Source organism: Lepus europaeus, chromosome 1 (genome assembly GCF_033115175.1).
Source record: "Lepus europaeus isolate LE1 chromosome 1, mLepTim1.pri, whole genome shotgun sequence".
In the NCBI taxonomy this organism is placed as follows: domain Eukaryota; kingdom Metazoa; phylum Chordata; class Mammalia; order Lagomorpha; family Leporidae; genus Lepus; species Lepus europaeus.
In genome coordinates, this window is record NC_084827.1 from 5045445 (window position 1) to 5117533 (window position 72089).

Genomic DNA, 72089 nt, shown 5'->3' on the forward strand with positions numbered 1-72089 from the left:
TGTCTTGCACTGTTGAAGCCAGTGCACCATCCCAGTGTGTAGCCATGTTTGTGTCATGCCCCTATCCCCCAGAAGTCAGAGGAGAGAGCCCAAGAGCATCATTAAGTTGCCCCGCTTAGCTTCCCAGTGTTATCTGCACTTAGGGTTCCCATCAGAAAGATGCCCTGGGACCAATATCATTTGTTCTGATAGTTTCTGACTCTAAAAACCAGGTTAAACAGCCCAGGAAAGTGGCTGCACTTGGAGAGAGAGTCTAGAAAAGCGTGTGCCCAGGCCTTCTGTCACGTGAGTCTTCTTTCATAAGCCTTCCCAGAATCAGATTGGGAAGCGGATGATTTGAATCACAGCAAAACAACCACTTTCTCCAAAGGCCATTTCAGATACCCTAGCCTCCTCTAGAAAGCCTTCCCAATTCATGCCCATGTCTGACCATTCCTTTAATTGCCTATTCATCAGTTCACATGCTTTCAGTTGGCATTAAATTATGGATCCCTATTTCCTTTTGTTCATTTTAAGTGATCCAGATGCATCTTTGCATGCTCCCTCTTAAGGGATCAAGAGCAGGAATTAAACTAACAGACCATTTAGTCCTGGTTCTTATTTGCAGGAGAGGCAGCTGAGGCTGCCGAGGCAAAGGAAGCCAGGCCATGGAGCTCCGTAGACGTTCCCCAGCCTCCTTCCACTCCTTCCATGTGTGCCAGCTTTTCTCTGCAGCCCAGCGGGGGCCCCTTTCCTTTCCCATTTATACTCCTTCTCTGGGTGCTATCACCCACCTCCACAGTCTTAGTAGCTATCTGCACCTCCAATCCTCCCTCTCACATCCCCCTCCTGAGCTCTGGGTTGGTGTATTTGCATCATCAGTCAGCGTCTTCTCTGGCTTGGCCTTTCAGCATTTCAAACGGAGCCATTATCCTCCTCTTCCCACTTACACCTGCTCCTGTGTTCTTCTTAGCAAAGGATCTATCATCCACCAAATGACCTAGAAAAGAAATGGTGCTGAACTGCTCCTTCTTCCTTGTCTCACATCCACTCATATCTTGAAGTGTCCACCTCCAGCATATCTCTGGACTCTTCCCACGTAACAGAATCCCTGGTGACCACACTCCATGGCTTCTCTCGTGGTTCCCAGGTGGGTCTTCTCTTCTCCAGTCCACCCTGCAGCCTGAGTGATTATGCAAGGGGGCGAGTCACTGACCACTTCATGAATTCAAATCCTTCAGCTGTTTGCAAGTTGTCTTCCAGGTATCTGAGTCCCTGCCAACCAGCTCTCAGGAACATTCTTCTTCCTTCTCTTCTCCCGGTTTACCCCGCTCATCCTCTAGTTCTCCACTTAGCTATCATTTCTCCCCAACAAATTTCCCCTGACTCCGGTTAGGCTTCAGTCTGGAAGGAAGCGCATTCTCTGAGCTACTCCATCTAGCCCCTGTCTGCTCCTCCCTTCTGTCCCTCTCGCCCCTGCGGTCTCAGGGTCCCTGAGGCCATGAGTTGTGCCTGCTTCATCACTGCAAGTCCACTATTTTGGGTAGGTTCCAGGTTATTGAAAGACCTCAACGGATTTTTATAGAACCACTGAATCCAGGTCCAGGGCTCTAAACCACATTGTCTTGGCTACTCCCAATGGACGGGGAGAGGATGGGGCAAGGTGCCCTTTGCAGGGACACGTTTTCAAGTTCTCTTTTCAGAAATAAGATTTGTAGTGCCGCACCACCCCCCACTCCCATTCCACACGCTAGCCTTCCTGATATAGACACCTCGTGGTAGACAGTACGGAGAGGAACTTCCGCACTCTAGCTTGGGCCATGCCTGCTGTCACAGCTCGCACAGACCCTGACCCACGGCTTGGGTTGGTTGCCGACGCCCCAGCACTCTGCGGATGGCGGTGGTGATCTCGCGGTTGCGCAGGCTGTAAATAAGTGGGTAGAGCAGCGGTGTGACGTTGGTGTAGACCAGCGCCAGTGTGCGGTCCAACCGTGGAGAGTAGCTGGCCTTGGGCCGTACGTACATGAAGGTGGCACAGCCATAGTGCAGGAAGGTGACTACCAGGTGTGAGGCACAGGTGGAGGCGGCCTTGCGCTGGCCCCCGGCGGAGCGCAGGCGGCGCAGGGCGGCGACGATGGCACAGTAGGAGGCCAGGATGAGCATTGAGGGCAGCAACAGCAGCACCAGGCAGGCACCCAGTAAGGGCAGCTCATCTACGTAGCTCCGTGTGCAGGCCAGGTGCAGGAGCGCTGTGATGTCGCAAAAGAAATGTACCAGCAGGCGGGAGCCACAGAAAGGCAGGTGGAAGACGGCCACTGTGAGCCCCACGGACACGGCTAGGCCCCCGAGGCAGCAGGCCAGGGCCAGTCTCATGCACAGTCCTGGGGTCACCACAGCTGCATAGCGCAGCGGATGGCAGATGGCCACATAGCGGTCATAGGCCATGGCGGCCAGCAGGAAGCACTCTGCCCCACCCAGCGCCACAAACATCTGCATCTGAACTGCACAGCCCAGGAAGGAGATGGGGCTTCCCCTGTTTTGGCCAGGCATGGTGAGGTCGGCCAGGGAGCGGGGCACCACCACCAGTGTGTAGCAGAGCTCGATGGCTGACAGCTGGCACAGGAAGAGCAGCATGGGCGGCCGGCTGGGCACTGAGGCCACGGCCACCAAGATGAGCAGGTTCCCGCTCAGGGTGGCGAGATGCACAGCCAGCAGCAGCAGGAAGAGTGCAGGCCTCAGGTGTGGGAACTCTGAGAAGCCTTGCAGGAGAAAGCCGCAGGGCATGGTGGCATTGCTGGGGCTGTCCATGCACAGCCTGCCCAGAGGCACCTGTAGCAGGGGTAGGGACAGCTTGGGGAGTGCGGTCCTGCTAGGGAGAAAGGGTCAGGTGGAAGTTAGAGGGTGGGCCAGGAGTGGTGATGATGGCTCATGGGTCTCTTTCAGGCCCCCCTCCCCGTGAGCCAAGTCTTACTGATTTACTTAGAAAAATAGAGCAGCTTTTCCTGCTTTCTGGAGTAGAATCCCTATAGCTGTTTTCTTAGCTGCTTTTTTTTTTTTCTGAAGAAGCTTTCATTTTAGCCTCTTTCCTTGCAATGCGTCACTTCTGACCTCCACATTCAAACAATCCACTGCCTTTGTGCTCTCATTATCATTTTGTGGGTCCTCCATGGCCGTGAGGATTGTGGCCCCCTTGTCTCTTGGGACATGTAATGGGTCTTTGGTCCCTGCTTCTGTTCCCTCCTCCCTGACCTACTCTGGCATTTCTGAGTTGTCCTCAGTGCTGTGTCGTAGAATGACAAGAACGTAAGGCAGGTGAGCACCTTAGACATATCCCACTCATCATCATTTCAAGCAGAAAACAAAGCTGGGGTGCGGGGTGGGGACTGTGGAAGGGTTTAACTGCTCATAAAAAGGAACCGAATAAGCATTCCTGAAGCTAGAGTTTCTGGGAAAAGTCACCAGAGTAGAGGCTGGTGCTGTGGTGCAGTAGGTTAATCCTCCGCCTGCAGTGCCAGCATCCCGTATGGGCACCGGTTCTAGTCCCAGTTGCTCCTCTTCTAATCCAACTCTCTTCTATGGCCTGGGAAAGTAGTGGAAGATGGCCCAAGTGCTTGGGCCCCTGCACCTACGTGGGAGACCTGGAAGAAGCTCCCCCCTCTCACTGTCTGTAAATCTTCCTCTCAAATAAATAAAAATCTTAAAAAAAAAAAAGTCACTGGGGTAACCAGACAATCCATCTTACTCAGTCTTTAATATAGGCCCCTATCTGAGCCAGGCATGGGGCAGACACTTAAGTAGCAGGGATGCTTTATGGGAGGGCCTTGCTGGGTGTGTCAGGAAACCCATGGCCCTCATACTTCTACTAATCGCTGTCAACATGAGAAGAGGCAGTGGGTGTTCCAACTCGCCTTTTAGAGTTAGCAGCATGCTCCACATTTGCCATCCCAACACTTTCTAACCATTATCCAGTGACTCCTTTGCAGGCAACATTTGCAACGCAGACAGTGCCTAGGTCTATGCCCTGATTGTAATCCGTAGAATGGAGGCCACGTGAGCCACAGGAAGACGTCTGGCTTTTTCTAATAGATCCGATCCACCCCCCCCTTATTTTTTATTAGTTTAATTGTAAGCTCAACTATTTATTCCTCTGATCATCACTGTTTGTAATCAGTGTAGGAAATGGACTTTTTTTTTTTTTTTTGACAGACAGAGTGGACAGTGAGAGAGAGAGACAGAGAGAAAGGTCTTCCTTTTGCCGTTGGCTCACCCTCCAATGGCTGCTGCGGCCGGTGCACCGCGCTGTTCCGATGGCAGGAGCCAGGTGCTTCTCCTGGTCTCCCATGGGGTGCAGGACCCAAGGACTTGGGCCATCCTCCACTGCACTCCCTGGCCACAGCAGAGAGCTGGCCTGGAAGAGGGGCAACCGGGACAGGATCGGTGCCCCAACCGGGACTAGAACCCGGTGTGCCGGCGCCGCAAGGCGGAGGATTAGCCTGTTGAGCCACGGCGCCGGCCAGGAAATGGACTTTGTCCATAGTTGTTACACCGTGGAATGCAAGAACGATTAAGCTGGGCCAAAAGACAACAGGTGAACTGGATGAAAGCGCTGGGAAGCTTGCAAAGAGCTCGGCTTTTGCCGTTTAATGCTCCTTGGTGAGAGGACAATTCTCAGGGTTTATATGTATCAGTGGCCACCCCCTGTGCTCCTTCTTGTCACATCTGAGGGGAGCAATTTCTAGCAGATATTTGCAGTTTTATGGAGGAAGAGCATGGTGGGTCCAAGGAGGTGGAATCATTTCCTATTGGTTTTAGAGCCTGTAGTCTTTGGGATTTTTTAAATCAATAAGCAAATTTAACAAACCTGTGTTAAGTGCCTTTCCTTGGTCAGGTGTGCAGTTGCAGGTATGAGTGAGAGAGAAGCCGGGCCTGGGGGGTTTCAGCAGGATGAAAGTGCTGGCTTACCCAGGCCAGCCCTCCTTACTCTGCCTCTGTCTCCTGCTCTACTTCTTCCTCTTCATCTCCGTAGAGAAGCTCGGGCAGAGAATCCGGTTCCTTTTTCCTTCTTGTTCATGCTGCACAAAGATATAGAAGACAGGAAAGGCTGAGTGGTAGCAGCAATAAGTGGAAGCTCAAGGCATATCAGGTTCAAGAAACAAGACTGTGTAAAGCCAGCCACACGGGTCAACTGGACTGAGAGGAGACAAAGGCGTACCTCTGCTCTGCTTCGAGTTTTTAAGAGGAATGGTCACAAACTCTGGGAAGGCTATGTTAGAAGCACCTTTTCTCCAGGGGCAGGGGAGGAGAACAAGCACTTTTTAGCTTTCAGTGAATCAAGTGTAGTTCTACCCTAGCAGGAGAAGCTGCAGGAAGAGAAGAGACACCACGTGGCCTGCCTGAGCCCTCCTTCCCCAGAGAGAGAAGGCAGGTCCTCTCACTGGTCCAGATCATGAATAACATCAGTGAAGAGAGTGCCAGGCCAACACCCACAAGGACTTTACACCTTTAAGCTACTCAGACCCGCTGATAACCCAGTGACATAAGTGGATTCTTTATGTGTCTTATAGATGAGGAAATTTAGGTCCGATGAAAATAAGTGTCATATAGCGAGTTAGTGCCAAACCAGGTTTACACCCAAGCAATCTTGCTCCTGGCAGTTCATCATCTTCTCAATGATACAGTCTTCCATATTCACACCACCTCCCCCACCCCATCCTCCTCACATGAGGCATGTCTTACCCCCTTACTACATCTCCCACCTTCCCCAGACATGGGAACTGTCTACATCCCCTGGATGTTTCTGTCCTCAGATTTCCCTTTGCTGACATTGTTCTTGAGGACATGCGGATGAGAGCAGTAATGCAGATGCTCTAAGACTGCAAATCTAAAAATAATTCTCCTTAGCTTTGACATTCATTGCTGCTCTCATTATGGTTCCAGCAGATTCGCTTTTCTAATTGTGTAAGGCTCCACGGAGCACCCACGGAGTCATGGCTGGCTAGTGGCCCAGGACATCTGGATGTGGCTGGAGATGCATATCTGTGATTTGATTTTTGCTGCGCATAATAATTGAAATCATCTGTAACAATGATGTTTTCCTTGGTCATTTCAATGCTCAATCAGAGCACTTCTAAAGAGTGGTTGCAGAAAGGGAGATGATGAGAGAGACAATCAGGTCAGGTCCCTTTGGCTCTTGAGGACCCTATAGAATTGTGGACTGGAATGCAGCTTAAGGTAAAGTGGTGTAGACCCTCATGGCAAGCAAGTGAGGCTCCAGAGAGGTCACCAGGCAACCTGGGTCTGACTGTTAGCTCCTGGTTGAACGGTTCTGTTTCTGCAAGAATTGTCTTCCAGAGTCAACCTCAGCCTATTGGTCTAGCTTTATAGTTTACAAAAGCACCAGAGGAGGGGTCATATTGTCCTGTAGGAGGTTAAACTTAGAAGGTTATGAACATGCCTGAATTGTCTAACTTCACTTAATAACTTGTCATGGGCCTCTGGTCTACAAATTTATAGATATTATTCTGTAACCTATTTTTATCCTGTGCTTTTTTAAAAACATGCATCCATAAAATATTTTCTTAGCCTAGTTCCCAGGTGAAGGAGTCTCTATAGTCTAAATTTTTGCCTTTTTATTTTCTGGATGCTTCATGGGGCAGGGAGGGCAAGTTAACTCTCAAACCTCAAACTCCTCACTGTGGTACAGAGCAAGCAAAAGAAGGACTTGATGAAGGTTCCATGGGAGGACATGTGAAAGCTTTCAGAACAGACCTGGCACAGCACAGATTACACGAGAACACCCAGAACTCTACCTCTACTTGACAGGCGTAGATACATTTTCTGAGTATTCATCTTTCCATCACGGAAATTTCCGTATTCCTCAGTTGTTCCGTTTCATGTGCTTGTTCTGTCTTTCTGAGGTCCAAAAGCAGAGATGTATCTTGTATTCTGGCTGTAGGAATCTCATAGGGAACTAAGTAGGCAGAGATACAGATAAATCTATCTACGTATCTATCATCTATCATCTATCTATTGTCTATCTCTGCATCTCTCCCCATCTTCTGCATTTTTCTATCTTAGGTTCTCTATTGCTTTTCTGCACAGGCTACGGAAGAAGACTTCTCTGGATTCAAATTCTGGCTCAGCCGCTTCCTAGCCACATTAATCTGGGTGATGTGCTCAGTTTCCCTGGTCCTCAGTTCCTTTACAACTTAAGGACAATGATGCCTAAGTCATAGGGTTATGGCAAGAATTAGAAATTTTATGAACGATTGCAGCACAATGCCAGGCACGAAGAAGGTAACAGAAGGTGGTTACAAATCATATCATGTTAAACCCTTAGCTTCTGCATCTGCTGACCACTGTAATTACTGTAATAACGCCTTTTCTGATGTCCTATAGCTCTTTCCTTGGGTTCTTGACAGATAACTTGAAGCTTTAATTTACAAAAATTTGCATGATTATATATTTCAATTAAAATTTGTTTTCTGACATAAGACCTTTGAAGTAAAACTCATTTATTATAGTTTTTTTCTTTGCTCTACTACATTTTTTTATTGTTTATTTTTTATTTTTTCTCTTCTCAGAAGAGCCATCCATTACCTCTGGATTTAGCAGTTTCGCTGTGTGCTCTCGCTTCCAACCATTTATGATCTCAGCCTTGGTCCCTAGGAGATGTACTGTCTGACTGTGTGGTGTTTCCCTTCTGTGCGCTGGTTCTTTTTACACAACAAAGCATCTACTAAATCCTTGATGAGTAAGTTTGGTATGATATCTCATCAAAGGCTGTTGAAAGTCTAAATAAAAGAAATATTTTGTTTGTTTCTCACTGCCATTTTCATCCCCTAAAAGCATTCAAGTAGATTTAATGGGGATTGTTTTCCTTATACAAACATCCTTGCTTTGCCTTTTTGGTGTCTGCCGAAGCATTTCGTGATCTTACAAATGAACACGTGAGGTTTCCTTGATTGTTTTCCTGTCTTCTCTGGAGCCCTTCTTTCAGATCCAGGATACCCATAGGCCCTGGAGTTGAAATACTACTTTGGGTTTGCATTTTTCACCAACATTTTCCCCTTAAATTCCTTGACTATGCATAATCACCATCGCTGACAGTGTTTGCACTGTGTCTAGAGCTCCCTGAGGAGTTGACAGATGTCAGTTTTCTTTTCTTTAGAAGTCAACTATAGGATTAGGGCTTTGAGAAATGCATCATTTCAGGCTTCCTGCTCACTCTCACTTTCATCTGGAGAGGAGCTTTGAACCAGGAAAACCAAGGAGTCCTGCTGATTTTAGAGCTGGCGCTTTGCCTTTTATATTTTTAAAGACCCTCTCTAGCTGAATGACGCAGCACCTGTTTTAACTCATGTCTGTAACGCAGCCTTTCACCACAGGAAGAGGGATAAGCTTCATAAATGAGCACTTTAATGTTCAACATCAAGATGGTGTGGTGAGGAGATTGCCCCAGTTCTGGGACTGTCAAGGTCGATGTTATTACACAGAAATGCACCATCATTGCACTGCTACATTTTAGAAGGTATTCTAGGCCTGAGGGTCAGTGCCCTTATCTACTTGAAAAACATTAGTAACTTTCTAAGGAAACTCATTGGCTTTCATAAAATTTTTCCAATTAACTATAATTTTCCATAAAGTTGATTTTAGAAGGTTTGAGAAAATACAGGAAATGTTAAATCTGCACTTTGTGCTACATGATGACAAAGAGGTCAGCCTCAAAACCTCAAGAGATTCTCCTTCTGAAAGATGTTTTCTGTTTCTTACTGGCTGCGGACTGAGAGCTGGAACTAAGTAATGGGGCCAGGCAGCTGCCTGGATGAGGAAGCAAGGCTATCTGAGGGCTCAGTACTGGGGTGTTTTCATAATTCATTATTAGAAGGAACAACACTGGTGAACGTTGACCTCTTGCACAAACAACGTTTCAGGAGTGAGTGCTGCTGACACATCCAGAGGACTGTAGTGCTGTCTGCAAAAGCTGCTGACAGCTCCCAAAATCTGTCACTGTAAGAGTCACGTGCGTGATTTTAGCATCAGGCACTCATTCCAACGGGACCCTTTCCCCACCATCCAATTTCTTACCTTCTATTACCAAAAGAGAGCCCTGTGGTTGCTGAGAAAGAACTAAGTGAGACAAAATGCGCAGGAGACAGCCAGCCTGAGGCCAGACTTTGATGGAGGCCCAGCATCTCTGTAAAGAAGGGCCCTGGGCTTGATATGGTCCAAGGACTGGCGATTTCATTCTTGGCCAGGATAGGAGAAACAAAAGGAGTACTCCTTCCTTGGTGTTGTCAGTGATCAAGTTATTCTGCCCCGTGGAGTTTAATAATAATCCTGGCTATCATCTTCTTGAGTATTCCTCCTTCCTGAGTTAAAGAAGTAATGTGTTCTTTAGTTCTGTTCTTATTTATTATACTATAGGAACAACATATCACTGGATGCCTCTTATCCTGAGACCCTCTGTTCACTTGAGGAGACCAGGCTCTCTTATTTTTAGATAGGAAAGCTGCAGCAAATAGGATGTGTTTGGACAAAATAATTCAATAAAAATAGAAGCAGAACCTGAAAGTCCTGGCATCTGTAGCTGTCCTGTGTTCTTCATACCCCACCTCAGAGTACCCAACACTGGAGGAGTCTACAGGTCAGAAATATACTGAAAACTATGTGCTCTGATTTGCTGAAGGGCGCACCAGGTCCAAGGGAAGGAGGGTGTTGGGATGGGAATAAATGCTTCTCTCACAGGTAGTAGCCTCTTCTGTGAAAATCTCCTTGGAAAGTGTTTTGATTTCCTTCCTTCCATGCCCTACTTTCAGTGTTTCCTTCTCTTCTTCTGCCCATCTAGCCCCCAAACACCACGCTTCTCCTTACCTGGGTTCGTAGAAAGGGATGACTTGAAGATGCATGGAGAAGAGACTCAGATCATGGTGACTGGAAGTTGGAGAGATCGAAACAAATGGAGGAGTAGGAGACTACAGAGTTGCAATGTGTTGCAGTGGGCAGGTTTGGAGGAGAGAGAGCGCTTACGAGGAGGAAAACAAGAGACAGAGAAGCCATAGAAGGGAGACACCCAGAGGGGGCATTCCCACAGACAATCTGATGAGTGCAGTCTGATAGAGCCTATAACCTCAGCTTGTTATATCTCCAGAGGTGTGGGAGATAGGGAGAAGAGAACACTGTTTCCTTCCAATGCAAGGGCAACAGCAGAAGCTTCCTGGGATTAATTACTCACCACAAAACCCCTCCTCAAGGTTGGAGACGTAGGAGGGGCGGGGCATGCATACAACTCCGCAGCCATCCAGAGCTGTGGCTGTTCCTATCTTAAGCTGCCCACCTGCCCAGAGGGCTGTCTATCCCCTTGGGTGCCACATTCTTTCCCTAGAGTGCTTGCTTCTCTCTCATCACAAGAATTCCTGTCTTGGTTTGTTGGACCAGCTGCAGCTCTAGATCCTGTGGTGAAACATCAGGTGCTTGAGAGATCTAAGATGCCGTAGTCTGGCCAATGACCAGAGCAGGGGACTGGCTGTTTGAGAGATGTGGACGAACCCCCAACTCTCACATGTGTGTGTAAGGACCTCAGAAAACTGTCCTGAAAAGCTTACCCAAGGACTGCTAACCTGGAAGATGATTCAGTCAGTTCCCTGTAAATTGGGAGCGGAAATGCTTCTGATTGTTTTGTTATTATACAAAAACATACTTACATGTATACATGTTTATCTGAATCATGGGACTCTAGAGGTTATTTGTTCCAATTAATTTTCTCATTTGTTGATTCAACAAATGTTTATTGAGTAGTTACTATATGCCAGGCTTTGATCTAGGAACAAAAAAAAAAAAAATTCCTGTCCTCATGAAACTTACGTTCCAGGGAGAAGAGATAGGCAGTAGGCAAATTAAGTAAATTAAACAGCAGTTTTGAAAGTGGTAAGTCCAATGGAGACAAATGAGATGGCAATGTGTGAGGGAGGGTGACATGCAACTTTAAACAGAATGTTTGAGGAAGGCTTTGGTAGCAAAGCAATATTTGGTGCCCAACTTGCAGGAGGTTAGGAAGTGAACCGTGAGGATGCCTGAGGGGTGGGGGGACATTCCAGGCAGAAGAATTGGCCAGTTGGAGGCCCTGGGGGTGAGTGCAGTGGCCTTGGCATGTTTGAGACACAGCAAGGAGGCCATTGTGCCTGGGTGGGGTGAGGACAGAGTTGTAGCAGATGAGGTCAGAAAAGCAGTGGCTGCCAGTAGACAACTGTGAGGACTCGGCTTTTGTTCTGTGTGAGATGAGAGCTGCAGGGGCCTGAGGGCTGGGACTGCAGGACAGGATCGCTCTGACTGCTCTGTGTGGTGGAGGCAGCCCTCATCATAATCTGGGCACTGAAACATGTGACTCGGGTTACGTTAGCAGAAGTGGTGAGATGAGATTGGATACTAGATGTATTTAAATATAACACCAGTAGGAGCTCCTGATGGACTAGATACGGGCTGTAAAAGAAAGACAGGGATCTGAATAACATTTTTTCTTTTCACTTTTTTGACTTGAGCAATAGGAATGATACAGATATCATTACTTGAAATGAGGAAGCCTTAGTAAATTTTAGGGGGCCAAACTTTTAGAAGTTTAATGTGGATTTGTAAAGTTTGAGAAGTCTATTCGATATCAAGGGGCCCTATCTAATTGGCATCTGGGCATAGGATCTGCAATTCATGGGAGACGTCTAAGTTAGAGATATAGATGTAAGGACATCAATTACAGGTTATTTAAAGTCAAGAACTGGGTAATATTAGACTGGGAATGAGTTTACTCAGAGAAAAGAAAGGGCCCAAAAAGTGAGCCCTGGGGCACTCCCGTGTTAGAGGTTTAGCAGACGAGGAGAAATCCGAAGGGCAATCTTTGCGTAAGTCTGCGGGCTCTATTTTTCCAGCTGCATCAACGACAGACTGGTATTCTGTCCATATCCCAGTTTGTACATCTACATTAAAAAGGCAGAGTTAGAGAGAGAGAAAGCCTTCCATCTACAGGTTTACTCGCCAGATGGCTGCAATGGCCAGAGCTGTGATCTGAAGCCAGGAGCCAGGAACTTCTTCTGGGTCTCCCACATGGGTGCAGGGGCCCAAGGACTTGGGCCATCCTTTACTGCTTTCCTAGGCCATAGCAGAGAGCTGGGTCAAAACTGGAGCATCCGAGATGCTGGCACTGCAGGTGGCAGCTTTACCTGCTACACCACAGCACCCAATCTATGTTATTAAGCAATATTTACATGGAGAGCAGTTGTTTGACACAGTAGAGTGACTTCTCCTATTAATAAGAAACAGTTTAGTCTCTACACAAATTTTATGCCAAAGGTAACAAGGAGGTTGATTGATCATTTAGAGATCATTGGGTCCTGCTTTTCTCATCTCCCACTCTTCACCAAAGCATACGGAAGAGGAAGTGAGGGCGGAACTCAAACCCCTCAGGGAAAGAAAGAGCAGGACATATAATTCTGGAATTTGGAATTCTAGACTTTTATTCCAAATTTGCCTTTTGGGGGTAAGGGTACATGTACTTGAGCAAGTAACTTACCTTGTCTGACCTTTAGCTCACATGACTGAAAAAGAATAACCACTCAATCTGTGTCTAATTACATTGTTTTGACATTTTAAACAAGATCTTACGAAAACACTACAAATTCTGTAGTGCTACACAAGATCACATAGTTATTACATTACAGAGTCGTGGTCAATTGTTTTCCTACCTGGAACTCCAGCCCACCCTCCCTGACAATGAGCTTTCAGAACTTACAGTGCTCTTGCATTCTCATTCTTTTTCTAATGTAGCTTTCCCCGCTAGGCACGGGATGTGGTCTTGACAGGCCTCCTTATGAGTAGGAGTCATGGATGAGATGATATCACTCACAAACAGTAGGGTAGTCATGGTTCAGCATTTTGAAAACAGTGCCAAGAGGATCTTGGACGTGAGTTTCAGGACATGGAAGGCCTGCGCTAAGGCAAACTTTACCAGTGACGGGAGTCTGCGGTTTTCTTCTACATCATGTTTCCTTTGGCGGGAGGCTATATTTGAAGAGTTGTGTCAACAGACAGAACTCCCTACATGGTCCTGGGGATTCCTCAGTCTGGTGATGCCTCTGTCCCCTCCCAGAGGGTTACTGTGAGCTTTCTCAGAGTAGGAGTCATGTGGGATCTGTCTTTGAACAGAGACTGCAAATACTTACATCATCTTCACATTCCTCGGACACCAAGCTACAGACAAATCACCAGGAGGCGGGGTGGGGGGCTGCTTCTCCCTGCCTCAAGCAGAGACGAGGTTGTTTAAACTAATGTTTTCGATGAATATTCTGTGAACTTAAGGAGGAAAAGTTTCTTTTGGGATATGTGTAATTTTAAAAATATTTCTGGAAATACTGATGATAGAAAAAAGTAATAGAGTAAACCCAAATTATCAATGATAAATTATAATGAAACATAGGAAAATCAATGGCATAGAGAAGAAACAGCAACAAAAAAGAGCTCTTTTTTTTAACTTTTATTTAATGAATATAAATTTCCAAAGTACAGTTTATGGATTACAATGGCTTTTTCTCCCCCCATAGCTTCCCTCCCACCCGCAACCCTCCCCTCTTCCGCTCCCTCTCCCCTTCTATTCACATCAAGATTCATTTTCAATTCTAAAAGAGCTCTTTTTTAAAACCTGAAGTTGGTTTTGGAAAATTCTAAAAAAGTCTGATCAATTTCTGCAATTCTCAAGAAGGGAAAGTGTAAACAGATAAATGATAAGAATTGAAAAGTTAGAAATGAAAATAGGTAGAGTGGGGATTCAAAAAAGATTATTACAAATTATTTGTGGGTGCAGTAGACACATACCTGATGATTAAAGGCTAACGGAGCTGAGAAGAAGCAGCGGAACACTTGGGTAAGTTAATAAGCACCGATGGCATTGAATTGCTGTTAAAATGGTGACCTCCTGTTAAGTCTCTGACCATCTCACTCCTCTTGTGGAAAATAACTTTTTAAACTCAAAGATAATACTATTGCAACAATCACACAATCTCTTTTTTCTTCTACTATTCACTGCTATGTGGACCCTTGGTCTTCGTTTTCACCATGTCTTGCCAATTAGACTTTCAGGATCTAACTGTCTTTGGCTAAGAGATAAAAGTAAAATCATCCTATTTCTCAGGGAATGTAAATAAAAAACAGTAATCAGATCAGGTCCAACTGCAAGAAAAGATACGGGAGACTGACTAAACTGGGCTTCAGTAACACAGCACAGGTGTTGGCTCGGTGTTTATCTGGTATTGAGTCCATATTCATGTTTGTGCTTCTCAGAGCAGAATACTTCTTACAATTATTAGTTGTAGTTTGCTTAAAATATAACTCACTAAAGCTTTTTCTTACTATTTGCAATTCGGTAATAAATATGTGACACTTTTTGAACAGTTTACAAAATATACCTTTGAGGCTATGTTTATAACCTCAGCCAGTTGGTTTAACACATTGAGTATCACGTTTGACACTTAAGGGGTGCTAAATAAAATAGTGAATGAAACAATCAAGCAGACAAGCAAAGAAAAATGACATCCCATTTATGATCATCGGGTTGGCAAAAATTAAGATGCAAGGTGATATTGTCTCTGAGGCTGTGGAGAAATAGGAGCCCTGCTGTACTGTGAGTGGTGGTGTCCATTAATACAGTCATTCTTGGGAACAGTTTAGCAACAGTGGCTACATAGTGGCATCATGTTCCTATTCTGTGTCTTTGCATTTTCACTCCTGTGTATATACCCAGAGATGCTCTTGTGGAGGCATATAAATACAAGTTTTCAGAAATTTGCTTACTCTAATATAGTTTGAACCAGCAAAGAATTGGAGACATGGATATGCAAGCTATGATATGTGCAAATGATGGATACCATGCAGAAGTTGGAAAGAATGATCTATAGTTAAGTATATCCACATTAATGAATCCTAAAATATGCTAAATAAAAAAGTAAGAAGTGTCAGATAGTTAAACACACAACAGTGAGTTCTTGAACATAAATTTATACAATATTAGATATAAGAATACAGAGGAATTATACATGTCCTATCATATTTTTGTGCCATAAGCCAAATAAGATAAAATTTTTTTTCTTTTTTTTTGATTCAGTCCCCCAAATAAGTAAAACCAAAGGATAGCAATATTTAAACTAAGAACAGTTTAGGTCAGTGTGACTGTCAAGCACTTGGTCCTTTCACATTCAGAGTGCTGAAAACTCTGTTATACCAATAAGTTTATTATTCCTTGTTAATTTACTCCCATCAAGCTTAGATTTTTCTTGTTCTTCTCTGGGAATGGGAAAAAGATAGTTGCCTACTACTAACTAATATTCTAAGCATTGATCCTTCCCTTATTAGCCAGTCCTCTCGGTTGAGGCCTAACCTGTATCACCAGCTAATACCAGAAAGTCATGTTACAATCACCCATACATTTCACAGGTTGCTTTTGCCATCCTTGATGATTTCTGGTAATAAATGATGAGCAGTGTGGGGATGGGTAATATTTTCCATCTCATTGCAGTTACATAATCATATCCTTAGTGAAGCAGTATGTGCTCCTAATTTTTTTAGCCATTTATCTTCTGAATCGCCAGTGATATTAGCATTCATGACATAGTACACTAACCATACATCCAGCCTCAACTATCTCCACCCATTTGCTTAACTAGTAGCAAGGAGATGCTTAAGCATCACAACTGAGTATCACCAACCCTCCCCTAGAATATCATCTACTGCTCCCTTAATGGTTGTATCTCTGTTTATGGCGTATGACTGCCTACTTATTTCACTAGGATCCTTTCTTACCAGACACCTACCACTCTTTTCTAGCACAACCACCGGGCCAAACTTCAAGTAGGTTCCTGGAGATGCTTGATGATAGTTTGCTCATTTACTGATGAATACACAGGCTCTCTGCCAATCGACCTTCTTATGCTTTTCTCAATGTTCTGTCTTGTCTGCTCACTTCATTTTTAGATCCATATTCTCTGTTTCTGTCACTTATGCTCCTTCTACATCACCACTACCACTATAGTAGCTCACAAAAGTTCCTGGAACATAATAACCACCCAATAAATGCTTTGGTGCCATTCTTACCATCACCACGCTACGGTGTGGTTAAATCTCTCAGAGCCTTTTGACATTTTACTTATGTCATCTTATTAGACACATTTGTGTTGAGAACATTGAGGCCATTCACAGAGAATATTTAGCTTTTTAGTTTTTTCAAAATTAGTCTCCTTAAAATTTGAGCTTTCTACCTATGAAGAGGGAGTTGTGCTTGCCCACTGCAAGGCCAGCAATTTTATCACTTCAAAGCACATGTTTTCTTGGTTTCTGGCTCCTCAGAATCTGCAGGCTCTCTCTGTCCATTGGCTCCTTTCTTGGCCTTAAAATATGCTCAGGTCTGCCTAACATGACTTGAAAATGCTCAGGTTTGCACACTTTTTTGTATATAATCATAGTTTTCTCCTTCCCATAGTTGTACACATTCTTGGGTAAATTGTTAGTCATTCCTCTGCTTTCTTGTTGTTGCTTGGATTTTATGCACCTTTAACTGAGCTCTATTGTTTTTGAATTAAGCAAGTTGATAATGATTCCTTAGTTATGAAAATCTACTTTCCAAAAGTCTGTTCTGACTATTTATTCTCCACAGATTTTTTTCTTGTGCATTTTGCCCTTCCATCGTTTGTATTTGGAATTCTTCCTTCTTCGGTTTTTACAATAGGACACCTTCTTAATTCATTCTCTTATATCTTTCTGGCTTACAGCCCCTCCCCTGCATCTTTTTTTTTTTTTTTTTTTTTGACAGGCAGAGTGGATAGTGAGAGAGAGAGAGACAGAGAGAAAGGTCTTCCTTTTTGCCGTTGGTTCACCCTCCAATGGCCGGCGCGGCCGGCGCGCTGCGACCGGCGCACCGCGCTGATCCGATGGCAGGAGCCAGGTGCTTCTCCTGGTCTCCCATGGGGTGCAGGGCCCAAGGACCTGGACCATCCTCCACTGCACTCCCTGGCCACAGCAGAGAGCTGGCCTGGAAGAGGGGCAACCGGGACAGAATCCAGTGCCCCGACCGGGACTAGAACCCGGTGTGCTGGCGCCGCAAGGCGGAGGATTAGCCTAGTGAGCCACGGCGCCGGCCTCCCCTGCATCTTAAGGCCAGATCGTGAGTATCATATGAGGACACCATCTGAAGGATTTTGCAAGAAAATCTTACAAAAAAAGGTCCACTTGGGGCATCCGGGGCCAGTATTCACATTGCCAGAGAGAAAAAAGAATATACAAGAATGGAGAGAAAGGTGAAGGCTCATATTCCAGATATCAATTGTTAGCTGAGATAGTTAACAGAAATCTTAGAGAAACAGTGTTTGTCAAAAAGTTTCCAAAAACCAAGGGATAGCTGAGGTGGTTTCAGGTGAAAGATTATGAGGTTTGGGCAGAGTTGGTCAGAGAGTTTCCAAGAATGATGGAGCTGGAACAAGGAAGGACAGTAAGCAGCTGTGTGGGCTGACATGGAGGTAGGTAGGTTGGTGGGCAAAAGAACAGATGCTCTGAAAGGAAAAGAAAAAAGGATAAAGGGGAAACCTGGTTCCATCTACTTATCTTTTCCTGATGGAAATAAATCCTAGTTTGGTTTTGTGAGAGGTTGGGGTAATGATATCATGAAACAGTAGGCTGGCAACGATGGGATGAAGAAGTTAGGTTGGTCTGATATTGGCAGTGGAGTAAGTAGCATCTGGTAGAGATACAGATCTGATGGGAGAGGCACTTGGGAGATCATCCTCCATCATCTTTAATAAAGATTAGCTAGCCACACATTTTGGTAGCTTTTCACTGTACAGATTTTCAAATACATACAAAAATAGAATAGTATATTGGGCTCTCATTGATCTATTACCCAGTTCAGTAACTAACAACATCTTACCAATCTTGTTTCATCCATCTTTGCTCCATACCCTTTGGTTTTTTTGTTTTTACTGCAGACAAGACAAAGAAAGAAACATTAGTTTCCACAGATAATTGAATGTGATGGAGGAGGGTGAGAGAGAGGTCAAACCATTTTACTGAGATTTTGAGTCTTTGAAAAATGTCAGAGCATCAACAGAAATGGAAGCATTCATTCAGAAAGAGCTAGTGAGCTAGAAAGGATGCTGAGACTGGAACAGTATATTCTGAGCTCCACATGGTTATTCAGAGGATTATGTACAACAGCTGCTGATGTAGGTCTAAAAGTTGACAGAGGTCAAGCTGGACCTGTAGGCATGGGAGGGTTTTTTTTTTTTTTTTTGACAGGCAGAGTTAGACAGTGAGAGAGAGACAGAGAGAAAGGTCTTCCCTCCACTGGTTCACCCCATATAAATGGACTCTGCGGCCGGCGTGCTGTGCCGAGCTGAAGCAGGAGCCAGATGCTTCCTCCTGGTCTGGCATGGGAGTTTTTATAACTGGGGTTTGAGTGCTGGAAGACTGATATTAAGAGTCTGAGCAGACCTTGTGGGCATTGTGGTGTTCTGAAGAGAAAACAGTGTTTTGAGTCAGTAAATCTTATTTCTAATTCTGTCTCTGTCACTAATTCTTCACAACTTTTGTCAAATTATTTGTCTTGCCTGAACCTACCTGTATATTTATAGGCAATAAATATGCCTATTTTGAGAGATTGTTGTGAAGGTTGAATTAGATAATGTTTGTGAAGTTGCTTTGTAAACTGTAAAGCGATGTACCAATTTTAGTTCTACTCTGAGTGATAAGTTGAAGGAGCTGGAAATCTAAACTAAATCCCAGATCCGGAGTAAGTGGGCAGTAAAGAGAAGACCACTGTTCATATCTACACACATGCCAGGTTCTATGGAGTGGAACCAGAATGGGAATATACAGCAGAGACCACGTGTTTATACAAAGGATTTCTGAGCCAAGGGAAAGGATCTTCCTATTGGGAAACTAAGGAGTGAAAGGGAAGCCCACAGGGTGGTCAACAACCAAGTCAGCAGGTCTGTGGGGGAGATAACTATCAATAATTAATAATTAATTCCTGAGGCTTAGAATGCCAAGAGCAGAGCAGAAAGAAAAGTGGTCCTGATGATGCTGAGCAGGTGAACTAGCGGCAATAATGAGTCCCAGAGTTGAGAGGTCCTTTAATAAAATACAATAATTGTAAGCAATACTAGCACTTACCATGCACCAGGAACTACTTACTATAAACTCTTCACTTATACTGACTGAATCACTGAATTCCCCAAATAACATCAGTTTTAGCATTTTGAAAATGAGGAAACTGAAGCCCTGAGGATTAAAATAATTAGCCCAGGTTCACACACAGTAAGTAGCAGAGCTAGGATTTGCAGACGGGGTGACTGGCTCTGGGGTCCAGCCTCAGATCTCTAAGCCACAGATGCTAGCATTAGAGGGGACTGGAAAAGAGCAGGTAACTATGCCATCACCTATATTCCCACAGTTTGGGGATTCTTGCTGTTAATCTCTGTACTCTCTACACACCTGATATTCTCCCTAGTCCCTTGGCCAGTGTACTCATTATCACTCAGTATTAATTCCAGGATAAAGGGTGGTTTACTTTTCTTATTCCACTGGGTCCTCTCGGATGGAGGCAGCAGAACTTAGCAATATGGGAGGTGCTTTGGTTTCAGAGAAGCGTGGATGTGAGTTCTGCTTCCAGTCCTTGAAGGCTGTGTGCCCTTGGCCTTATTACTCAAATTCTTTAAGCTCCAGTTTTGTCATCTGTGAGTATAAACTAATGTTGTTGAGTGATGATCCCACAAACAGGCTTAGAATCAGGTGCTGTGAATCCTGGCCTGGCCATTTATGAGCTGTGAGAATTTGAGCAAGTTATGAACTTTTCTATTTCTCAATTTCCCTAACTATAAAATAGAGATAATAGCAACCATATCTCCACTAGAGAGTTGTTATGAGGATTTAATGAACTCTTGGCAAGATGCCTGAGACATAGTGAGTATTCAGCCGATGCTCTCTCCGATTGTTGTGTGGTGTGTTTATAAGGCAACTTATACAGTGAGGATGCAGAGTGAGAAGTCTGTGTGATGGTGACACAATGCAAGGCACAGAGCACGTCCTCAGTGAGCATTATTTATTATTTTCATCTTCTCATTTATCCTAATGCATTCAGCACAAAGCAACTTCAGTGCCATGGCGCGGCCCCACCTTTCATGAATCTTACCGCATACTCTACTTCATCCTCAAGCTCCTGGCAAGCAAATGCACTTCTTTTTTAGTTGACTTTTTATTTTTACAAAAATGAAAGAAAATTAGATAAGGCAGGAAAAATGATCAGCCCCTTACTCTGCCCTTCCCTATTTCTTACTATTTCAACTCCCTTAGCTATAACTTCTGGCATTGTATTTGAAAAAATCTTAGTCTATTATTATTATTTTTCAGTTTTACATGTTATTTCCCACGTTTCTACTGTGGTATATAGAAATGTGGCTTTCTTCTACCTCATTTCTCCAGCACAAAAATATACAAGACACACACACAGACACAGACACAGACACAGACACACACACACTTCCTCTCCCCATGCAATACAGTAACTGCATCACAATTTTGGTATAGAACGATATTCAATGTGTACATTATTGTAATTATGTTAACACTACTCATAAGTAAGCCATGTCTGATTATTCTGTTGTCATCAATTCTTACATTTCCTTTCTTGTGAAACTTTTATTTCTCCTAGAGCTGATAGTTACCTTATTTCATGTTGGTTTAGCTATCTGTGTAGTCATCCCTATTTCACCCCTGACAGTGAGCCGACAGTGCAGCTCTCTGAGTTCATTTAGCATACTGGGCAAGGCATCAGTTCCACTGTGATCATGGAGACGTTTCTTCTGTAGCCCTCAATTTCTTGCTTCACAGTGGACTACCTAGGTTTTTCTCACTGTACATGTGTCTTCATCACAGTCCTGGAGACCACCTACACTTTTCTTAGGTTGAATTCCTATTTCCTTGCTGTTAGATTTTTCTCTCTCCTTTAACTCCTTTTTGATTGGAGTTTATCTCCTTATAAGCTTGGTAAAAAAAAAAAAAAGTGCAGGGCGGAGCTCTAGTACAGTAGGTTAATCCTCTGCGTGCTGCACCAGCATCTCATATGGCCCCTGGTTCTGGTCCCAGGTGCTCCTCTTCCAACCCAGCTCTCTGCTGTGGCCAGTGAAAGCAGTGGAAGATGGCCCAAGTGCTTAGGCCCCTGCATCCACATGGGAGACTTGGAATACAGCTTCAGATTGGCGCAGCTCCAGCCCTTGCGGCCATTTGGGGAGTACACCAGTGGATGGAAGACCTTTATCTCTGCCTCTCCCTGTCTAACTCTACCTCTCAAATAAGAAAATAAATCTTAAAAAAATAAAGTTGTTGAGACTTTCCCTGTTTGAAGGATCTCTTTATCTGTCCATACATCGAATTAATACATTGAATGGGCATACAATTTTGTATGGAAACTATTATCCCATAGAATTGTGGAGGCTCGCTCCATTGTTACTGGTTTCTCATATTGATTTTGAGAAATGTGATTCAGTTCTGATTCTCAGCCTTTTTCCTGTAGGCTGTTTTCTTTTTTTCTCTCTAGAAGCATTTGATGTCTTTTTTTTTTTTGTTCAGGGTTACCTGAAATGTCATGACAACTGTGCTTCAATGTAGGTCATTTTGAAAATGGTCTCGGTGGGTCCATTCAGTCTTGGAAATCATGGCTATTAGTTCTGGAAAGTGTCCCTTTATCTGTTTTTGATAAATTTGATCCCTCCATTTTTTTGCCTTTTAGTTTTGGAACTCCTATTCAGGGATTGGACTTCCTGGGCTACTCTATTTTTTAAGTCTGTATTTTTCATTCTACTTTCAAATTTCTATTGTAAAGAATGTTTTTTATTCTCTGACATTCTTTTTCCTATGTGATATAATTTCTATTTGCTCTTTTTTTTTTAAAGATTTATTTACTTATTTGAAAGTTTGAGTTTGGGGCGGGGGGAGACAGAGAGAGAGAGAGAGAGAGAGAGAGAGAGAGAGAGAGAGAATCTGCTATCTGCTGGTTCATTCCCCAGGTGGCCTCAAGGGCCAGGGCTGGTCCAAGCCAAAGCCAGGAGCCAGGAGCTTCTTCTGTGTTTTCCACATGGGTGGAAAAAGTACTGGTGGCCCCAGTACTTGGGCCGTCTTCTGTTGCTTTCTTAGATCATTAACGGGGAGCTGGATTTGAAGTGGAGCAGCCAGGACTAGAACTGGCACCCATAAGCAATGCCAGGGTTGCAAGTGGTGACTTTACCAGCTAAGTCACACCAGCCCTTGCTTTTGTTTCTTAGATACAATCATCCTTTTTAATTACTCTGCATTGTATTTATTTTATAATATCGTTCTTTTACCCTAATATTTCTTTTGTTGTGTGTGAATTTGTCTCTAATATTAGAGGTTTTTAAAATGACTGGTGCTTGTTGACTCTTTGTTCATATTTATGATTCAGTGTTTAGCAAGCAAGAACAGACAAAGCATGTTGACTGGGGGGCTCTTCAACAACAATTGGGTGAAGTTTCACTGTCCCATTGGGGGATCTCTCTCTATAAGAATCTGTAAGTCTTTTCTATTGGCATGTCAGGATACTCAGAAATCTTAATATTTAGTCTGCCAGGAATAAGCCTGGCTGCCAACATCCTGGGGTTAACAAAACAAATGCGTGTAGGATGTGGATGGATATCACTCAATGCCCATTTTTAACACAAGACTCCTTTTCCTGGATGTATGCTGTGTGGCTGAGTACAGAGTACTCTAGTTCCATCTTTCTTGCCTTTGCTGGGGAGGAGTAGTGAGAGCTCATTGACTGCAAGCATCAAACTGCTTCTCTGTCGACTTTTCAATCAGCTTTCATGTTATTCTTCCCTGTGATCCACATTCTTCCCTAATTCCTGAGACTTCCTGGTGATTTGTACTATAAATATGGGCGTTGGCACTGCTGTGCTTCCAATTTAGGTTTCTGTTTTCTTTGGCCCGCTGAACAAAGTTGGTTTTCTATCAAATTTTGTTTCTTCTATTTCCACATCTATTTGTGTCATCATCTAGATTTTTGTCATTTGTAATCCCTTAATGATCCATTTTAGTGCAATTTGGGAGGAAGCAGAAGTAAACTCAAGTGATAAGACTCACCCATAAATGAAAATTCTTCAAGAGGTGCTTCTCCGTTTTCTGTGGGATATGTGTAAGTTGCCAAGTATGGAAAACAGTTCTATTATTTTTTACACATGTTTTCATACCTGAGATTTTTAGAAAGAGGATTTAACTCTTTCACGGCTGGAGGAAACTAATCAGGGATATCTGTCTCTCCTACTGGGGAAATGAGCAGCTCACCTGGGGTGAGCCAGTTTGATTCTTCTAGCTTGGGATTTGAATCTTCAGAAGAGGTTGAAAACGAGTCTTCTGAAATGTGGAAGTTACTCATCTACCCCGTTCTCACCAGTTCCTTCTTCTGTCTCATTGTGCTCAGTTTTCGGGTCTTCTATACTACAGAAGTTGCCTTGGTTCTTATTAACTTCAAGTCTGATTCTTCAGGCTTTTTGTCAATTTGACTCACTTCTGATAATGTTTCCATAGTTTTCTTTTTAAGTTACCCATAATTGTGGGTAAGTTAAGATCTAGATACCCACAAGTGATCTAGAAATTTGGGTAATTTCTGTGATCTTAAAGCAATTTCTTAATTTTAATTATGATAACTTTATAGTATACTTCGAAATCAGTATAGTATACTTTGAAATCTGCCACTTTTTTTTCCCTTCAGAATTAGTTTGGTTATTCTGGGTCTTTTGTCATTCTGTATGTATTTCAGGATTGTTTTTTCTAATTCTGTAAAGAATGTCATTGCTACTTTGATGGGGATTGCACTGAATCCATAGACTGATTTAGGTAGCACAGATATTTTAACAGTAATAATTCATCCAATCCACAAGCAAGGAATATCTTTCCTTTCTTTTGTGTTGTTGATGATCTCTTGCATCAGTGTTTTAGATTTTCATTGTAGAGATTTTTCATAATTTCAATGCCAAGAAATAAACAAAAAATTTAGATGTTTTATTTTTTCTTCCAAATAATGAATTACTTCCTGATTAGAATTCATATTCTTAGGAAATGCCTTTTGTGAAAGCTAAAGGGATGGAATCCTATACTCATATCCATCAGCTACCGCTGAAAAACCAGGAAAGTCGCAATATAATGGTGCCCAGCAATAAGCATTTATTTCTGAATGAGGTATCTGGGGTTGATTGTGATCGCTCCTCTTCAAGCTGCAGATTTGAAGGTTGGGCTGAGGCTGCTCTTTTTTTTTTTTTTTTTTTATTTGACAGATAGAGTTAGACAGTGGAGACAGAGAGAAAGGTCTTCCTTCTGTTGGTTCACCCCCAAATGGCCGCCACGGCCGGTGCTGAGCCAATCCGGAGCCAGGAGCTAGGTCTCCCATGTGGGTGCAGGGGCCGAAGCACTTGGGCCATCCTGCACTGCCTTCCCAGGCCACTGCAGAGAGCTGGACTGGAAGAGGAGCAACTGGGACTAGAACCTGGTGCCCACATGGGATGCTGGCGCCACAGGTGGAGGATTAATCAAGTGAGCCACAGCGCCGTCCCCTGAGGCTGCTCTTTTATGGCCCAGGCTGGAAGGGCGAAGGTTGTCTAGCTTGTGTTCTTCTTGTGATAATGACAAACATCTTGGAGGAAATGCCCATCTGTATATGTTCGTTTTAAGCCTTGGCTCACGTTACATCTAAAATCCTATGGCCAAAGCAATCGACCTAGCCATGCTCACACTTGAAATACAGGGAAGTCTACTTGCCAAGAGGTCATAGCCAGAGTGTTGATATGTGATATTATTGTAGGAAAGTAAAAATTTTGGACTGATATTTCAGTCTACTCTTTAAGTCATGATTATCCACGTCCTTTCCTTATTTTCCCCGCGTCATCTAACCATGATATTAGGTTCTAAAGTCTAGGATCTTGTGATATACATGAAATCTGGATGTGGCTTTCTTCAAATCAGAGGTCTATAAGTGATAAAGGCAATTTTACCATTCCCCAGACACTTAATGTATAATTTTGTAGTAAGGATTCCATCACAAAATAAAGATTTCCATTATAAAAGGAAAAAATGGTAGGCATATAGCAGTTTTTGAGCAATAGCAATATGAAAAACTGTTGAGCAAGTATTTATGGGTCATTGTACCCTGAGGTAAGTTATGTTTCTTGATTAGATACCATTTATTTTCTTCAGCAGTGGAATCTTCATCTATTATTTTTCTAGGCTCTTGGTTCTACACATAAGAGGGCCCTTCCTTTTCCACCATTCCCCAGCTTCATACATTTAGAAAATTAAAAACTCAGAGGTCATTTTATCTTTCAAATAGGTTCAACTTCTTTTAATCCAGGCTGGTGACATGTTTGCCAATACAGTTCTCTAAAAAATGTTATGAATTTTTTATGTATTTGATTTCATTTAATATCTATACCCTTGATTATACCATGATGCTTTGTGAGATATACCTTTCTCTCTAGAGTTATCTTGAGTTAATTTATTTTATTAGGCTTTTTTTCAGCCACCCTTTAAAGTTTTCATCTAGCTGTAAAGATCTAGTAAGATAAAATCTTAATTTTTTGAGTTCTTAACAGAATAGTACAAATTCAACCTTGATTTGATCTTTATTCTGGGGGAGTATAGAAATTCCCATACCATTGTCATTTGTAATCCATTGGTGAGGAACTGCTTCACTGTTCACCTCTGAAATTTCTCACTCTAAATTCCTTCTACATTCTTGCAAACTAATCAGTTCTTTTCTCAGTTCAACTCTTTCAGGTAGTATTTTAATAAAGCAGTTAGTAGCAATCAAATCACTAACATCCTTCCTCAAAACTTCTTTGTCTAGTGCTATAGTTTTATTAAAGATATTTTCTTACAAGATGCCTTGGACAACCAAACTTTTGCACTACAAAATACATGGCACCAGTTTTCACTGAACGTTCACTTGCTGCTCACAGCTAATGTCACATATTTAAAGTTTTCATTTTGACAGTACCCTACCTCTGGCGCCAATTTGTGTTCTAGTCAGCTATCCCTGCGTGAAAACAATCACAGGTATCAATGGCATACAAGATGAATTTATTTCTCATTATGTTCCTGTGGAATTTCCTTTTCATACATGTAAAATTATTTCACATTGAGAAAAATGTATGAAACCATTGTGGCATATAAATAAATTATCAAATAAATTGTAAGTGAAAGAACAAAGATCCACACCATTGGAGTAGTGTAGTTTTGCAGTGTTTCCTAGCTCTTCCTAGAGGTTTGATGGTTAAAGTATTCCATTCATACAGGGTGATGTCTCAATCAGGTTATTGGATACCAATCTGGGGCTCACTGGATTTTTACCGTTAGGCTAAGAGAGGGGTCACATGAGCACCTAAAAGACCACCTATTTCCAAACAAATGAATTTATTACTGTGCCACTTCTGATCTGTACATTTTTCCATGTAACATTTCTTTCTAGCTATGGCTTACTTGGAAAACAGGTGAGATAGATTCAACAGCTTCACTTAAACATTAGAGGTCAAGTAGGTATAGCAAATACTGGGCAGCAAATCTGGGTGATTAAAAACAGTGGCGTGATTTTGGATGTTTCTGGCTGTATCTAATTATACGGATGCTAAAGGATAAAGCTGATAGGCATGCCATCAAGTTCTTTCTGTATTTTTTTTTTTAAGGGAAAAGGTTTATTGGTGGAGGAAACCCAACAGACAGGAGGGAAGAAGCAAAGAGGGAAAAAGAGAGAGAAAGGGAGCATAAGAGAGAGAGATCAAGAGGGAGAGAGCGAGAGAGAGACACGTGTTCAGGAACAGGTCCTGTTAAATCTTTGCTAGGGGTCGGGTAGGGAAGTAGGAGCATTGAATCCCATTAGGGTGGGGGTGGAGCTGACACCTGTATTGGTCACGTGGCTTCCAGCAGTGGCAGTGGGGGCTAGAGCCTAGGATGGTGTCCAGGATGTAGATTGCGCCATAGATAAGACTGCACCATTTTACTAACATCCCCCCCCCCTTTTTTTTTAAGATTTATTTTATTTATTTGAAAGATAGTGTTACAGAGAGAGGTAGAGACATAGAGAGGTCTTCCATCCGCTGGTTCACTCCCCAGATGGCCGCAACGGCCAGAGCTACGCAGAACCGAAGCCAGCAGCCAGGAGCTTCCTCCAGGTCTCCCACGTGGGTGCAGGGGCCCAAGGACTTGGGCCATCCTCCACTTCTATCCCAGGCCATAGCAGAGAGCTGGATCGGAAGAGGAGCAGCTGGGAGTAGAACCAGTGCCCATATGGGATGCTGGTGCTTCATGCCAGGACTTTAACCCACTGTGCCACAGCACCACCCCCTCTTTTTTTTTTTTTTTTTTTTTTATAAAGTAAGAGTCATATGAGATTACATTAGCCCCAAATGTCCAGGAGAGGTAGAGGGATGATGATCTGTCTTTAGAGCTACTTCCTGCTGACATGGGTGACGAGATACTCTCTGCTGGCATGGGGTGATGTCTCAAGCCGCTGTCTCCTAGGTAGGGAACCAAGTATATCCCTGTAGCAGCATTTGGTTGGCTGCCTGGTTGGTGAAGGCCTTGGTTCATTCCATTATCACCTCCTATAAACACTTAAACAGACATGGTAGTATAAAAGGGTGAGAATAGCAACCAATAATCCTAAGAGTGGCATTAACCAAATAATGAGAGGATTTCAGAGAAGAGGAAATGAGGGGAGTCTCTGGACCCTTGTGAAGACTGTCTAATGGATGTGGTTTAAAGCTGATCCCAACCAAGACTGGGACAAAGGCCACTTATCTTTTGCTGGTAGAGGGATTTGTCTGTAGAGAAAATTCTGAACAATTATACAACGTTAAGTGGGGAAGAGGACCATCAATATACCCAGATTGGTAGTGGAGCCATTGATGTTGGAGTAGAGGTTATGATTACACCAGAATGAGGCCACAAGTGGGATAGACAGGGTCTAGAACAAAGGACAGCGTCATTATTGGAGGATGTAAGAAATGTATATATATTATATATACATAATTCACATATATGTATATATACACAATATATATTATATATTATATATATTGTATATATACATACATTGTATATATATACAATATGCAGTATATTATATAGAGTATATACAGTATTATATATTATACAATACAATACTATATTAATATAATCAATATAATATAATATAATAATATAAATTAATATATTAATGTAACATAATTATATTAATATTACTATATAATTATAACATATTAACATTACCATATAATTAATATATAATATATTAATATTATATTAATATTACATACAATAGTATTATATTAGCATTATATTATTATATATTATATTAATAGTATTATAATATTATTATATCATATATAATATAATATATTGTATAATATAATAATGTATATATAGTATATTGTATATAATATACTAAAAACCTAATATACATGTATATGTATATATACATATACAATATATAATGTATATACTATATATACATATACAAAAATACAATATATATAATACATAATGTATTACAAAATATAATATATATACATATACAATACATAATGTATATACTATATATAAGGTATATACTATATATACAATATATATTATATTACATATAATATATATAGGATACAGACTCTTTATCATAAACATGTTTTTCAAATATTTTTCTCCCAGGATGTGGCTTGTCTTCCATATTTTTAGCAATGTCTTTTAAAGAGTGTAATTTTTAATTTTGATGAGCTATTGTTTATTAATTTTATCTTTACAGATTGGGATTTGGTTTTTGCTTAACTTATGTCATCAAATATTTTGCATTATGTCTCCTAGAATGAAAAAAAGACATTTGTCTATATTTAATTTTTATTTAGTTTTTATATATGATTTGAGAAGCAGGTCAAGATTTTAAAATAACATTTGCATATTATGTTCAATTCTTTCAAAAAAGTTTTTTGAAAAGATTACGTTTTCTCTATTGAGTTCCCTGTGTACTTTTGTCAAAATTAATTTTTCGACTATGTGTGAATCTTTATCTTGACTCTATTTTGTTATATTGATTTATGCATTTATTTTTTCACCATTGCTACACTGTCTTGATTATCCACTAAGTTTGCTTAATATAAATGTTGATATGAAGTATGTAAGGTGTCCAGCTCTGTGTTTTTCAAAATTATTTCAGCTCTTTTAAGTTTTAAAATTTTAACATATAATTTTAATGATTGGGCTGTCATCATGGTAAAAATTAAGAGTGATAATCCAAGAGTCCAAGTACGGGGGGAGGAAGGGCTGGAGTACTGGGGTGGGGGAGGAAGGGAGGGAGGAAAATCTCTCTGTGTTCCTAAATCTGTATATGTGAAGTATGTGAAACTTGTATAACTTAAATAAGATTAAATAAAAATTAATTAGGCTATCAACTTCTGCAGGGAATTTCTAGTGGGATCTTTAAATTTAAGATTTAATTCAATCTATAGAATGATAGAGGGAAAATTGACATCCTAATGATGTTGAGACTTCTATTTAGAGTTTTCAGTATGCAGGTTATGAATATATTTGTTAAATTTTGCCAAAATATTTCCTATATTTGGAGCTATTATTTTAACATTGAAAAATTTTAGTTTCCATTGGTAGTATATAGGATGTAGATAGAAACTATTGATTTGTGTATTGAACTTATATTGGCCTTCTATCCACTAGCCTTGTTGAACTTATTTACTTCTAATACCTTTTTTCCAGATTCTTTGGAATTTTCTAAATATACAGTGATGCCATCTGTAAAAGGAAATATTTTTTATTTCTTCCACTCCACAATATAATCTTTTGTCTTTTCCTCCGGGTTTCTTCCTTTCTTTCTTTCTTTCTTTCTTTCTTTCTTTCTTTTTTTTTTTTTTTGACAGGCAGAGTGGACAGTGAGAGAGACAGAGAGAAAGGTCTTCTTTTGCCGTTGGTTCACCCTCCAATGGCCGCTGCGGCCGGCGCATCGCGCTGATCCGAAGCCAGGAGCCAGTTGCTTCCTCCTGGTCTCCCATGCGGGTGCAGGGCCCAAGCACTTGGGCCATCCTCCACTGCACTCCCGGGCCATAGCAGAGAGCTGGCCTGGAAGAGGGGCAACCGGGATAGAATCCAGTGCCCCGACCAGGACTAGAACCTGGTGTGCTGGCGCCACAAGGCGGAGGATTAGCCTGTTGAGCTGCGGCGCTGGCCAATTGTCTTTTCCTTGTATTTCTTTTCTTATTAAACTTGAAACTTCCTGTGTGTCAAGTAATAGTTATCAGAGTAGACATTCTAGGCTTGTTCCTGTCGGGAAAAGTATTCAGTCTTTTGCCATTAGCTTTCCTGCTGGTAGGTCACTTTGTAAATACTGTACCTCAGTTTGAGAAAACCCTTTCTATTACTCGCTTCTTGAGACTTCTTGCTATGAATGGATTCTGAATTATGCCAGATTATTTTTTGCATTTCTTGGGATTAATGTATTTTTTTTCATCTTTTGGCTACTGATGAAGTGAATTAGTTCAGTTAACTTTAGAATGTTTAACTATCCTTGCATGCTGAGATGAACTTTGCTTACGATGTATTACCTTTTTTACGTGTCATTAGATCGCAATTGAATATTTGTGTAGCTATCCTCATGTGCAATATATGGTTTCTAGTTGTAATGTCATTGTTGTTTAATACCAGGTATTGTTGGCCTCAAAAGCGAGTTGGGTAGCACTCCCTCCTTTTACTTTCTGGGAAAAGATGTATAGAATTATGTTTTATTAAAAATATGTCAGTGCAACTCCCTGGGCTTGAAGACTGTGTTTATCACAAATAAAAATTATTTTTATTTATCTGAAAAAGAGAGAGAGAGAGAGAACTAGCAAGTGTCCATCCTCTGGTTCATGCCCAAAATGCCCACAACAGCCAGAGCTAGGCCAGGCTGAATCCAGGAGCTGGGAACTCCATCTGAGTTCCATCTGAATGGTGACAGGAACCCAAGTACTTGTGTTGGTATCTGTTGTTTCCCAAGCACATTAGCAGGCAGCTGGATCAGATGCACGGAGTAGTCAGAACTAAAACCAGGCACTCTGATATGGGTTGTGGGTATCCCAGGTGACTGCTTAACTCATTATGCCACTACACCAGCCTGGGTAATGAGCAACTTATGCCCTGGACATACAGCAGTGAAAAATCTAGATTTCATTTTTTTCCTTATGAAATTTCCACTTCAGTAGATAAAAGAGGACAATAAATATATAATTAAGTATATCAAGTAATGATAAAAACCAAGGCATAAAATATATTCTAGGTTGTTGTGAACTATAGTCACATAACTGTGCTGTGTAACTGTAGAAAGTTACTCTTTCAATCTGTGATTTGCTTCCCTTCAAATTCCTTGTATTCATCCCTACCCTTCCCTGTCCCTAATAATCACCATCCTGTGCTTAGATTGAAGTTTGTTTGTTTTTTGGTTTCCACATTTGAGGGAAAACATGTGGTATTTGTCTTTCTGTTTCTGGCTTATTTTACTTAATATGTGTTACAAAAAATAGGATTTCACTCTTCTCTATAGCTGAATAATATTCCATTGTGTGTGTATGTATGCATGTGTACATACAATGGAATAAATATATGTGTATATATATAGACACACACAGTATTTTCTTTATCATTTTATCTGATGATGGACTTGGTTGTTTCCATATCTTGGCTACTGTGAATGGTGCTCCAATAAACATGGTGGGGTAGGTATCTCTTTGATGCAATGATTTCAAATCTTTTGAATACACACCTGGTAATGGGATTGCTGGATCATATGGCGATTCTGTTTCTAGTTTTTAGAAGAATCTCTACACTGTGTTCCATACTGACTGTACTCATTTATGTTCTCACCAACAGTGTATATGGTTCTCCCTTCTCCACATCCTTGTCAACATTTGTTACTTCTTGTCTTTTGGAGAGTAGCCATTCTAACTGGGGAGAGGTGATATCACATTGTGGTTTTGGTTTGCATTTTCCTGATGGCTAGTGATATTGAGCACTTTTTCATGTATTTGTTGGCCATTTCTATTTCTTCTTCTGAGAAATGTCTATTCAGGTTGTTTGCCCATTTCTTTTTTTTTTAAACAACAGGTGACTTTTATTATCTCAAAATGTATTGCTCTCACCCAATTTTATCTTATTTATCAACACAATTTTCTATGCCTGATAATTTCAGTCATGTGTCTGAGAAAGCTTGTCCTATTCTTTTCAGTTCTTCCTGTATAATAAATGTTTTTTATTTGAAAAATTGCATTTTCTTTTTTTTCAACTTTTATTTAATAAATATAAATTTCCAAAGTACAACTTTTGGATTATAGCGGCTCTTCCCCCATAACTTCCCTCCCACCCACAACCATCCCATCTCCCAATCCCTCTCCCATCCCATTCTTCATCAAGATTCATCTTCAATTATCTTTATATACAGAAGATCAACTTAGTATATGCTAAGTAAATATTTCAACAGACTGCACCCACACAGGCACACAAAGTATAGAGTACTATTTGAGTAGTAGTTTTACTGTTAATTCGCATAGTACAACACATTAAGGACAGAGGTCCTACATGGGGAGCAGGTGCACAGTGACTCCCATTGTTGATTTAACAATTGACACTCTTATTTATGATGTCAGTAATCACCTGAGGCTCTTGTCATGAGCTGCCAAGGCTATGGAAGCCTCTTCAGTTCACCAGCTCTGACCTTATTTAGACAAGGTCATAGTCAAAGTGGAAGTTCTCTCCTCCCTTCAGAGAAAGGTACCTCCTTCTTTGATGGCCTGTTCTTTCTGCTGGGATCTCACTCACAGAGATCTTTCATTTAGGTCATTTTTCTTGCCACAGTGTTTTGGCTCCCATACCTGTGAAACTCTCATGGGCTTTTTAGCCAGATCCGCATGCCTTAAGGACTGATTCTGACCTTTGCCCGCTTCTTAACTGGATTAGTTGTTTTACTTTGTTGAGTTTTTGGGTTCCTGGTACATTCTGAATATGAATCCTTTGTGGTAGTATTTGAGCAAAGAACGAACAGAATGGAAAATAATAGAGAAAGTACATTCCAAACTGAGTGAAGGAACTGAGGCAGGATCGGGCTTGTTACTGGAGAGGAGTGTATCAGGGGAAGGGAGTGATAAACATGGGAATAGAGAGGTACCTAGGTTGTAGATTGCCTCATAAGCCATGGGGTTGACTGGATTTTACTTTAGAGGAAGGGGAAGCTGTTGGAAGTGGTTTTTCAGTGAATTAAATGATCTGACTTTCACTTGAAAGAATCATTGTTACTGTTGAGAGGAGAGTGGATTGAGGGGATAAGATAGAGGCAGGGAGACCAATTAGGAAAGTATTACAAAAGTCCAGGGAGAAGATGCTGATGGTCTGGATTAGAGAGATAGCAGTAAAGGTAGTGAGGAGACACTGCATTGTGTGTGTGTGTGTGTAGTTAAGCTGACCAATTCCACCAATAAATTGTATGGGGTATGAAAGAAGCCAATGTCTAGTGTCTATCATCCCATTACATAAACTTTTATAGCATTTGGTAGCATTTATGACTATACTATATATTTTGGCTTACTTGTTGACCTAGTTAGCCGCCAGAATAGGCCATCCATAAGATAAGAAGTCTTGTCTATCTTGTTCACAAATTCCAGCACATGGAAGTGTCCTTGGCATATAGCAGGTACACAGTAAATATTTGTTTGAACGCGTTAAAAACAAGGAATTTGGCACTTATCATGAGTCATTAATATATTTCTGTGCTTTAACTCTCTAATTCCACTGGAGGATATATATTTTGAGGGAATTTTCAGAAATTCTAAGTGTTATCCCAATAGATATTCATCAAAGCAACCTATTCTAATCGTGAGAAAGTCAAAATATCCTAACTGTTCAACAAGAGATTAATTTGGGGTATTTCTCAAGCATTTCAGGAAAGACATTACCCATTTTTAGGGCAGGATGGTCAATGATTAGAAATGGCCTTTTCTTCTAAGGCTGTAGTGCCCAGAGCCCAGCAAACTTGTGGCTAAAGGATTATTCCATCCTGGTGGCAGGGTTATGTTAGTTCACTTCAAACCATGCATTCCAATTACAAGTCTTGAAATCTCCAGGGTTTAATTTAAAAACTTTCACAGCAGGCTTTGAACCGGTTCTGGAGACCTCATTATTGGGCCCTTGTGGAGGGAGTTAAGGGAAAAGAGAGAGATGACTAAGGGAGAATGAAGGGGATGAGAAGGATGTATGATAAAAAATCCCAAGGGGAAGTGGGAGCAGAGCTTTAATTAAAACCCATCTGGGCAATTTGCTGAGTGAGTTTAACCCTGAGCAGGAAAAGTAGCCTAAGGAAATGCTGGGGGATTTTGGGTTTGCCTAAGCGCTCAGAGGTAGCATTCACCAAACACACAGCAGGTGCTTGGCACCTTCTCACAGGAACTCCTGTCTGGGTGTGCAAACATGAACACATTGAAATTTATAATTTTACTTTTGGTAAACCTACATTTATTCTGATGAATGTTGGGAAAAATAAAAGTGACATAACCCCATTTTTTTCTCCCCAAAGACAATATTATTATTTTCTAACTTGTTCAGCAGAGTTCTGAGTCCTCGTACTCAATTTTAAATATATTTATTTTGAAATCAAAGAATTTCTGAGCTAAGTTACTTATAGGTCATTTGCTCCTTCATTTTACAGATAAGGAAAATGGTACCTGGATAATAGCTCAAGATAGTAGAAAAATAAAGAGTATACTTTATTTCTTGACACCATTTCAGCTCTCTCTCCAGTGTTCTGTATTGTTTTCTAGATATTTTCCTCTGTGTTTATTTATTCAACAAATGCTATCCCTGTGTGTGTGCAGTTCCATGGTTAGCCCTTGGGGAAAGAGGAACACAAAGAAAAACTTCATCTTTCTGAAGATGTATGATTTGGATATAAGTATTCTCATATTCACCATTTTTGTTCTTTCCTCTGCCTGATTCTGGAAATAACTTGTAGTGGCCAAGATTTAGACCATTGTGAAACAAAAAGAAGCAAATATGGGTACTATTTGGGCTTCCAAAGATTTTAAGAATTAGCCAGAATTCTTTTTAAATTATTTATTTATTTATTTATCTACTTTCACTTTTTTATTTTTATTTTTAATTTGACAGGTAGAGTTATAGACAGTGAGAGAGAGAGACAGAGAGAAAGGTCTTCCTTCCATTGGTTCACCCCCCAAATGGCCGCTATGGCCGGCACTGCACCGATCCAAAGCCAGGAGCCAGGTGCTTCTCCTGGCCTCCCATATGGGTGCAGGGCCCAAGGACCTGGGCCACCTTCCACTGCCCTCCCGGGCCACAGCAGACAGCTGGAATGGAAGAGGAGCAACCAGGACAGAACCTGGCGCCTATATGGGATGCTGGCGCCGCAGGCGGAGGATTAACCAAGTGAGCCACGGCACCGGCCCCAACTTTCACTTTATTTTAAAGAGAAGTAGACAGACAGAGAGAGAGAGAGAGAGAGAAGGAGAGAGAGAGACACAGAGAGAGAGAGAGAGAAAGAGAGAGAGAGAGAAGGAGAGAGAGACAGAGAGAGAGAGAGATAAATCTCCCTTCTGTTGACTGAGTACCAAATGCCTGCAACAGCTGGGACCAGGCCAGGCTAAAGTCATATGCCCAGAACTCAAACTTGATATTCCACATTGGTTTCAGGGACCCAAGCACTTGAACCATCACCTGATGCCTCCTAGGGTATATTAGCAGGAGCTGGATTGGAAGCAGAGCTGGTATGAATTCAGCAATTCTGATTTGGAAGGGGTGTCTGAAGCATTGACCTATTGCTGCAAGATCACTGTGTCAAACACCTATCCCGGGCAGAATTCTTAGAGAACTAGGTTGTCAGGTTGTTCTGAAGATACAATAACTGTTTGTATATTTGGGATACAGGCTGGCAAGCAACAGAGAAGAAAACCTTTGTTAGTTCTTCAAAAGGAATTTACTAGAAATCGTGATTTGGGTAACTGTCGCTGTTGATGGAGTATGTGGAGAATTGAGCCTGGACCCACCAGGAACCAGCAGTTTGATGTTTGCATCCCAGATATCTGCAGAGTATTCACAAGTGTGATTTTTAGGGAGGAAACTCCAGATATTTTACTATAACAAAGCAATCTCTGAACTAATTATATATTTAATTTCATAGAGAGAAGAAGGGAGGTCTTATCCACTGTTTCATTCCCCAATTGCCTGCAACACCTGGAGCTGGGCCAAAGCCAGAATCCAGGATTACAACCCAGATCCCCTTCATGGAAGGCAGGACCCAATTACTTGAGCCATCATAGTGGTCTCCCAGGGTCTGCTCTATTAGGAGCCTGGATTCAGGAATAACAGCTGGTAATTTAACCCAGGTACTCTGATATGAAATGTGGCAGTCTTAATCACAGACTAACTGCCCATTCTATAACATTTTTAAAAGAAAAATAACCTATTTTTAATATATTAGTAGTCTCTTATAAATCAAAAACATAACAAATTTCAAAATCTATTTGACTTGATAGAAATCAGTTTGTGTCATTATGTTCTCATTTCTTTTCCTTTGCAAACTATGACTTCATTTAAGACTGAATTTATTTATTTATTTATTTTTTCTTCCTTCCAACCCAAAGTCACATAAATGCTTCTAACTTTTTTCTTACTGGGTATGATGTTTTCTGAAGCCTTCTGGTAGCTATATGTTACAATAGTTCTTATTGCAAGTTTCTTTGTACTTTACTGTGCTGCAAATGTTTCACCATGAATGGAAGTTGGATTTTTTTCAATTATTTTTTCACAAAAAGTTTTTTTTTTTTTTGTAATTTGTGAGTTCAGTGAACATACACAATAATAGGACTGCATCCTCCTTGAACTGCTGAGACTTAACTGTTTCCCCAGTGTGCTTCCTCTGTACTTAGAAGACTGTTCCTGGCAATTCCTAGTCTTTATAGCTCAGGTTCTTGTTTTCCCTTCACAATGTGATAGTGTCTTCTCAGTTTTTTTCGGAGAGCCCTTCTTCAGGTCTCAATGCCATGCTAGAGTTGTTTTTTTTTTTTTAAGATTTATTTAATTTATTTATTTGAAAGAGTTAGGGAGAGAGGTAGAGACAGAGAGAGAGGTCTTCCATCTGCTGGTTCACCCTCCAGGTGTCTGCAACGACCGGAGCTGTGCTGATCCGAAGCCAGGAGCCTCTTCCAGGTCTCCCACGTGGGTGCAGTGGCCCAAGGACTCGGACCATCCTCCACTGCTTTCCCAGGCCACAGCAGTGAGCTGGATTGGAAGAGCAGCAGCCGGGACTAGAACTGGCGCCCATATGGGATGCCGGCACTTCAGGCCAGGGCATTAACCTGCTGCACCTCAGCGCCGGCCCCCATGCTAGAGTTTTTTAAATGACCTTGTCTTTCTTGGTTGGTGTTGTGGCATAGCTGGTTAAGCCACCACCTGTGATACTGGAAGCCCTTATTGGGCTGCTGATTCGAGTCTCAACTGCTCCACTTCAAATCTAGCTTCCTGATAATGTGCCTGAGAAAGCAGATGAAAATGGCCCATGGGCTTGGGTCCCTGACACCTGTGTGGGAGACCTGGATGGAGTTCCAGGCCCTTTGCTTTGACCTCGCCACAGTGCAGACATTGAGGCCGTTTGGAGAGTGAACCAGTGCATGAGAAATCTGTCTCTTTCTCGTAATTCTTCACTTTAAATAATAAGTAAATAAATATGTTTATGAAGACAAGGAGAGAGAAAAGATCTTCTCTTTCTAGCAATTTAAGACCAGGGGTTAACACGGGAGACTGGAGCCTGTGCTTAGTGCGCCCTCTTGAGGAGAGATGAGAAAGGATTCATGTTTGAGAATGCAAAGCAGTTTGGGGATCATCACTAGGTAGAGGAATGTCCTTGACCCAAACTTGGTGATAAACAGTGGGCTAGGGAGATAATAATTCAGAAGGAAGCACTTCTCAAAAATTGATGTCGGCTGAAATTCAAGTGATGGGGGGAAGTGAAGATAGAGACCACAAAATGTCAAGAACTGAGGAATTTAATTAAAAGCTGATTATTTCCTTGAAAGTGTTTATTGTCACCCTCAGCCCCCACAAAATAATGCTGAAGAATTCTCATAAGTACTGAATGTAGATTATATAAAGGGGTAGAGAGGAGATCAATGGAAACTTCCCTCTTGTCCAATCTGACCACCAATATAACCAAAAATTATATAGCCTGTTATGAGGTAGGAAAAAAAAAAAAAACAAAACTGAGAGAATGACTAAAGTCATATTGCAACTTCCTCCTAGAGTAATGGAAGAATGTATTTGAGTTTCAGTAAATACCACAGGCCTCTACAAGATACTCAATAGGCATAGGAGTTTGGGATCCTTGATAAGTCTTTTAAAATTTTATTCAGCCCACAAACACCTATGGGAAGCTTTTGATGTGCCTGTTACTATGTTATGTATTGGGGATTCAGCTCTGAGAAATAAAAGAAATCAGTTCTGCCTTGAAGGAACAAATAGTCTATTGGGGTAAATGACTATGAAACAGAAACTAACTATAAACTTGATGAGAAATATTAAGTGAAGACTGGTTAGTAGTACTGCAGGTACTGTGGGCATAGGTACTACAGGAACCTGACTGTGGGCACAGTCAGGACATAGCTGGGCATAGGTTTTCCTCTGTGAAATCATATTTAATTTGAGAGATAAGAGAGGAGAAAGAGAACCATTAGCCAATGTTTCTGATCAGACTCCTGTCTTTACAAAGTTGAGGGATAAACCTTAATTCTTTGCCTACCCTATCTATCCTAAGGTATCTGTAAAAATAAGAGAGGAGATGGGATCAGAATCATGGGATTCCAGAAAAGCAGGGCTTGGTTACCACTGATGGTTGGGGGACTTATGTTATCACAGTGCTAACTCATAGTGTGCATGAGTCCATTCACTACAAGTAGGGAAAAGAGATATGAAGCCAGGGGCATCTGAGGGCAAATACTCCGTGAGAAAAGATGAATGCCATGCAGCTCCACCAGCAAACTGGAGAGAATTTGAGAAAAGGGTTGATAACTGAGGTGGGATTTTATGACAACAGCTGACAGAAACTCAACTCAAACTGGTGAAAACAAAAGGAAGCGATTTATTGATTCAACAACAAGAGGATCTAGGTGCTGCCTTGCATCTAAAATCATTATTATGCATAGATTCTCAAACACTACCCACAAGGATATAGCTCTTTGATTTTACTTTGTCTTCATTTTTCTTTGTGTGGATTTATTTGTCCATCAGGCTCTCTTTGTGTAAAGATGATGATATTACAATGCAACTATAGGTTTACATGATTCATAGAAACCATGGTCTCAGAAAGAAAGATAGTCTGTCCCACCCATGCCTTGATTTTTCATCAGAAAGAATACTGAGTGGTTCTCATCATTCATGTGAACATTCATGGTTAAGACACTGGGTCTAGGGAATGGAGTGCCATTGGCCATGCATAGTCTTTTTTTTTTTTTTGACAGGCAGAGTGGACAGTGAGAAAGAGAGAGAGACAGAGAGAAAGGTCTTCCTTTACCGTTGGTTCACCCTCCAATGGCCGCCGCGGCCAGCGCGCTGCGGCTGGCGCACCGCGCTGATCTGATGGCAGGAGCCAGGTGCTTCTCCTGGTCTCCCATGGGGTGCAGGGCCCAAGCACTTGGGTCATCCTCCACTGCACTCCCGGGCCTGGAAGAGAGCTGGCCTGGAAGAGGGCAACTGGGACAGAATCTGGTGCCCCAACCGGGACTAGAACCTGGTGTGCCGGCGCCACTAGGCGGAGGATTAGCCTGTTGAGCCACGGCGCTGGCCGCATAATCTTATTAATTACTCTTATGAGAGAAGTGCTGTCATTATTTGTCAACTCATTTCAGTCATGGAGAAAGTAAGGCATCTAGAAAAGGCAGGTTCATAGAACAGATGAAAAAGTAAAGGATCTACTAAGGAAATGCAAATTCATGTAACACCCCCCCCCTTTTATGCATATATTGGGCTTTTATAATTAGGGGAGGAAGACTTATGGTCGTATTTTTTCCAGTTAAGGGCACTGAATCTTGAATCCAATTATCTGTCTCAAATTCTTGCTTTACCACTTATTAGCCTGTCTCTTTGAAAATTAAGTTTCTTTGATTGTTAGTGAAGATTATATCAATATACATGACATATGTGTGCTTATTCATCATGGCTCTTTAACAGTATTGACCCATCAGCACAGAAAATTCTTCCATAAGTTCCTGATTGAGAAGCAGTGGCATGCTTTTCAGAGTTTTCATCTGTGTGGTGCAAACCGGTATTTATTACATTCACTAGCCATGCTCTATCTTCCTGACATTAGCAACCAACTTTCCTATATAGCAGAGGTATATAAGTCTTAAACATCAGCAAACTGGTTATTTTCTAGAGAAATAACATGAAGTATTTGGTAGGTTGTGCAGCAGCTGCTAACTATATAGGTGAGGTGAAGGTGTATGGTCCTGTAGGTAAAGAATGCTATATAGGTAAATATACAACTCTTATCCTTCTCCCCTGGCCCTGATACCTTCATGGAATAGCCTGTTACATAAGAGATTTCATTTACAGGAACATGTTTCCATCTTGAAACTTGGGCTGTCTGTGACAGTTCTGACCCATCGGGCCACTGCAGCAAGAAAATGACTCTGTCCTATCAAAGTGACTGTAATGCCCTGAATGCCTCATTAATAATTTCAAGAAGTATTTGTCAGTCACATTCTCTGTTCTAATAGCCTAGTCAAAAGATATTTGTAAACCATAGGAAATACTTTCAGACTTAGAAGGAAGAGGCTCTAAATGGGTTCAAAGAAGGGGATTCTTGGGGTTAAGTCTCTGGGCCTGAGCAGCTCTTGACACCTACTAAAACAATTAAAAAATGATTTATGGGTAAATCAAGAAGCAAATTTCTCAGTGCATCAAAATTAAGCTAGAGAAAGCTATATGTATGATATATTTTGAAAATCAACTGTCAAATTTTTTTCTTTATTTGAAAGGTCAAGTGTCTAGTTTAATTTCTTTCTTGAAAAAGATTTGGGATGAGTCTGAATAAGATAGAGGAAAAATAGTTGACATTAAGTAAATCTTATTTTTTTGCATCAAATGAATGACCCTACATTTCATGCAACATTTGCATAATTCCACAATTTTCACTCTGATCTGCATATGTTTTCATGGGATTTTCCTCCCACTGTGGCAGGGAGGCCAGGCTATCAGCTACTTCTTTCTGGATAGGCCAGCCCCAGGCATCAAAGAAAGGAACTAGATTTTTTTGCACTATTTCAGAGAACATCTTCATCCACAGATTCATCTTGCCAATGTTGTCTTCAGGGTAGTCTGAGAGGGTCTGGTAGTCAGCAAAGAGCTGGATAAATGGCTCCCATCCAAAGCCTTCCTGGAGCTAGAAAGACAAAGAAAGGGGCATAATGAAGAGTCTAATCTGTAAGAGTCACTGCCTACCTACCACACCTAAATAACTCAGTGATGCTTATGTATAAGCCACCTTTAAACATGACTTTAATTCTCATCAGTGGTTCTCTGCACATTCCAATGACTGATACGGTACCTTAGTCTGCCTTATTCCAATCCCTGACTTGGATTTGTGCTTGCACATTGGTTGCTTCATAGGAGGTTCTCAATAAATGATAGTTACTTTTGGTTTTATTATCTTTCTCACTCCTAATATTAATTATGTATTATATAACTAGATATGTATATGGATATGAAGATTTAAGTTTGACTGAGGCTTGTACACTCTCTCCTTGTGTAGCCAAAAATGGAAATGAACATGCAGGATTGTAGAGTTTTAGTGTGAGAAGGGCCAGATTCCTGGCTCATCTTCTAAGAGTGTAGAACCCTGAGAAATATCAGCCTTGAGAACAAATTCAACTGGGGTGTTTCAATCAGCACCATCATATTTCTTTCATTCATGCCCAGCCTGGGCAATCAGAAGATGTCTACAACTCATACTGGCGACCACTGAGTGAACTTTACATTGCTTCACTCAGTATGCTGAACAACAGAGTTACAGACGTGAAAGGAGAAATAACATTTGAAGTGTGGTGTTAAAAAGCCATGCAAGAATACAGAAGTTTCAGGGGGAATGAAATAAATGTTTTGGCCTTCAAAAATTTCATGGTAAGTGTGTATTAGGATCAACTGTGTGGATTTCAAATGTAGAGTTTTTTGCACATAAGTGAATGCATACTAACTTGTTCAGACATGTCTGAGTAGGATCTCAATTTGAGATGGTTAGAAGGTTAAGACTTCAGTTTGAAAACAGTCCCTATCAGAGCAATATGAGTTCTACTAAATTTTAAGCAAGAGCAAGCATGACATTTACAGTGGAGTTTTTGTGGAATAATTGTGAAATTCTTGATGCTTTAAGAGAAGTTTATAGGGGCCACAATCCCCCAAATCAGCAATTAACAGATGGTTAATTTGTTTTAAGAAAGGAGAAGATAATGTTGAAAATGAAGCTTGTAATGACAAAATACCTACAGCAACTTGGTAGGAATATATTATTCTCATTCATGTCGAAATTGAAGAGTACTTAAAATTAGTAGTAGAAACAATAGACAACACCATGGACTTCTCAAATGATTCAGCTTACATAATTCTGATGGAAAAATTTTAAATGGAGCAAACTTTCTGCTTGATAAATGCCAAACAGGAGGTCAGATCAACTGCAGACTGAAACACAGCTTCCAATGGAAATCTGAAACAAGTGGAATCAAGACTCTAAAGCGTTTTTCAAAAAACTACAGGAGGAGGTAAAACACAGCTTTAACAGTACAATCCAGAAGATGAGGCACAATCAAGGCAGAGGCTACTGGAGGTGGAAGTAGCCTGAAGAAAATGTAGAGCAGTCAACAGCAAAGCTCATGGCAAGAGCTTTGGCAGATGCCCAAGATATTTTGCTTGTAGCATTCTGGAAAGATGAAGAATGATAACATTTGCTCTTTTAAAGAGTGTTTTGAGAAAGTTAGCTAAAGTGTCAGCAGAAAAATGCTCAGGAAACTTTACCAGAGAGATCTTGTCCACCACAGTGTTCCTGCTCAATCTCTAATCAAACAGGAACAACTTTTTAAAAATGTCAATGGGAAATAATCAGGCATCCACACTACAGTCCTCTCTTGCCTCCTTCTGCTTTTTTATATTTGATAACCTTAAACATCTTTAATGGGCATCTACTTACCTCCATTTAACAATGTAAAAAAGGTTACACAGACATGATTAAATTCCCCAGACAATACATTCTTAATTATGGCTGGCATTGTGGTTTTTAAAAGTATCTTCTGGAAAGACAAATATCATGTATTCTCTTATTTGTGAAAGTCAATATACAGAGTATAGACATTGCAGGGATGTCGTTTGGTATTTAGTTAAAAGTCTTGTTCACTGAGTCATATCAATGACAATATGCTCCTTTTTTCCATGTTTGAAAAAAGAAGAAATGGATGGCGTGGGGAATAGAGAGGACTCCTGGGGTACCTGTCATGTTTGTGTTTGCTATGAGTGTGCTGAGAAGTCAAAAACTCTGTTCATCTGTATACTTACATGCATTTCTTTTTTTTAAAATTTATTTATTTGACAGATGGAGTTAGTGAGAGAGAGAGAGACAGAGAGAAAGGTCTTCCTTCCATTGGTTCACTCCCCAAATGACTGCCATGGCCGGAGCTACGCCGATTCAAAGCCAGGAGCCAGGTGCTTCCTCCCAGTCTCCCATGTGGGTGCAGGGGCCCAAGCACTTGGGCCATCCTCTACTTCCTTTCGGGACCACAGCAGAGAGCTGGACTGGAAGAGGAGCAGCCAGGACTAGAACCTGGCGCCCATATGGGATGCTGGTGCCACAGGCAGAGGATTAACCAAATGAGCCATGGCGCTGACCCACGTGTATTTCTTAGTATGTATACTGTATTCCAATAAAATGTTTAAATTATAAAAAAAGGAGTATTATACTTGAAGCAGGCAAAACTAGTGCAGCCATTTGGTACAGCCATGGCCTTGGTTGCCTGCATCTAACACAAGAGTTCCTTGGTATGAGCCCCAACTGTGTGTCCAATGTTAGCTTTCTGATCATGCACACTCTGGGAGGCAGCAGGTGAAGGTTCAGGAAGTTGGGCACCTGACACTCAAGTGGAAGACCCAAATTAAATTCTAGCTTCTGGCTTTGGCCTGGCTCAGGTCCAGTTTTTATAGGCATTTTGAGAGTCAACCAGTGGATCCCTCTCCCCTCCCCACCCCCACCCCGGTCCCATCCCTCTGAAAGAAAGAGAAAGAAGGTAGCAAAACTATTTTAGGAACATTTGTAAATGTTTACAAAAACATTTGTAAATGAACAGAAATAAGAACCCTGTGAAGTGTTCTGAAAACTCAGTCTGTTACAGAGAATAAATAAGGGGATAGAACTTGAGGTGGGGCCAGGGCATAGCTAAATATTGAAGAATTTGGCATTCTTGAAGCCTACATGGGTAAACCAAAGGATTTTAAGCCAGAGTATATGGTGGTTTTGGCAGTTTTCTGGAAGACAGAGCAGTAGTGTTAGTGGATAGAGGTAGGAGAGATTACTGGGGAAGCTACTGGAGCTAGGTAGGGGTGAGGTTTGGGCAGTTGGGTTTTTTTCTGGTCATGGTGTTGGAAATGGGAAGTAAGGAATCAGGAAGAAGTGGCTCCCTGGTCTGAACTTGAGTCTTAGACCCCAGAATAATGGAAATGTAGGCACACAGCCGAGAAGGAAGTCGATATTCAGGGGCTTTCTGTTGACTTACATGTCAAGCTCTGGCTGACATTATGACTGCCTCAATTAGAAGTATACACAGATTACTTATTAATCTTATTAATTAATTAGAAGTATACACAGATTATTTATAAATAAGGAAATTGTGTGGTTTAAAAGCAATCTCACACTGTTCAATTATGAAGGCAAAGAGATAATCCAGAGACAGCGTGTTGTAGTCCCCAAAGCATGAGATCCACCAATGAGTCTGAGTTCTAGGTCTCACCATTTCTAAGTAATTATAAGGACAGTGGAAAAGTCTCTTTTTCCCTAAACATGTTAAGTGATAATACCTCTTTAATGCATTTCCTCTAAGTAGCCAGAAAATGAAATGGAAGGTTTTTAAAAAGCAATAAAACTCAGCATAATGCTTTCCAGATTCCTCCATCTTGTTGCAAATGACTGGGTTTCATTGTTTCTTACTGCTGTATAGTATTCTATAGAGTACATGTTCCATGATTTCTTTATCCAGTCTACTGTTGATGGGCATTTGGGTTGGTTCCAGGTCTTAGCTATTGTGAATTGAGCTGCAATAAACATTAATGTGCAGACAGCTTTTTTGTTTACCAATTTAATTTCCTTTGGGTAAATTCCAAGGAGTGGGATGGCTGGGTTGTATGGTAGGGTTATGTTCAGGTTTCTGAGGAATCTCCAGACTGACTTCCATAGTGGCTTAACCAGTTTGCATTCCCACCAACAATGGGTTAGTGTCCCTTTTTCCCCACATCCTCTCCAGCATCTGCTGTTGGTAGATTTCTGAATGTGAGCCATTCTCACCGGGGTGAGGTGAAACCTCATTGTGGTTTTGATTTGCATTTCCCTGATTGCTAGTGATCTTGAACATTTTTTCATGTGTCTGTTGGCCATTTGGATTTCCTCTTTTGAAAAATCATATGTTCTCCCTGTTCGGTGGCAACTAACTGAGCACCAAAGGGGAAACTTGTTGAAGTGAATTGGACACTATGAGAAACAGTGACTTGATCAGCTCTTGTCTTGACTGTTGATGTACAATGCAATGCTTTATCCATTTTAGTATTTTTTTTTGTTCTAGTACTATTGTTTGAACTCTGTAATTAACACACACTTATTCTTAGGTGTTTAAATTTTAACTGAAAGGTGATTCCCTGTTAAATATAAGAGTGGGAAAAAGAGAGGGAGGAGATGTACAATTTGGGGCATGCTCAATCGGACTTGCCCCAAATGGTAGAGTTAGAAACGTGCCAGGGGATTCCAATTCAATCCCATCAAGGTGGCCATCTCACTAGTCCAAGTGATCAACTTCAGTTCACGATTGATCACACTGATAGGTTTAAGAGTCAAAGGGATCACACAAACAAGACTAGTGTCTGCTAATACTAACTGATAGAATAAAAAAGGGAGAGAATGATCCAACATGGGAAGTGGGAGACACAGCAGACTCATAGAATGGCAGATGTCCTAAATAGCACTCTGGCCTCAGAATCAGCCCTTAAGATATTCAGATCTGGCTGAAGAGCCCATGAGAGTATTTTAGGCATGGAAAGCGAAGACACTGTGGAAAAAAAAAGAAGAAGACCTAAATGAAAGATCTCTGTGAGTGAGATCCCAGTGGAAAGAATGGGGCCATCAAAGAAGGAGGTACCTTTCTCTGAAGGGAGGAGAGAACTTCCACTTTGACTATGATCCTGTCAGAATAAGATCGAAGTCGGCGAACCCTAAAGGCATCCATAGCCTCAGCAACTCATGACTAGAGCCTAGGGAGATTACTGACGCCATAAACAAGAGTGTCAAATTGTTAAGTCAACAACAGGAGTCACTGTGTATTTACGTCTCATGTGGGATCTGTCCTTAATGTGTTGTCCAATGTGAAGTAATGCTATAACTAGTACTGAAACAGTATTTTTACACTTTGTGTTTCTGTGTGGGTGCAAACTGATGAAATCTTTACTTAGTATATACTGAATGGACCTTCTGTATATAAAGATAGTTGAAAATGAAAAAGAACTTGGTTTTAAATTGGACATTGCATAGAAAAGTAATCAATTTTAAAAAAATATCATGTAGGATCTCTGTCCTTAATGTGCTGTACATTGTGATTTAATGCTATAACTAGTACTCCAACAATATTTTTCACTTTGTGTTGCTATGTGGGTGCAAACTGTTGAAATCTTTACTTATTATATGCTAAACTGATTTTCTCTATATAAAGAGAATTGAAAATGAATCTTGATGTGAATGGAAGGGGAGAGGGAGCGGGAAAGGGGAGGGTTGTGGATGGGAGGGAAGTTATGGCGGGGGGAGAGAAGCCATTGTAATCCTGTACTTTGGAAATTTATATTCATTAAATAAAAGTTAAAAAAAAGCAATAAAACGCTCTGCATATATTAGTTATTCAAAATGAAACAAAAACTCATCCACATTCAGAATTTGAGTAGGAAGCTATCATTTGAGAAACTTACTACCAGGTCACTCCTACACTAGGTCTTCTTAATAGGTGGAAAGATGAAGGTGGTATCATGTAGTGAGTTTAAAAGATGGCTCAGGAGAAATATTTTGCATTTGGCAAAGCTGTGATTCTGTCACAGAATTGTCTCCCAGAGCTATGCTATGCTGGTGTAATTCCACAATGATCCCACCCAGAAAGTCCTGAGGAGAGGAGAGGGACTTATTTTGTTATTTATGAATTATCCTTTTCAACACGTAAAACCTGAGCCACAGAGGGGCACTGAAATGCAGTGCTAGACTCCTGCGTCCAGGGCAGGAAGAGCCATAGGACAAGGGAAGGAGATACGGACTGCAGGGGTCATCTGCATGTCACAGGACTGCGTGGCCCAGTGGCCCCAGCTCCATTTCTGCTCAGTACCTGAAGATACGTTTCCAGAGCTGTCCAGGAGCCCCATTTCCTCAGGGGTGCTCCTCTGTCCATGTGCGTTTTGATCCTCTCTTTCCGACTTTCAGGCTTCAGATTAGGGTGAGCCCTTGCTCTGGGGATGTTTAGAACGACCTCGTGCAAGTAGACACTCCAGAGATTGCAGTCGGCCTCAGTGCTGTGCGGAGGGAATTGCCACTGGGGCCGTTGCTGGTTGTGGCCCAAGACATGGAAGACATCCCAGTTACCAGAGGACCTGATTGTCTTCTCGTCAATGAGCTGAGGCACTACATTCAGTTGGCCCATGATGGGGTATCCAGGGTGCAACAAGCCTGAAGAAAGCAACAGGGTAGAAGACGTGAGGTGTTGTCTGATATTCTTTGTAGACACATCTCCTCCACTATCCCAAAAGACCTGGAGCATTTTGAGAAAAGAGACTATTCAGAAGAGTATCTGACATTACCTGAAGCCCAAGCTTATATGCAACATAACTGGTCTGCTGGATTCATACACGGAGATTGATGCTCTCACCTTGACTTGACCCTGATTGGTCAGTGTACATGCAATGTGATTGTGAGTGTCGCTGTTCACTTTCATTTTAACTGGATGACATGTGTCTGTGCCTTAATGTCTTGCTTCTCAAAGGGAAAACAGTAAGATTCTCCCCTATGGAATGTAGTCTGAATCAGGCTCTCATTGTTTTCTAAAAACTACATTTCCTCCTTAACCTCTCTTGACTCTGCTATAAGTTACTGAGCACCCCTTGCCCCCCGCCACCTCCATCCCCTCACTTCTCAGGGCCAACTCTGATCCCATTCAATTCTTACTCTCCCTGAAGCCACTTGTGAAGATTGCACACTTTGTTCCATTCCTTCTATCCTATCACTTTTCTCATCTGGAGGGACAAAGTGATAATTTACCTGTTTCCATTAAAACATGGTTGACAGGATCCTAGGAGTCTTTGTACAGAGTTTTTCCAACTGATCCCAGAGGAATTCAGCCACGTTTGTACAGTTGGAAGAGAAATTTTCAGCATGTTCCCCTGGAGAACCCACCTGAACAGATCTGCACGTCAGTAACAATCCTCTCTGGCCTGCGGTAGGGGAAAGGCACAGACGCCAACTTGGCTGCAGCCTTCATTATCTCATCCCAGAGCTGGAGCAGAGACTCTGGATTATTTACAGACTTGAGGTTTTCAGTCGGCACCGTCAGGATGATGTTGTCTGTGGCCAGCTCACCCCAGGGAGCTGGATTTCCTTCCAGAGAGCGCTTCCACTCCTCCTGGGACGTCTTCCCTGGGAACAAAGGTTCCATAGCCCGCTCCACTCTGCTTTCCTAGGTTTCAGGGATAGCACTCTGCCTTGCTGAGGGACAGCCTGGTAACTCATTAACTGTTTCTTGTTGCATCCTCCTCTCAAGTCCTTGACTTGCCCTCCCCGCCTGTGAAGTCTCCCAGAATAGTGTGTCCACGTGGCCCGGCCCACTTGCAGCCCTCCAGTCTCACCTCCTTCTTCCTCTCAGTCCCCACCCTCCTTCCCAACCATCCCACTCTCATCCCACACCTGCCTCTGCCCCGAGTCCCCACCTGACCTGGAACCCCCTACTCACCCAGCTTGAAGTATGGAGCCCGCACTGCCCCACTGATGGTGACCTGCACAGTGCCCAGGTTATAGTCTGGGGGTACAAGGATGTAGAGGAGGCCTCCCCAGAGCCAGGAGATGTTGTTGTTTGTTTTGTTTAAGTTGTACTCCTGTGTCACGATTGGGGGGCGTTTGAAAGTGCTTGCTTCACTTATGTCATCCGTGTGGCAGCCAACCTGAACCTGCAAGTGAGAGTCCACCAAGGGTAGAGGAAAGGGGTCATCATAAGGAATACTGCACACATGCACGTGTGTGTGTGTGTGTGTGTGTGAGAGAGAGAGGGGGGGGGGAGAGAGAAAGAACGAGAGAGAGAGAGAGAGAGACAGAGAGAGAGAAAGGGATTTCATGTGCACATGTGTCATTCTGCTTTGTCCAGGTCACGGGAGGGCAGAATAGGAGCTCCTCAGGGTGAATAGTCTTCCTTTGATAAATAGTGGAGAATGTACTCACCCACTTTTTCCAGGGCATTTCTTCCTGGTCATCACTATTCTTTGTTCTCTATAGAGCTTGGGGATTTTTCTCTTTGATTTAAACTGAGCAATTCCCAAGATAAATGCTGACCTGGAGCAGATATTGACTGTGCCCCTGGTATTTCCTGTATGTCTGCATATGCCCCCTGAGCCTGTGGAACTGATTGCTTTATCTCCAGTGGGATTGGAGTTTGTACAACATCTGGATCATGTTTCAGATGCCTCCAAAGAGACTACAGTCGGTCAAGCTTCCATAGCAGTCAAAAAAGCAGGAAGAGATAAAGCAAGCTCACATTTCTTGGACATTTGTTATGTGTGAAGCTCTGCTTGGGATATTACAGATTCTACCCATGACAAGCTTCTGCTTTGCTGGCACTGCTTTTTTTCATCTATAGAATGAAAGTGGTATCTGCTCTGTATATTTGGTGTTTTTGTTGAAACAATTGAAAAGAAATTGCTGCGAGTAGAAGTCAGCATGCTGGGCAAACGGCACAAATTAGTGTCCTGGGGAGCAGAACGCTTTACCTTCAGTTGAGCAGCAACAGCTCTGTCAGGCAGTGTGACCTTTGCCATTCGTCCTTCAGGTAAGTAGAGTCCAGTGCTCACCCAGGAATCTCTGTTGTCTGGGAAGAACCATAGGAGAGGCTGAGCTCTGCCCATCTTCTTGTCTCCACCCTCACAAAGAATCCCACAGAGCCTCCCAGAGCTATTGGATGAATTGTGCCCACCTTGACTCACCCGGGCTGCCCTGACTAAGGTGTCTCAGAGTCACTAGGAATCCTACAGTCTACTCCTTCATGGGAATAACGGGGAACATGTTCTGGAAGGAAAGGCCTCTGGGATGCTGCTGCGCTAGCCAACCGCCCTCTCCCCACTCCCTCCCCTGCCCTAGCTCTGCCCTCCTCCATGCCATACCTGGGCTGATATCAATCCTCACAGAAGGTTCCTTGGTGCTGAGACAGATGGTATCAACAATCAAGAGTGGGTCAAAGATTCCCCACTTGACCAGTCCGTAGGCCCAGTCTAACAGTAGATGCTGAGGGCTGCCCCTGCTGATGGGGTTTTCTTTATTCACAACTGGTAAACCCTTTTTTTTGATCATTTTCAGGATGTTTTTGTACACAGCATCATAGATGGAAATCCCATTAGGTGAGATTTGAAGCATATAGGAAATATCTTGTCTTAGCATCACCATCGAACTCTTTTCCAAGACTTTTCCCTTGCTGAACACCATGGACTCAAATTGAATTAGTGCTTTTCTGACATGGTATTTCATTATCTCTGGCTTGGGAACTGGGAAGCAGCCTCTATGCCCTTGCTCATTAACGATGCAAAGGCCAGCATGTTTAAGGAACTTGTTATTTGGATAGTCAGACATAAAGTTGGAATTTGGGTGTTGCATAGCCCACTGTCTGGCCTGGCTGCCCATCAATACCCCTTTGCCTTCTGCAACAAATTCCTCTATCTTCTTAAGATCCGTGTCGTTGAGTAAGGAACAGCAGTAGACACTCAAGTCGCTGCTCAGAAGGTCTGTGCTGCTCCACTCCAAGTTGTTTTTTGTTAATAAGGGGCCCAGACGATTCAGTTGTGGACTCACCCCAATCTTCCCGTTCTGCTGCCCTTTCAGCCAACGTATAGCATTGATTACAAAGTTGCCCATCCTGTCCTCAAATACCATACTCTCATGGTCATACAGCACCACACGACCATTGCCATAGCGGGCAGCTGCTAGGAAGCAATTGAATGAACTGTCTAACCCCAGGGGAAAGGCCAGGGGCCCATGCACAAACAGTTTTGAGGGTTTTGCTCCTCTACTGATATCCAGCTCGGTGATCCCTTGTAGGAGCTGCTCTTGGTCTTTTCTGACATTGTTCTCATACCTGGAAAAGAGACATTTCCCAAATTAGTGCTGATCTGGGAGGTTAGCAGAAAATAGGGCAGAAAACACCTACTACCTGAGCTATTTCATATAAACCATTTAAGAGAAAGGAGCAGGACCAATATTTTAACCTTCTTCTGTACATCTTCAAATCAGTTTTAGCTAGGAAAATTAATATCATAAAATTGTGTGAGATTTTAATTTATAGACACAATATATCTTGAGATATGCATATACATTTTTTCTAGTAACATTTTCTAGGATTATTTATTGTCTTAGTCAGCATTCAATTCACTATTCTGATTTATGAGTTGTTTATTTAACAGCTAAAATTATGAAATAAAGCTTGGAAAATAGTCTGTGATTCCTTTAGGGAGTAATCTTGCCTAGAAATTTGGAAGGCTTATATGCCAAACACATGCACACATTCAGACACAGAAATAAAAAAGGCTGTGAAATTATATATTACCCTTGTTAGAGCTCTAGACTATCCTTTGTTTTATTTACTTTATGTAGCTATTCTGTAAAACTTCTGGAATAGTTATAAGGAGAAAGATGTTTAGTACATTCCTTATTATTAATACTTTTGAGTAGGAAAGTATCACCATTGTGAATTAAAATACTTTAATATTGCATTAAATTGTACAGCTGTCTATAGCTTGGGAGTTGAGTGCATCTTGCTATAGTATAGTTATGCTAAATTGTAGTAATTCAAAGGGGTTAAAAAAGTAATTCTTAAAAAAAACCCACAGTACACAGAAATATCCTAGTATCCCTTTCCTGTAACCCTTGATTATTTGGGAATGAGAGAGGCTTCCTAAATTTGAATACAATCTTGTGGTTTAGAGCTCAGATTCCAGAATTTTAGGATGCAGAGCCATAAACATTTAGGAAATAAATTCTTTTATTCCTGTAGATAGTTAGAAAGTATTTGACAAAATTTATTCATTTAAAAAATTTTAAAAATGCGAAGAAAAATCATAGGTGGCAGGAAACTTGCTTACTGGAATAAGAGTTTCCAGGAGAATTAGACATTGGAAGCATTCCTACTAAATCAGGAGAATATGCAAGACTGCCCTCTTTTATTGCTATCAGTCATTATTTTTAATGGTTATCCTAGCTAATAAAGAAATAAGCACTTCAATTGTGTAATAAAAAGTCCATATTTTACCATTAAGATTATGCCTACTAAAAATTTGAGACTCTATTGACAAAATATAAACAAACAAAGAGTTCAGTGGGATGTTTGAATTCAAGATAAACACAAAATTCAATAATTATCCTATTAATCAAGAGTTGATAATTATAAAACAGGTAGTTTTATAATTGATAATGACAAAAATATAAAAGTTGCAAGAACTATTAAAATCTTTCTGGTGAAATACATAAAACTTGACAAGGAATATGAAAGAATACTTGAATAAACACATATATTATTCTTTGATGGATAGATTCAGTGTTTTAAAATGTTCCTTCTCAAATAATTTCTAAATTGAATATAATCCTGACCCAAACCCCAGTATTTTAAAAAATCTTGATAAAGTGACTCAATACTTTAGTCTGTAAATGTAGGTGGCCCTACATACACAAGGATGTTTTGAAACTGTGAGTGATATAACATGGAATTATGGAAGTGGGTTTTTTTCCCAGATGTCAAAATTCATTTCAAAGTTGTAATAACAAAAGCAGCAGAGTTTTTGTAAAATTAGAAAACTAAGTCAGTGGTCCAGGGGAGAGAGTTGTTGTAAACAATTCACAGACTTATGGAAATTCATTATGTGAAAAAGGAGTCTTTAAAATGAGTGAGCAAAGTATTGATCCTTCAATAAATGGAGGTGTTATAATTGGCCATATATTTATAAAAATACATATGATATGGTACAAAACATCCTTGTGATTAAATATCTAAATGTAAAACAACCATGAAAGTAGCAGAAGAAAATTTAAGGAAGTATTTTGATGAATTTGTAATGAGAAAACATCTTCAAAACAATAAAGATGCTAAAAGAATGGACAAATTTTACCAAAAAGATATGCAACCTATGTAGCACCAACAAGAAACTTAAAGAACAAGTGATGGAAAGAGATATTTGTAATATTGTAAGAGAGACAAAAAACTGATACCTACAGAAAGTCTTTAAAAGTTCATGAAAAATATGATAAAAAACGATGAATGAATGTTTAAAAATTTGTAACTTTTTAAAGTTTTATTGTACTACTACCTCGACAAACTTTTTGATATATCTTCATATATAGAAAGAACACTTAACAATCAATAAGAAAAAGACAAAAACTAAATAGAACAAATAGATAAAGGACATAGACATTTCAAGGAGAAACATAAATCACTATAAATATGTAAAAATTCTGTTTGTAATCAGAGAAATACAAATCAAATATTTTTCACATTCCACATGAAAATAACATCAAAAGAAAATTCATCAGTTTAGTATTAGCCCTGGCCTGGGACTATATTTTTTTTCTATGAGTGTAATTTTGTATAGTGTTTTAAATGGCAATTCGTCAGTATCTATTATTTCAAAAATAACTTTTTGAAGTAACTGCTCATCATTTTGGAACTGTATTTCAAAATACCCTTAAATTTCTATACAACGACATGTAAATATGTTAATTTTGAAACATTGAGTAACAGCCAATACCCAACTGTGCCAAAGAAAAAGGTAGACTTCTGGGTATAGGAGAGTTAGGAAAATGAGAAAGAACTTTAAAGTACTTTCCTGTGATTCAAGTCACCGGAGGGTTCTAGTTCATTTGATCAATGTATGTCCAAATTTTCTCTAATCTTCACATACCAAAGGAATCCTGCTCTACTTTGGAAGGAGATGTCTGAGACTCCTGACCTCTCCACCGTGCTGCATCTCCATTTTAACTCTGAGAAAACCATTCCTCCTGTGGCTCCTGTGGAGCGGTTCCTGAATGTAAGGTTGCAGACCGTGACATGTTGCATTTTTCCTGACATCCCTAGAATACATTGATTTCTTTCACTCATTCATTCAGTGATTATTTAGCACCTACTATGTCATGTCACTATCTGCTAGTGATATAATTGTAAGCAGAATAGACAATTCTTGTCTTCCATGAACTTTGTAGACTTTTTCCCTCCATGCTGCCAATATCTTTCTCATGATTCAAAACGAGGGGGAATGACAGTATATGAACAGAGGAATACCCTGCCCTCAAAGCCTTGAATACTCAAGCCATGGTGGAGATAGGAAAGAAGCTACTGACCAGCACAGGTCATTTTTATACGTGCATTTGTAGTTTGTAATGATTCCATTCCAAAGTGGCCAATTTCCACTTTGAAAACTGGAAGTTCTTAAAAGTGAGGAACAAGACTGCTTTTTGACATGGATTAGACTCCCCTTAGAGAATCATCACTCACATGACACCGAGTGGGATGGTGGGCACTGTCTCAGAGACCATCCAAGGTCCATCATACACACCAGCTTCAGTGAAGTATACTCCAGCCACACCTGTCACTTGGTTCCCAGGGTACCCAAAGAGCACCTTATCGTTGCCGTTCTTCTCTGCCCAGGTCCAGCTTTGGCCTCCAATGAGCACTCCTCCTCCACGTTTCATAAATGGGATTATCTTCTTGTTCATGCTGGTATTGTAGGCATCAAGGCAGTAAACCCCCAGGGATTCTGTAGGTTCTGACTGGATCTGTGCCTTAACCCCAGAGTCTTGCAGGATTTTTACAAGTGTTACCTGGGAGGGGTTCACGCCAATGGTGGCCCCAGGGGAAAGGCAGAGCCAGCGCACGGCATTGACAAGAAATTGAGCCAAAGGTGCATGTATCAGGTATCCTTCATGGGCCATGACCACGATGCGGCCCTTGCCGTAAGAGGAGGCAGCAATGACCACACGACCTTCAAAATTCACCATCACTGGGAAGGCAGCTTCTCCAGTAAGAAGTAGTTCACTGGGGAGGGGGCCTGGAGGAATATTCCAGCTTGTCACATCCTTCACGAGGTACTGAAAGGCAGTAGCATGCGCCGTCGCCATGCTGCCAGGTGCTGCGAGAACATCGAGATGCAGGAGGGTCAATAAAATGACAAAATGGACAAAAGCGTCAGTTACCTTCTCTTCCGGTAGAGCCTGTGGCCGGGTTCGTGGAGCTGAAGTCATTACATCTAGCTGGTTTTTCCGTCTCCAGAACTAGTTCTAGAGAAATATTTCTCTTTCTAAGGAGTCCCACTCCCTCAATGTGCCTTCAGTACTCACACATCGCCTTTCATCCCTTCCTCACCTCTACCAGCCCAGCACTGTCCTCCCCTGACTGCTGTCTTCTCGGCAAGCCCCAGGCTGCTGGTGAGAGCACATTTACACTTGTCCTCTATTTCTTTTTTTTTTTTTACTTTTATTTAGTAAATATAAATTTCCAAAGTAGAGTTTATGGATTACAATGGCTTTCCCCCCCCCATAACTTCCCTCCCACCTGCAACCCTCCCATTCCCCACTCCCTTTCCCATTCCATTCACATCAAGATTCATTTTCAATTATCTTTACGTACAGAAGATCAATTTTGTTTCTATTAAGTAAAGATTTCATCAGTTTGCACCCACACAGAAACACAAAGTGTAAAATACTGTTTGAGTGCTAGTTATAGCATTAATTCACATTGAACAACTCATTAAGGACAGAGATCCTACATGTGGAGTAAGTGCACAGTGACTCCTGTTGTTGACTCAACGAATTGGCACTCTTGTTTATGGCATCAGTAATCTCCCTAGGCTCTTGTCATGAGTTGCCAAGGCTATGGAAGCCTTTTTTTTTTTTTTAATTTTTGACAGGCAGAGTGGACAGTGAGAGAGAGACAGAGAGAAAGGTCTTCCTTTTGCCGTTGGTTCACCCTCCAATGGCTGCTGCGGTAGCACGCTGCGGCCGGCGCACCGCGCTGTTCAGATGGCAGGAGCCAGGTGCTTCTCCTGGTCTCCCATGGGGTGCAGTTGGCTGACTTCAATCTTATTTAGACAAGGTCATAGTCAAAGTTTGTCCTTTACTTCTAATAGCTGTAATTAATCCATATTGCTTATTCCTAGCCTGGACTTCTCTAATGGACATAAATCCTTTATTTTGATCAGCATGTGGAGCATTTCAGTAGCAAACTATCCGTAGGAAAATAAACTCTTCTCTACCAGCTCAGCAGTTACTCTTAGAGCAAATATTTCAGCATACATTTCCTACGTATAGGAACTATCAACTTCAAAGGGGTTTCATGCAAAGATGGACAGAGTTAACACATGCTGAAAGTTTGCTCAGGGATTGGCAATTATTATATTAAAATCAAATTTCTGCTCTTTTGTTATGTCTCCTGTTTTCTTAGAATAGACACTACAGCCAAAGAATCATAATTACTGTATCCCCTCTCCCATTTGAATGCCCACGCAGTCATCAAATTTATCTTTGGTTTCTATTTCTATTGCCATAACCTGGTTCACGATCTAGGTCCTTGGGGCTGCTGTAGTAGGTTAAGTCTCTGCCTATGACGCTGGCATCTCATATGGGCGCCGGTTTGGGTCCCGGCTGCCCCACTTCTGATCCAGCTCCCTGCTAATGGTCTGGGAAAGCAGCAGGAGATGGCCTGAGTGTTTAGGCCCCAGCACCCATGTGGGAGACCCAGAAGAAGCTCCTGGCTCCTGCCTTTGGATTGGCTCAGCAGCAGCCATTGTAATCATTTGAGGAGTGAACCAGCAGTTGGAAGACCTTCCTGTCTCTCCCTCTGTCTGTAATTCTGCCTCTCAAAATATTAAATAAATTTTTAAAAAGGACCAAAAGCCTTCATGCTTAGCAAAATCATTCTGGGATCTGTGGGTAACTCATATGCAGCCAGTGTGAACCATGCCCAGAGGAACATTAAGTACTTTTGCAAAAATTCTGAGGTGGGATTGAAAGAATCCCACGGCTAGGTAGAGGTTGATTCTCCCGATAGTTCAAGAAGAAGTAGGTTTAGAGCAGTAGGATTGCTTTGCTTGAAGCAGATAGGCTGTGTGGTATTTCTTCTCCTTTGCAGGATGTAGAATGATGTTCATCATTAGAAGGTTGTGTTCCTTGAGACTCCCAAAGCCAACTGAATAAACTTAGAGCCCTGAACCTGCCTGGACAGAGTGCTGTCTCCACTATTCCACGTGTAATTAAAAGGCAAATGGTAGACTAAACTATAAAGAAGTACAGACATAATTATGATTTTCCCTTTGGTGATTTCTTAATTTTGGGCAGAAATATAAGTGTGTAAATCCTTCTGGAAAATTTTATTACTACACTGGATGCCTCTTTGCTACTGCCACAGCTTACCCACTGGATAAAAAGCCTTCGTGACATCCAGCTATTTCCTCTGCTTCTTGGTTCATAATTTTCTCACCCACAGAGAACCAGGCATGGTCTCTCCAAATCCCCTGCTGCCCTGATACTCTAACTACCTCTGTGAACAAAACATATGAAGTTAGACTCTTTGTATGATACCACCTAAGAGCACACGCAAGCAGGACCAAAGAGAGAACCAGAGTGCAAAGAAAATCAAGAATCAAAGACAAGTAGCAAGGAAACTCCTGTCATGCACTTTTACACCCCCAGGGTTCAAGGCGAGCACATGCACTTACGTTTTTCACAAGTAAAAGAACCCGATAGCTCACACTTCCTCAGTGGAGTGAAATTGGTTTGAAGATGGGTGGCCTACTCTGAATTTCAGGTTGAAATTTGATTCCCAATATAATGTTATTGAGAGCAAGAGGGGCCTTTAGGAGGTTATTAGATTCTTAAGAGGAATTAATGCTTATCTTATAGTCCTGGGTAATTCTCACAGGAGTGAGGAGATTCTTGGCCTATTGGGACTGGATTAGTTATTGTGAGAGCAGATTTCCATAAATCTTGCCTACCCTCCTGTTCTCTGTTTTGTACGCGTTGGTCCACCCTTCTGCCTTTTCCCCTGAAGGCCAAATAGCCTGTTCCTCTTCACCTCATGGACCACCATCTTGGACTTTGCAACCCCCAGAACTGAGGTCAAACAGAAACTTCTTTTCTTTATAAATCATTCTGGAATATTGTTCTAGCCACATAAAATGGACTAAGATAGCTGTTATCAGAAGCCCTAGGCACCCAACTCCCAGCTCCCTGCACAAGGAAGGGACTTTGTTAACACCCCCCTCCCTCCTTCCTTGCTGCATAGCAGGAAACAAGTTCCTGACGTAGTCAGAGAAGCTCACCTGGATGTCTCAGGGCTATTACACAGGTCTTCCGGGAGGGAGAGAAATGTCTCTGCAGAAGTAACAAGTGAATCTTCTGGAGGCTGTATATATAGGGAAGACAGTGAAATGATTGTTCAGTATATCCTGCTTCCTGCTTCCTTTTGGGAGGGTGGCACCTGGCTGTGAGACTTCCCTGAACTCAATACAGACACTCCAACGGTGCTTTTTATACATTGTGTGTAATTTTATTTCACTTTATTTTGAATGAGAGCATCACATCCAAAAGGAGTCACAATGTTTAATAAAGACAATTTAGAGAGGTAAACAGAGATCATTTTTCTTTTTTTAAAAAACTTTTATTTAATGAATATAAATTTCCAAAGTACAGCTTATGAATTACATTGGCTTCCCCCCTCCCATAGCTTCCCTCCCACCCGCAACCCTCCCCTTTCCCGCTCCCTCTTCCCGCTCCCTCTTCCCTTCCATTCACATCAAGATTCATTTTCAATTCTCTTTATATACAGAAGATCAGTTCAGTATATATTAAGTAAAGATTTCAACAGTTTGCCCCCACATAGCAACACAAAGTGAAAAAATACTGTTTGAGTACTAGTTATAGCATTAAATCACAATGTACAGCACATTAAGGACAGAGATCCTACATGATATTTTAAAAAAAATTAATTAATTTTCTATGCCATTTCCAATTTAACACCAGGTTTTTTTTTCATTTTCAATTATCTTTATATACAGAAGATCGATTCTGCATATACGTAGTAGAGATTTCATCAGTTTGCACCCACACAGAAACACAAAGTGTAAAAATACTGTTTCAGTATTGTTATAGCATCACTTCACATTAGACAACACATTAAGGACAGATCCCACATGAAATAAATTTGCTTTATGGCAAGATTATTACACAAAATGGAAGCATATATGCCTTAGTTTCTGGGAGCAATGTGTGTGTGAGTTAGCAGGACATGTATCATATTAAATGATAGTTGCGTAGACAGATGTTTGAGTTTCTAAGTAGTCTTCTGATGAGTTCCTGGGGCAAGTCTCTTAGGGTCTGGACGTATAATCCAGACTCCAGTGATCTGGGCTCAGAGATTCCTCCAGGCCCTCCCAGTGCTCTCCATTGCTGTGCAGGAGTGCATTGCTTTGTAGTTAGCAAGGGGGTCATCCCAAACCTTCTGTCACAGTTAGTGGGAACCATGAATACACCTGAATGTCACAGCCATTAACAAAATACACAAAAGCAGAGACTGGGACTCTGGACATGTTCCTTAAGAGAGGGTCCTTTGAGAAAGTTTATTCTTTGAGCTTGAATCTTGGCTTTGATCCTGGGATGGGAAAATGGAATGTTGCTACTGGCCAAGTAGGGCTGGACTGGGTGAGTTGGGTGACATCAATGGACCTTGTTGTGAGGCATGCAAGCTGCTGCTGTGCTCTCTCATATGATTCCTGGTGTCAGTGCTTGTCATTTGAGAAGCCCTGATTCTACAGACTAGTTCATCAAGGCTTGCGTTTTAAATTTTCATTCACGTTGATCCATTACTCCATTGACCTCAAATGATTAGCTTGCTAACCCAATTTGTTCTCTTTAGCTATTTGTTTGAAATTAAGTACACCTGGATTATGAAGTTATCCGTGTAGTTTACGTTTTGACTAGTTTGGTTTTGAATTGATGAAAACATCTGAATTTTTGATTGCTCTTTCTCCAAAGACTTGCCACTCTAACAGAAGGCCATAAAAAGAGTAAAGTCTCTGCTGGGTAAGGATGTAAGGAAGAGTTACTGCTGAAAAATTAACAACCGTACAAGTTAACATTAGAGAAGAAACAGGACAGAAAGTAAACTGAACTGAACATCATTTTCAGAAAATGATAGTGAAATAATATCTCTTCCAAAAAGCTGAAGAAATGCAATCACAAAACTAAGAGTAGTTTTTTAAATACCAAGGTAGTGGAAATGATCAAACTCAAAATTAGTTCTTTGAAAAGACAAAATTTGATGAGATTGGTCAAGGAAAAATGTAAGATTGGAAGAAGGAACAAATACCCAGTAGCAGGAATGATGGTTGAACAAAATGACACATGATGCAGTGATTAATTAAATAATAATAAAAGGATACTAGAAACACTAAGCCAGTGCATTTGAGAATTGTGGTAGAAATAGCTTATTGAAAACATACCTTTCAAAACTGAACTCAGAAGAAGACTAACTGATAATTCAGTAACTATCAAGGAAATATTATCAGTAAATACAAATAAATCTTTCTTATAAAAAATTTGAGACCCAGTGTCTCTTGATTTTTTTCTAATATTTAAGGAACAAATAATTTCAATCTTATGAAACTCTTCCAAAGAAAACAAAGATGGAACATTCAATAACTTATTTTGATCCTGGGTCATGAAAGTGGAATATTGCAACTGAGCAGAGAGGGCCAGACTGTACTTCGTGAGTTGGGTGGTTGCCGCTCTTGTGAGAGACACAAAGCAATTCACCCTGTTGTGAGGTTCTTGCAAGCAGGGAAAGAACACTAAGAAAGGGAAATCTACAGGGCAATCTAATCTACGAATAAGGTACAAAATGCCCAACAGTAATATCACACCAACAATCAGTATCTTTTATGTAGCACAATGTTCATAACTAGTTGTGTTAGTACCAGGACTCAATATTGGTTTTCTATTAGAAAAAAAATCCACTTTTGTTTGTAGGTTAAAAAAGAAAGACCACGATCATTTCAGTTTTGAACAAATGCTTTTTATTAAACTTAATGTTTACTTGATAAAATAACTTAGAAAATAAAAAAAAAACACAAACTTTCCTAACTGGATGATTGATTTGTATAAAAATCTATGTTAAGTATTCCAAATAATCGAATGTTCAAATATTTCCTTTTGAGATGAGGAAAAATTAAAGCCTCACACTGTTACTACTTTTTAGAAATTTTTTTTAATTTAAAAATTTTAAACATTTAACATATTTCTTTTTATATGAAAGGCAGATAGAGTGAGAGAGTGATGGATAGAGGTATTCTACATTCTTCTCCCGAATGCCTTCATCACCTGGAACTAGGGCCAAACTGAAGCCAGGAGGCTGGAACTCAGTTTGGGTTTCCCAAAAGAGTTGCAGGGAGCCAAATACTTAAGCCATATCCTGCTACCTCCCAGGGTGTGCAGAAGCAGGGAGCAGGAATTGGAAGCAGAGCTGGGACTTGAATGCAGGCGCTCTATATGAAATATGGGTGTCCCAAGTGGTGTCTCAATGACAGTGCCAAATGTTTTCCCCCAGTTTTATTAATTGAAATGTAGTAATTGTACATATTTGTGAAGTACACTTCCCAATACATGTATACCATGTGTCATGATCATTAGTGTATCTCTCATATCTGACATTTGGAAACATTTAAAATTCTCTCTATAATTTTGAAATGTTGAATTGATTGTTGTCAACCATAGTTTATCCCCTTGTGATATAGAACACTGTAAATTCTTCGTTCTATCTGACTGCATCTTGTACCCTGTAACTGTTGTCTCTTCTCCCTTCCCACCCCCTATACCCTCCTCAGGCTCTGGTAATCACCACTTTACCCTCTTTCATGAGATACACTTTATCCCTTCCACTACAAGTGAAAACAGTATTTGTCCTTCAACACCTGAATTATTTCAGTTAATATAATGTCTGGTTCTGTATGTTGCCAGAAATCACAGATTTTGTTCTTTTTATGATCAACTGGTATTCCATTGTGTATATATACCATATTCTCTTTACCATTCATCTGTCAATGGACACCTGGTTTGGTTCCATGTCTTGGCTTCCATGAATAGTGCTGTAATATTCATTCTTATGCAGATGACCCTTCGACATACTGACAGCAGTTCTTTGGATATACACCCAAGATTGGGAATATTGAATCATATGTTAATATTATTTCTAGTTTATTTAGCGACCTCTGTACTACTTTCTCTAATTACTGAACTAATTTAAATCTCATCAACAGTACATAAGACTTCTTTCTCCACATACTCAACAGAACTCCCCATTTTAAATTTTTGATTATAACCATTCTAACTGGTATGAAATGATATCTCTTTATAGTTTTGATATACATTTACCTTATGTTTGAAGATGTTGAGCAATTTTTCATACATTTGTTGGCCTTTTGTATATATTCGTTATTTTTTTATTTTTTGACAGGCAGAGTGGGCAGTGAGAGAGAGAGACAGAGAGAAAGGTCTTCCTTTTTGCCGTTGGTTCACCCTCCAATGGCCGCCTGCCTAATCCGAAGGCAGGAGCCAGGTGCTTCTCCTGGTCTCCCATGGGGTGCAGGGCCCAAGCACTTGGGCCATCCTCCACTGCACTCCCGGGCCACAGCAGAGATCTGGCCTGGAAGAGGGGCAACCGGGACAGAATCCGGCGCCCTGACCAGGACTAGAACCCGGTGTGCCGGCGCCGCAAGGCGGAGGATTAGCCTATTGAGCCACGGTGCCGGCTCTTCTTTAATTTTATTTTTAAATTTTATTTATTTATTTTTTTTATTTGACAGGCAGAATTGGACAGTGAGAGAGAGACAGAGAGAAAGGTCTTCTTTCCGTTGGTTCACCCCCCAAATAGCCGCTATGGTTGGAGTGCTGCGCTGATCCGAAGCCAGAAGCCAGGTGCTTCTTCCTGGTCTCCCACACAGGTGCAGGGCCCAAGGACCTGGGCCATCCTCCACTGCCCTCCTGGACCACAGCAGAGAGCTGGACTGGAAGAGGGGCAACCGGGACTAGAACCTGGTACCCACATGAGATGCTGGCGCTGCAGGCGGAGGATTAACCAAGTGAGCCATGGTGCTGGCCCCTCTTTGTATATCTTCTTTAGAGAAATTACTCTGCAGGTTGTATCTTCAGTTTTGTATTGCATTTTTTTCCTGACTTAGAGTTTCCTATAGTTTCTGGACAGTAATTATTTTTGGATGAATAGTTCGCAAAGGCCTTCTTCATTTCTATGGGTGGTCTCTTAATTGAGTTGATTATATAGAAGCTCGTTAATGATGTAATTCCATCTGTTAATTTTTGTTTTTGTTGTCTGTGCTTTTGGGGTCTTATCCAAAACATCTTTGCCCAGACAAACATGCTAAAGCATGTCTTCTAGTAGTTTTACAGTTTTAGGTAGAATTTTACTCTTTGATCCATTTTCAACTTGAGTTTTATACATGATGATAAGTGTGTGTGTGTGTGTGTGTGTTGGGGAATATCCTTGTTGCATTTTTTTTTTTTTTGGACAGGCAGAGTGGATAGTGAGAGAGAGAGACAGAGAGAAAGGTCTTCCTCTTTTTGCCGTTGGTTCACCCTCCAATGGCCGCTGCGGCCGGCGCATCGTGCTGATCCGAAGCCAGGAGCCAGGTGCTTCTCCTGGTCTCCCATGCGGGTGCAGGGCCCAAGCACTTGGGCCATCCTTCACTGCCTTCCCGGGCCATAGCAGAGAGCTTGCCTGGAAGAGGGACAACCGGGATAGAATCTGGCACCCCAACCAGGACTAGAACCCGGTGTGCCGGTGTCGCAAGGGGGAGGATTATCCTGTTAAGCCATGGTGCCGGCCCTTGTTGCATTTTTCTATACATGGAATTCCAGTTTTCTCAGAAACAATTATTAAAGAAAGTTTCCTTTATATGATACATATATTTATTGCCTTTGCTGTAGAATGGTTGAAAATACTATGTGAGTTTATTTCTGGGTTCTCTGTTCTGTTTCATTGATGTTGTTGGTTTTTATGCCAGTAGTATGCTGTTTTGGTTACAATAGCTTTGTAGTATGTTTTGCAGTCAGTATGTTTTGTAGTATGTTTCCAGCTTTCTTATTTTGGTTCAGAATTTCTTTGGCTACTTGGGGTCTTTCATGTTTGCACTAGAATTTTTTTTTTTTTTGACAGGCAGAGTGGACAGTGAGAGAGAGAGAGAGACAGAGAGAAAGGTCTTCCTTTGCCATTGGTTCACCCTCCAATGGCCGCCGTGGCTGGTGTGCTGCGGCCGGCGCACCGCGCTGATCCAATGGCAGGAGCCAGGTGCTTCTCCTGGTCTCCCATGGGGTGCAGGGCCCAAGCACTTGGGCCATCCTCCACTGCACTCCCTGGCCACAGCAGAGAGCTGGCCTGGAAGAGGGGCAACTGGGACAGAATCCAGCGCCCCAACCAGGACTAGAACCCGGTGTGCCGGCGCCGCAAGGCGGAGGATTAGCCTATTGAGCCGCGGCGCCGGCCTGCACTAGAATTTTTAAATGTATTTCCTATTTCCCTAAAGAATTCCATTGTTATCTTCATGGCAATTGCATTGAATCTTTGAATCAGTTTGGGTCCTATGGACATTTTAACAACAATAATTCTTTCAATCCAGTATCATGGAATGTCTGTCATCTTGTATATGTCCTCTTCAATTTCTTCCATTATTGTTTTATAATTTTCATTGTAGCAACAATGATCTTTCTTAATTAAATTTATTTTATGTTTAGTATTTGTTGTGACAGGGTTTGCTTTACAGATTTATTTCTCAGCAATTTTGTTATTGGTGTATAAAAAACTGAGTTTTATATATTAATTTTGTTTCCTGCTGTCTTATGACATTTGTTCGTCAGTTCTGTCTTTTGGCTGATACTTTATGTTTTTCTACATGCAAAATCATGATATCTGTAAAAGGGATAATTTATTCTCTTTTCCTATTTGGTTACCCTTTATTTCTTTCTCTTGTTTTGTTGCTCATACTAAGCCTTCCAATACTGTATTGAATGAGTATCTTGTTCCTGATCTTAGAAGAGATAATTTGTTTCCCTTCTTCAATTGACATGATGTTAACTTTGGTTTTGTCATAGGTATTCTTTATTGTATTGGGGTGCATTCCTTTTATACCTAATATTTTTAGAGTTTTTACCATATGAAATGCTGAGTTTTATGAAGGCTTCTCACACACTTATTGGGATGATCATATAGTCTATGTTAGTATGATGTATTGCATTTAGTGATTTGCATATGTTGAACCATCCTAAGTCCCACTTGATCGTAGGGGATTTGATTTGTTAGTATGTCAAAGAAAATTTTTGCATCTATGTCCATCAGGATTGTTGGTCTATTGTGTGTGTGTATGTGTGTGTGTGTATCCTTGTCTGGTATGGATATGAGGGTAATGATGTACTTTAGAGTGAGTTTGTAGTAATTAATTTCCTTTTAATTGTTGGGAATAGTCAGAAAAGAATTGGCGTGAGACCAACTATGTGGCAGAGTAGGGTAAGCTGCTACCTGTTACACTGATAACTGATTTTGGAGCATTGTTTTGAGTCTTGGCTCCTCTGCTTGTGATCCAGCTCCCTGGTAATGTGCCTGGAAAAGCAGCAGGGGAATACGCAAGTACTTGGGCCCTGGCCATCCATCTGGGAGACCTGGATGGAATCTCTTGGCTTTGATCTGGGCTAGCCCTGCTATTGTGGTCATTTGGGCAGTAAACCAGCCGGAGGAAAATATCATTCTTGCTATGTTTCTGCCTCTTTGTATAGCTCTGCCTTTCAGATACATCATTCTTAAAAAAGAGTTGATATTAGTTCTTCTTTAGCATTTCGGTAACATTGAACAGTGAAGCCATCCAATTCTGGGTTGTTCTTTGTTGGAAACTTTTTGTTACTGATTCAGTCCTGTTACTTGTTACTGGCATATTCAGGTTGTCTATATCTTCATGGTTCAATTAATAAATTAATTATTGTTTTAGGGCTGGAGGGAAATTTTTTTGCATAGTATACAATTTTTATTTAAATAATTATGATATGATGCATTTTTCTGCTTGACAGGAACACCCATGTTTGGTTCTAGATAAAGCAAGGAAAGGAAATTAAAGAGTTATAATCATGCCAGCAAAGGCTTCCCTTTGGCTATCTGGGATATAGGAAAATTTGGTTGAAGCTGAATTTAATTCAACCAGGCCTACCCCAGTGCTGAGTGTGATGAGCACGTCTAGTGGCCCAGATACTGTCCAAACAATATACAGCACTGGGGGCCAGCACTGTGTCTTAGTGAGGAAACCTGCCACCTCTAGTGCCAGCAATCCATATGGGTACCAATTCGAGTCCTGGCTACTCCACTTTGGATCCATTCCCTGCTAATATGCCTGGGAAAGCAGCAGAAAATTGTCCCAAGTACTTGGATCCCAATACCCACATGGGAGACCTAGAAGAAGTTCCTGGCTCTTGGCTTCTGATTGGTCCATCTCCTGCCATTGCAGCCATTTGGGGAGTGAACCAGTGGATAGAAGATTCTCACCCCCCCACCTCAGCCTTTCAAATACATAAATAAGTCTTTAAAAAAGAACACAGGAAATTTTGAAAAGGCTGATAAATATTAACATATCTTCAAAAAGATTTGTTAATTTTCCTTTTATCTTCTGAAGGAATTTAACAAAATAATAGTAAAATCTCATTTTTGATTGCTAATACTTGAGAAATACACAAAGTTCATAAAAAAGGAGTTAAAAGATAAGTTTTTGGTACAAATAGTTTGAAATACATGCATATGAGAGGTCTTTAAAAATCACATAAAATATGTATTATGAAAAACCTATGCATGATTTAGAAGGAAATTTTTTAAAAAATATTTATTTGTTTATTTGAAAGTCAGAGTTACAGAGTGAGAGGGAGAGACAGAGAGGTTGATCTACTGTGTGCTGGTTCCCTTCTCAGATGGCCACAAATGCCAGGACTGGGTCATGCCAAAGTCAGGGGCTAGGACCTTCATCTGGATCTCCCACATGGGTGGCAGAAGCCCAAATACTTTGCAAATCTTCTTCAGCTTTTCCCAGTCCATTAACAGGGAGCTGGATCAGAAGTGGAGAAACCAGGACACATATAATGTAGTGCCCACAGGATGCAGGCATCGCAGGTGGTGGCTTTATCCATTACATCACAACTCTGGCCCCTGGTAGTAAATTTTTAAAAGCCTTTAATATTCATATGAGTGTTTCTGTGGGGAATATAAAGCTATTCTCCAAGTACGATAACTAATTTTAGGACATAACAATATTATTGTAGTTTAATGTCAATGTACAAAAATTAACTTTGTCCTGTATACTAGCAATACATCAGTTGTGAGATTAATTTGTAATAATGGAAAATTTTATTTTAGTTAAAAATATGAATGAATGAGAAAAGATTAAAGTAAGAAATATACAAAATATTATAATCATTTATGCAAAAAATCACATATGTGTACAGAGAATTAATGAAAAGTCTTTTTTTTTTTTTTTTTTTTAACTTTTATTTAATGAATATAAATTTCCAAGGTACAGCTTATGGGTTACAATGGCTCCCCCCCTCCCGTAACTTCCCTCCCGCCCGCAACCCTCCCCTCTTCCGCTCCCTCTCCCCTTCCATTCATGTAAGGATTCATTTTCAATTCTCTTTGTATACAGAAGATCAGCTTAGTATATATTAGGTAAAGTTTTCAACATTTTGCCCATATAGCAATACAAAGTGAAAAAACTACCATTGGATTACTAATTGTAGCGTCAAATAGCAATGTACAGCACATTAAAGACATAGAACCCACATGATTTTTTCTCAGATTAATTAACTTTCTATGCCATTTCCCCTTCAACACCAGGTTGTTATTATTTTTTTTTTTCGTTTCCAATTCTCTTTATATACAGAAGATCACTTCAGTATATCATTAGTAAAGAGCTCATCAGTTTGTGCCCACACAGAAACGCAAAGTATAAGGATAAAGTATTACATTCTATATCTAGAGTCAGGACCTAAGCTGATCAGGTCAATGTTTCTTATAGTGTCCATTTCATTTCAGCAGGTTTCCCCTTTGGTGCTCAGTTAGTTGTCGCCGATCAGGGAAAACAAATGATATTTGTCTCTTTGGGACTGGCTTAATTCACTCAGCATGATGTTTTCCAGATCCCTCCATCTTGTTTCAAATGACTGGGTTTCATTGTTCCTTACTGCTGTATAGTATTCTATGGAGTACATGTCCCATAATTTCTTTATCCAGTCTACTGTTGATGGGCATTTGGGTTGGTTCCAGGTCTTAGCTATTGTGAATTGAGCTGCAATAAACATTAATGTGCAGATGGCTTTTTTATTAGCCAAATTAATTTCCTTTGGGTAAATTCCAAGGAGTGGGATGGCTGGGTTGTATGGTAGGGTTATGTTCAGGTTTCTGAGGAATCTCCAGACTGACTTCCATAGTGGCTTAACCAGTTTGCATTCCCACCAACAGTGGGTTAGTGTCCCTTTTTCCCCACATCCTCTCCAGCATCTATTGTTGGTAGATTTCTGGATGTGAGCCATTCTCACCGGGGTGAGGTGAAACCTCATTGTGGTTTTGATTTGCATTTCTCTGATTGCTAGTGATCTTGAACATTTTTTCATGTGTCTGTTGGCCATTTGGATTTCTTCTTTTGAAAAGTGTCTATTGAGGTCCTTGGCCCATCTCTTCAGTGGGTTGTTTCTTCTGCTGTTGTGGATTTTCTTGATTTCTTTGTAGATTCTGGTTATCAACCCTTTATCTGTAGTATAGTTTGCAAATATTTTTTCCCATTCTGTCGGTTGCCTCTTCACTTTCCTGACTGTTTCTTTTGAAGTACAGAAACTTCTCAATTTGATGCAATCCCAAATGTTAATTTTGGTTTTGACTGCCTGTGCTCCTGGGGTCTTTTCCAAAAAGTCTTCGCCTGTACCTATATCTTGCAGGGTTTTTCCAATGCTCTCTAATAATTTGATGGTTTCAGGCCGTAGATTTAAGTCTTTAATCCACGTTGAGTGAATTTTTGTGTAAGGTGAAAGGTATGGGTCTTGCTTCAAGCTTCTGCACATGGAAATCCAGTTTTCCCAGCACCATTTATTGAATAGACTGTCCTTATTCCAGGGATTAGTTTTGGATCTTTGATCAAATATAAGTTGGCTGTAGATGTTTGGATTGATTTCTGGTGTTTCTATTCTGTTCCATTGGTCTATCCATCTGTTTCTGTACCAGTACCATGCTGTTTTGATAATAACTGCCCTGTAGTATGCCCTGAAATCTGGGATTGTGATGCCTCCGGCTTTGTTTTTGTTGTACAAGATAGCTTTGGCTATTCGAGGTCTTTTGTGTCTCCATATGAATTTCAGTATCATTTTTTCCAGATCTGAGAAGAATGTCTTCGGTATCTTGATTGGTATTGCATTGAATGTATAAATTGCTTTTGGGAGAATAGACATTTTGATGATATTGATTCTTCCAATCCATGAGCATGGAAGATTTCTCCATTTTTTGGTATCCTCTTCTATTTCTTTCTTTAAGGTTTTGTAGTTTTCATCATAGAGTTCTTTAACGTCCTTGGTTAAGTTTATTCCAAGGTATTTGATTGTTTTTGTGGCTATTGTGAATGGGATTGATTTTAGAAGTTCTTCCTCAGCCGTGGCATTGCCTGTGTATACAAAGGCTGTCGATTTTTGTGGATTGATTTTATATCCTGCTACTTTGCCAAACTCTTCGATGAGTTCCAATAGTCTCTTAGTAGAGTTCTTTGGGTCCCCTAAATAAAGAATCATATCATCTGCAAAGAGGGATAGTTTGACTTCTTCCTTCCCGATTTGTATCCCTTTAATTTCTTTTTCTTGCCTAATAGCTCTAGCTAAAACTTCCAGAACTATATTGAATAGCAGTGGTGAGAGTGGGCATCCCTGTCTGGTACCAGATCTCAGCGGAAATGCTTCCAACTTTTCCCCATTCAATAGGATGTTGGCCGTGGGCTTTTCATATATTGCTTTGATTGTATTGAGGAATGTTCCTTCCATACCCAGTTTGCTTAGAGTTTTCATCATGAAAGGGTGTTGTATTTTATCAAATGCTTTCTCTGCGTCTATTGAGAGAATCATATGGTTTTTCTTCTGCAGCCTGTTAATGTGGTGTATTACGTTGATTGTTTTGCGGATGTTGAACCATCCTTGCATACCAGGGATAAATCCCACTTGGTCTGGGTGGATGATCTTTCTGATGTGTTGTTGCATTCTATTGGCCAGAATTTTATTGAGTATTTTTGCATCTATGTTCATCAGGGATATTGGTCTGTAATTCTCTTTCAATGCTGCATCTTTTTCCGGCTTAGGAATTAAGGTGATGCTGGCTTCATAGAAAGAATTTGGGAGGATTCCCTCTTTTTCGATTGCTCTGAATAGTTTGAGAAGAATTGGAGTTAGTTCTTCTCTAAATGTCTGGTAGAACTCAGCGGTGAATCCATCTGGTCCTGGGCTTTTCTTTGTTGGGAGGGCCTTTATTACTGTTTCAATTTCTGTGTCAGTTATGGGTCTGTTTAGGTTTCCTATGTCTTCCTGGCTCAATTTAGGTAGGTTGTATGAGTCCAAGAATCTGTCCATTTCTGATAGATTTCCCTGTTTGCTGGCATACAAGTCCTTGTAGTAATTTCTGATGATTCTTTTTATTTCTGTGGTGTCTGTTGTTATGTTTCCTTTTTCATCTCTGATCCTATTGATTTGGGTCTTTTCTCTTCTTTTTTTAGTGAGTTGGGCCAATGGGGTGTCAATTTTGTTTATTTTTTCAAAAAACCAGCTCCTCGTTTGGCTGATTTTTTGTAATGTTTTTTTGGATTCAATCCTGTTGATTTCTTCTTTGATTTTAATTATTTCCCTTCTTCTACTGGGTTTGGGTTTGGTTTGCTGCAGATTTTCTAGATCCTTGAGATGACTTGAAAGCTCATCTATTTGGTGTCTCTCCAATTTCTTGATGTAGGCACCTATTGATATAAACTTTCCTCTTAACACTGCTTTTGTTGTATCCCATAGGTTTTGGTATGTTGTGTTGTTATCCTCATTTACTTCCAGAAATTTTTTGATTTCTCTTTTAATTTCTTCTATGACCCATTGTTCATTCAGGAGCATGTTGTTCAATCTCCATGTGTTTGCACGTGCTCTGGGGATTCCCGAGTTGCTAATCTCCAATTTCATTCCTTTGTGGTCTGAGAAGCTGCATGGTATGATTCTAATTCTTTTGAATTTGCTGAGACTTGCTTTATGGCCTAGTATGTGGTCGATCCTAGAGAAGGTTCCATATACTGCTGAGAAGAATGTAAAGTCCTTAGATGTAGGATGAAATGTTCTGTAGATATCTGTTAGATCC

At 41.0% G+C, this 72089-nt stretch overlaps 2 protein-coding genes across 2 annotated transcripts; both read right to left on the minus strand.

Moving 5' to 3' along the window:
• Positions 1-1809: 1809 nt before the first annotated feature.
• LOC133764159 (olfactory receptor 10AC1) lies at positions 1810-2787 on the minus strand. The gene has a single exon (XM_062197839.1). It carries the CDS (start codon positions 2785-2787, stop codon positions 1810-1812), a length of 978 nt encoding a protein of 325 aa, XP_062053823.1.
• Positions 2788-41236: 38449 nt separating this feature from the next.
• On the minus strand, positions 41237-55765 carry LOC133761919 (TRPM8 channel-associated factor 3-like). Its single transcript, XM_062194888.1, has 7 exons — positions 55143-55765; positions 50776-51740; positions 50386-50483; positions 49359-49572; positions 48806-49045; positions 47745-48082; positions 41237-41524 (listed from the first exon to the last, which is right to left on the minus strand). Exons 1-7 carry the CDS (start codon positions 55763-55765, stop codon positions 41237-41239), a joined length of 2766 nt encoding a protein of 921 aa, XP_062050872.1.
• Between the last annotated feature and the right edge of the window lie 16324 nt (positions 55766-72089).

Bases quoted from the DNA above. Each gene is read 5' to 3' on its own strand.
- LOC133764159 (XM_062197839.1), bottom strand. From the start codon at position 2,787: ATGGACAGCCCCAGCAATGCCACCATGCCCTGCGGCTTTCTCCTGCAA.
- LOC133761919 (XM_062194888.1), bottom strand. From the start codon at position 55,765: ATGGCGACGGCGCATGCTACTGCCTTTCAGTACCTCGTGAAGGATGTG. The intron at 50,484-50,775 runs GTATGGCATGGA...GGTTCTTCCCAG, and splicing joins GAGGATTGATATCAGCCCAG to ACAACAGAGATTCCTGGGTG. The intron at 49,046-49,358 runs GTGAGTAGGGGG...CTTTGTTCCCAG, and splicing joins GGCTCCATACTTCAAGCTGG to GGAAGACGTCCCAGGAGGAG.